The sequence below is a fragment of the Camellia sinensis genome, chromosome 9 (genome assembly GCF_055761805.1).
Source record: "Camellia sinensis isolate YWXY chromosome 9, ASM5576180v1, whole genome shotgun sequence".
In the NCBI taxonomy this organism is placed as follows: domain Eukaryota; kingdom Viridiplantae; phylum Streptophyta; class Magnoliopsida; order Ericales; family Theaceae; genus Camellia; species Camellia sinensis.
This window is the reverse complement of record NC_138969.1, coordinates 39172838-39244926: the sequence shown is the minus strand read 5'-3', so window position 1 is coordinate 39244926 and position 72089 is coordinate 39172838. Positions and strand designations below refer to the sequence as shown.

The following is a 72089-nucleotide window of genomic DNA, read 5'->3' as shown; positions in this document are numbered from 1 at the left end:
TAATGCTATAATATGTATATTGTCTAAATGGTAAGAGTGTTCTTAATGAAACCCAAGGTCTTGGGTTCAAATCTTACTCATGCCTTTGAATAACATTTTTTTATTTTAGGATAGAAAAATTTGCCACGTGGCAGAAGGAGAAGCTACCACACTATTAGACACCAAGTCATGTGCTCACATATATAATAGTATAGATATACACTCTTATATAAATGCACATTATTGTTAAATCGCGAATTGAATTATGACTAATTTTACCAAAACAGTGAATCTTTAATTGTATCAAATCGTAAAATTCACTTTATTTTGCATAATCTATAATTTTGTATATCAATAGACATATCAAAATTCACACAATGTTTAAAATGACATAAATGTTAGAATATAAATTGTTGATGTATATGCATATAAATCCACATATACCAATATAATTGATTAATCTCTTTTTTTTAATTTTACGAGAATATATCACAATAAATCATAGCAAATAGTAGTGAGAAACAGTACAAATTAAATTGTTTAGATTGAAACTCATATCAATCGTGTGAATCAAATTGTGAATTATAATATTCTATAATAACAACTATGTACAAAATATTTATTTTTTTTATTTTTTTGAACTGGGTAAACTTGGCACATCTTCTTTTATTCTACTTTTTTTTTTGGGGGGGGGGGGGGAAATAAAATAAAATAAAATAAAAAGCCAAAAGCCAAACTGATTAATGGCTGCATCATTGCTGTTTATGTCAAAAGTTTTCCCAAGGAAATTGTATAGAACCAAATACAGTCAATTACAAACTATAATAAATAATCTGTCAGAGTAAGATAAAAATAAGAATGAGGCATATTTATTAATTGAATCACTAATTTCACTACATCATTGATCCAATTGGTTTCCAAGAAACTACAGAAAAAGGAAAAGAAAGTCAAAAGAAAAATTCTCAAGCTGAATCTTGAAAAGCATTTCTTATATGAATTAGAATTCTAAATCTTTTGGACTCAACAGAACAATCATGATCGGTGACAGTGAGGTGAGGTTTTCAATTAAAAGAGAGATTAAAAAGAACTTTTATGCAAATGAGAGGAAGAGACAGATAGAGAAAAAATACAATGAAGAGAAGAAAGTTGCTGGGTGCGAAGCCCTCAAATTGCAGAGTATCATATAGAGTATGCAGGCTGCAAATCAACTCCATATTTATATAAACATGTAAATATGGGAACAAATCTATTCAAATTTCAATCAGAAGTGTGGAAAAGTAATCAACTCTTACCGGTAATAACAGACCAAAAGACATCGCCAATTTCCAGACGGAGAAAAAAAATTGTCTTTCCGATCATTGATGAGAACAAAGCCAAAAAATGAACTCGTAATAGGCTTGCAGGGACAAATCTTAAATCTGTCCAACAGGAAATATATGAAAACAACTGAAACAAAAGGCGAGTTTTCGACTATTCAAAAACAGCTTCTTCATGCATCTTGTCTATCTTCATACACAAATGTAGCTGCTCACTTACAAGGTATACTTCACCAGAAAATGAGTGGTGCTTATCTCCAGCAACAAACTTACATGCCTTGTCATTAACATGCACCAAACTGTAACCAGTCACCATCCTCACCCCTCTCCCCCTCACCATCCATCTCATCCTTGCTGCATCAACCCATAAGCCACCAGCCGCGTACATGCTCGACGCAAGCAAATACCCAGCTGAGTTAGATGGCTCCAATTCAAGAATGTGAGAAAGAGCACCGGAACCGAGCTCACTGTTCCCATGAGTCCTACAAGCACTCAACAATGCCCCCCACGCACTTGCACCAGGCTTTAAACCATTATTAGGCATCTTCTTGATCAACTCCATAGCAGTATCAAGCTTTCCAGCTCGAGCCAACAAGTCCACCACACATGAGTAATGTTCTAATCTCAGTTCAACAGCATGATCTTGAGCCAACTCTTGGAAAAACAAGAGCCCCTTCTCAATTAAACCCCCATGGCTACAAGCAGATAATACAGATAGTGTTGTTACTGGGTTTGGCCTTAGACCGTGGGCTCTCATTTTGTCAACCAACGCCAAGGCATAATGCGGAAGGCCATTCATGCCATATGCTGCAATCATGGCACTCCAGGACACAACATTTTTCTTGGGAATTTGGTCAAAGACCCTTTCTGAAGCTTCTATTGCCCCGCATTTGGAGTACATATCTAGAATTGCAGTCCCAACTGCGACATCTGCTTCCATGCCTCTGCGAATTGCAATGCCATGGGCTGATTGTGACCTTTTCAGATCAGCAGAAATGGAACAAGCCTCGAGAAGATTTAACACGGTAATCACATTGGGCTTGTTTTGTACTTGGTTCATCTCTTGGAAGACAGCAATGGCTTCATCAGGCATACCACAATGGGTGAACCCTGCAATCATCGTGCTCCACGTTACCGTATCTCTTCTCTTCATCTGATTGAATAAGCTCCATGCAAGTGTAATGAGATTGCATTTTGCATAGGCATCGATTAAAGAATTCATCACTAAATCATTAACTTCATAACCCCGCCGGATTATTATCAAATGAATGGATTTGAGGTGAATTGGATCCAAAAGATGCTTGCATGTTTGAAGAAGATTCACTAGAGTCACGCCATCAGCATCAATTCCTGCCTTCCACATTGAATCAAACAGCAATAGAGCTTCCAAATACTTATCATTACTAACAAACCCAGATAATAGAGAATTCCACGAGACGACATTCCTTCTAGGCATTTCCCTAAATGATTTCAAGGCAGATTCAATATCATGGCACTTCGAATACATATCAATTAAAGAGTTTCCAACAAACGAATCATAAACAAAACCTCTACGGATCACAAACCCATGGACCAATCTTCCAATGCTAATTTCCCCCAAATGAATGCAAGCCTTAATTACATGTACCATTATTTGCCCATCCATTTCGATTTCATTCTTGGTTACCATTTCTCGGAACAATCGGAAAGCAACCTCAGCTTCCTCACTTTGCACATAGGCCCCAATCATCACACTCCAAGAAATCAAATCTCTGCTAAACATTTCGTCAAACAGTTTTTGTGCAGCCTCCATTTCAATGTCCGCATACATATTCAAAAGAGAGTTTTGAACAGAAGTAATAACCCAAAAACCACTAGTAACTATGTAACCATGAATTTTCATTCCTTCATAGATAGCTTTAAGACTTCGACATGCTTGAATTACAAGCACCAAGGTGGCATTGTTGGGTTCAAATCCTGCAACCCTAGCTTGCAAAAACAACCATAAACCTTCCTTGACAGCACCCTGACCTAGGTGCCCATTAATCATTATATTCCATGAAACTGAATCTCTGCTCCTCATGCAATCAAAAACTGCCACTGAAGAATTTAAGGCCTGAGATTTCACATAAAAATCCAAGATAGAATTTCCAATTGAAGAAAATGATTCTAATCCTTGCTTAACCAAACAAGCATGGACAGACTCTCCATGTTTGAAGGAGAGGAATAAGCAAGCTTTGAAAATTGGAGGGAACAAGGAAGGGTCTGTGAATTGAACTCCGGTTTTCCTCGTATCGCGATATAGAGTAAACACTTCCTGCCAATTACCATTAGATGATGACTCCTTGATCCTCCAAAACCAATGGGGGAGTTTTGAACTTGAAGACATGATTGGAAAACGCATTGCCGAGGAGCTAATGCAATGACTTGGTTCATGTTAATGATCTGGAATCCCTGGAAAAGTTCACAAAAATCAGCACTGCAATAAACCAATTGGTTCTTCCAAGATTATAATTCCCAGTTTTCAGTTAGGATCATTGGGTAATATTTCAACAATAAACAGAGAATGTAGTGTTGGAGATTGGGTTTGGACTGGGATTAGTCTTAGGCATATATTAGACAGCTATATTAAGCTTAGGTGTATGTGCTTGAGATTGGATTTCATGTCAGAGAGGGAAGAATGTAGATACAAGCAAACTCAGTTCAAACAATTTATTATCAGCCAGGAATGTCAACACTAGTACAAGCAACAAAGTAATAAAACTAGACACTGAAAACAAGTAATTAGCCTAGAGAAATTAGGACTCAAAAATGGAAAATTAATTATCAAAACAATATATTATTGGAGATGGAAAATGTTTGGGACCCCACAAAAGAGATCTCCATGACCCCACTGATGTATTGACTATTGATATGTTTGAATTTTTTTTTGAAATTATGTCTGACAGTGACATAAATGATTCATATTATTTTGGAGATTGTGGAGGTTTTATTTTGTGGGAGTCGTTATCATTACTAATTGGACGACACGTTTATAATGATTGTCGTCGAAAGAGAGTTTTGATTGAGTACTTTTAATTCATTTCTAATGATGTGGAATGAATTTCATTCCTCACTCCGCACTCTTTATCCTTCCTCTCTTTGGCCTCGTTTAGAAAGTTAATTATTTTAGTACATTATTTTAATTTTTGGCTATATTAGTAAGCTAAATTTTTTGTATTTGAGAAGACGGTTAGATTTTTTTTAGTTGGATGTGGTGTCTGTGGAAAAAAAAATGAAATAATTATAGATTTAATGTAATATTTTGTCTTATTAATTATTTTACCCTATTTTATCTTTTTATAAATTTTAGCTAAAAAGAAGCGAAAAATCCACCTGCCAAACATCTCTTTCTATTTTCTCTCTTCCACCTCATTAGAAATGAATGTTCACACCGTCAATGTGAATGTTCACACCGTCAATGTGAATGTTCATGTCGTCAATGTATAGGGGCTCGGCCCATGTATAATGTGAATATTCACATTGACATGTTAACATTCACATTAATAGGAGTGTAAAATTAGTCCGCGGCCCGGAGCGAGCCTGGTGCGGCCCGTGAAAATGTGAATATTCACATTGACATATTAACATTCACATTGATAGGACTGTAAAATTAGCTCGCGGCCTGTGGGCGGCCCGAAGCCCGCCCGTTGCCGGGGCTTGACCGGCCCGTTGATAATGTGAATATTTACATTGACATGTTAACATTCACATTGATAAGAGTGTAAAATTGACTCGCGTCCCATGGGCGGCCCGAAACCCGTGGGCGGCCCGGAGCGAGCCCGGCCCGGCCCGTGACAATGTGAATATTCATATTAACATATTAATATTCACATTGATAGGAGTGTAAAATTGGCCCGCGGCCAATGGGCAGCCCAAAGCCCGCCGCTGCCCGGGGCGGGCCCGGCCTGGCCCGTGACAATGTGAATATTCGCATTGACATATTAATATTCACATTGATAGGAGTGTAAAATTGGCCCGCGACCCGAAGACGACAGCCTCGGGTCCGGCCGGTCGGCCTAGGCCTAGGCTCGAGCTTAAGCCGGGCTTGGGCAGGCCTGGCCATTTTTTTTTAATTCTTTTTAATTTTTTCTACCAAAATTTTATTATTTTTCACAAAAAAAGACATTGTGCCTTAGGCGGGCTGGGCCTCAGACCGAGCCTTGAATGGGTCTTAAGCGGGCTAATGGGTCGGGCTTCAAAATGATGGTCTAGGCCCTAGCCTAGGGTCTCGGGCATGCTCGGGCCCGGACCCAAACAAGCCTGCCCCGGGCCATGGGCGGGCTTCGAGCAGTCCACGGGCGGCAGGCCAATTCTACATTCCTATCAATGTGCATGTTAACATGTCAATGTGAATATTCACATTGTCAACGGGCCAGACCGAGCCTACTCCGGGCCGTGGGCGAGCTTCGGGCAGCGGACAAATTTTACACTCCTATTAATGTTAATGTTAACATGTCAATGTGAATATTCACATTGTCACGGGTCACCAAGCCCGCCTCGGGCTGTGGTCGGGTTTCGGGCCACCCATGGGCTGCGAGCCAATTTTACACTCTTATCAATGTGAATGTTAACATGTCAATGTGAATATTCGCATTGTCAATATGAATATTCACATTGTCAATGGACCGGGCCGGGCCCGCCCCGGGCTGCGGCCGGGCTTTTGGCCGTCTATAGGCCGCGGGCCAATTTTATACTCTTATCAATGTGAATGTTAACATGTCAATGTGAATATTCACATTGTCAATAGGCCGGACCGAACCCGCCCCGGGCCGCGCCATGGGCTATAGGCTAGTTTCGAGCAGCCACGGGGCATGGGCCAATTTTATACTCTTATCAATGTGAATGTTAACATGTTAATGTGAATATTCACATTGTCAACAGGCCGGACCGGGCCCGCCCCGCCTACGGGCCGTGGGCGGGTTTTGGGCAGCCACGGGGCGCGGGCCAATTTTATACTCTTATTATTGTGAATATTAACATGTCAATGTGAATATTCACATTGTCAACGAGCCAGGCCCGCCCCGGGTCGTGGGTGGGTTTCGGGCAGCCACGGGGCACGGGCTAATTTTACACTCCTATCAATGTGAATGTTAACATGTCAATGTGAATATTCACATTGTCAACGGGCCGAGCTGGGCCTGTTCAGGGCCGCGGACGGGCTTTTGGTCGCCTACGGGACGCTGGCCAATTTTATACTATTATCAATGTGAATGTTAACATGTCAATGTGAATATTCACATTGTCAACGGGCCGGGCCAGGCCCGCCCCGCCCCGGGCTGTGGGCGGGCTTTTGGCTGCCCATGGGCCGCAGACCAATTTTATACTCTTATCAATGTGAATGTTAACATGTCAACGTGAATATTCACATTATCAACGGCCCGAACCGGGCCCGCCCTGGGCCGCGGGTGGGTTTCACGCCGCCACGGGACGCGGGCCAATTTTACACTCCTATTAATATGAATGTTAACATGTCAATGTGAATATTCACATTGTCAACGGGCCGGGCCAGCCCCGGCTCGCAGACAAGTTTCGGGCCGCCCACGGGCCAATTTTACATTCCTACCAATGTGAATTTTTAAACATGAATGTTCATATCATAAAATTGCTAACCGTTCAAAAAATATTTATAAGGGTATCAAAATTAAATATAAGGGCATAAATGTCTAAGAAAATAGTGTAAATCAAGAAAAAAGACTTTATGGAATAAAACTATACATACATGGGACTAAATGGGTTAAAAAATTCCTTCATGGACTTCTTGGATTAAAATACTTCTAAATGTGATTTATCAATAATTTTCCCTTTTACTTTTCTCTCACAAAATTATAAAAAAGCCAAAAGTTCATATCAAATAAAACTTTTTTAGCCAGGTTAAAATAGTAGAAAAGTTAAAAAGTCAGACTAAAAAAGTTTATTCCAAGCGAATCTAAAATATTATATATAAATTATAATTATTTCACTTTTTTTCTTACAACCATCAAATCAATTATATAAAAAAATCAAAATTTATCTTCAATGCAACTTTTTTAGCCAGACTAAAATATTCAAAAAAATTAAAAAATTAGTCTAAATTAACTCATCCCAAACGAGAGCATATGTAACTATTTAAGAGAATGTTGGAGACCTTTAAAAAGCCTATCTTAATTTGACCCATAGGGTTGGTTTGAGAAGTGGGTTGGTTTTTTGGCTTTTTGATTTTTTTGACTATTTTAGCCTGAGCTAAAAAGCTTTGTTTGGGAAGGGCTTTTTGACTTTTTGACTTTTTTAACTTTTTTTGTGAGAGAAAAGTGTAATGATTATGGATTTGATGTGATATTTTATTTTTTGTGACTAAAATAGCCTATTTTGTCTTTTGTGACTAAAATAGCCAAAAAAGTCCATAACCTAACTTGCCAAACGGAGGCTATAATAGTATAATATAACAAATGTTAATTTTTAATTTTTCATACATTCAATTATATAAGGTTTCACTTGCCATATCAATAAATTTAGAGATCTAAATTATGAATTTCTAACGTTTCACAACCATTTATTAGTCTGCATCGTACTGATGCTTGATACTTGCACAACTCTTGTGCCATTTTTTCTTGTCTGAATGTAATAACAAAACAAAAATATTCACCTTATTTGGTTAATTGAAATAAATTTATGCTATTGTTAAAAATTATTAATTAATTTGATAATTTATTAATAAAAATGACCATTTATTAATAAATTAAAAATTTTAAAAAACCGGATGTAATTTTCAAAATTATAAGAAACAAATTATATTTTAATCAAATCTCAATAAATATATTTATAATTTACCCAAAATAAATATGATGTAGCATATTCATGCACATAGTTGTGACACGCTTAAAATTGCTAATCAAATCTCATCACATTTGATCAAAAAAAAAAAAAAGGTCACATATGAAATTAAACAAACATGGCTTATGGCTGGTTTTTTTAATAAAATTATTGTTAAAAAGATTTTGAATTAGTTGGATCGGTTAAAGAGTTAGAGATATTAAAGTTAAAGAGAGAACTAATAGCAAGTCTAGCAAAAGGCCAAAAAGTGCTCTTGAAATGGCTATTAAGACTTCGTTTGACAACATCATTTTTTAGTTTAAAAATCAAAAATTTATTAAAAAATCAAAAAGTCAATAACTTATATCAAAAAATCAAAAATTCTCTTGTCTCTCTACTATTTTGTATATATTTTTATAAAAAATTAAAAAATTATCCCAAATATACTAATTTTTTTATCTCATATTTTAGACAAAAAGTTAAAAAATTACTAAAATAGTATGTTTCAAACGAGGCCTAAGAAGAAAAAATATCATGGAAGTCCATTCTCAAATCATGTTAACCCAATGTATGATCTTGTTGAACAAAGTGAATTTTCTCAATCAGCGCACTTCACACCGGTATCATTATTATTATATAAAATCATTTGCCTTCTTTTTATTTTAATATGTTCTTATGTACTATAAAATAATTTGTCTTCATATTTTACAAGTGTTGTAATTGATATGTTTTCTCTCTACGGAATGATTCAATTCAAAAAAAACAATAGCAACTCAGTGCTCACTCAAGTATGGATGTTCCTACTGCGCAAACAATATTTCATCAATCGTCACAACTAATACAAACATCTCAATATAGACAGGTTAGTCTCTCATAAGTTCTCATTATTTAACTTGTGTTTTTTTATTATTTATTTTGTGCTTTGTTTTGTTTTTTTTATTAGCGGGATAATTTTTATGTTTCTTTCGTACAATTTTTAAATAAAATATGTATTAGAAAAATGATCTTATTACTTATAGTCTATTCAAAAATCAATGAGGGCCTACTAAAATAACTGATTGTTGTTCCAAAAAAAAAAAAAATGACTGATTTACTACAAGTAATTTGGTATTTCTTACATGATTTTTTTTTTCAATTTAAAAAGAATGTACCATAGGAATAACATAATTTTTGGTATTTAAAGGAACAACTACCAACACAAGGATATGATGGATTTTGCTTTAATAGCTTTCGTGACAAACATTGAAGGACCAACTTTGAAGTTTAAGGTGACAATCATGATGTAATGCCTGCAATGATAGCTTTATTTAGATGACAAAAAATTCCATCTTATCTCAAATTTCTCTTTTCTTCAAATTTGAATCCCCCCCCCCCCCCCCTAAAAAAAAAAAAAAAAAAAATCTCTAATGTTTCATCTTTTTAAATTTTCATAAAATTAAAAAAAAAAAAATTTTGATCAACAAAAAATCTGTTAAAAAAAGTCAAACAGCACTTACAAAGCTCATCCAACAAAAAAATTTATACCAAACAAAGGAAAGATATTACAAGAAGGACAGAGGAGAAAAAAAAAATGAAAATATCTAGTTGCACAACTCATGCTCGTGCTCGTACTGCTATTCATAAGAGTTTTGCAATAGAACACGCTTGAGACAAAATTCAAATTTGATAAGTTGTTAATTTGATTTTAAAAAAAAATTACTCTTCTTTGATTTGATGAATATTTTTTTGAAAGAATTTGAGATAATTTTTTGAACAAATTTAAATTAAATTAAAATTTAATAATAGAAAATGTGAAGGATTAGAGATGCTAGACTAAAAGTATGATCACCCATTACAATTCACATTCATTCCAATTAACCAAATAGATTACAAATAATATTGGTTGTCATAGGTATCTGGGTATTTCGATCATAAAAGGTGAGGTTGGGGTTTTTCATTATCAAAACAAATAAAAAAATCAAATCGTTTTTTAGCATTTAGTATTTGTTTTATTTTTTCATTTTTAGTATTTGTTATATTTTATTTATTTTAAATAAAGTAAAAAACAAACAAACTTTTTTTTTTCTCGGTAGCATTTTGGCAAGCACCAAAAAAGTCAACTTTTTAGTTTTTTAGCTTTTTTAAGTCATATCATCTCTCTATTTTTTTATATCAAAAAAGTTAAAAAGTTACAAAAAAGTCAAAAAGTTAACTATTATCAACTTTTCAAAACACTAGAAAAAAAAAGTGAATAAAATTAAGAATGCTCACAGATTTAGGCCAAGTTTGGGAAGATCCAAAAAAGTCAAAAAGTCAAAAAGTTACTCAAAAAGCTAAAAAGTTAACACTATTCACCAAAAGTCAACAATTACGGCTGCACAACTCCCAATTCAAATTTTTCCCTACAAATCAATTTTTACAATTTTTTATTACACATTTTTCAATAAAAAGTCAAAAAGTTAACCCAAACATCCATATTTTCAACCTCAATTTTTTAGTCCAAAAAGACAAAAAGTACACTTTTTTAGTTTTCCCAAACTTGGCCTTAGACTGGGTAGCCTTTTATCTATCATTTGTCCAAACATAGGTGACTTGGGAAAAAATAAATTTGCTTATGTTTGCTTAGTTAGCAGCTGCGGATTGAACGGACCTTGCAAGTTGGCAGAAGATTGGTTTGGGAATTTAGTCTTTACTATTTTTGGCATTTTTGAACTATTTTTTTTTATTATTCTAGGCCCAAAAATTTATATTCTTCATTTTTTATAATAAAAATAAATGCGCAAAATTTATATTTGATACATCGCAAATATAATTACAAAGGTCCTTTTGTTAGCATAAAAAATATAAAAATATAACATAATTTTCTTAAAAGTGTTGACGAATGAGATTGGATTGGTATGACTTCCCATCTTTCATTTATCCAAACTTGGATGAATTGAGAAAAGTATATTTGCATTAATCTACCTCAACTATTGAAATCGTTAATTTTTTAACGGGTTAATTCAGGCCATTAAGCCCTGATTTGGCAAACTTCCAAAGCTAAATAATCATAAAAAGACAAAAAAAAAAAAGTTAAAAAACCAAAAAAATTTGTCATTTCAAAGTCAAAAAATCAAAAATATAAAACAAGAAAACCAAACAAACAAAAAAATTTCTGGCTAAAAAAATAAAAAAAACTTAAAAATCAACTTAAAAAAATCATTACCAAACTACTCTTAAATTTTAATGGATCGGGAAATGCCTCCACTAGCAATCTTGATTGATCTCATAAACAAGGAATAAGGGTCGGGTCGACCCACAATCGTCTGAGAGGGTTATTGCCCTACCCTACCCGATATCAGTCTGTCAAGTGTCAAACTTCACACTTCTCAGTCTCACGGCGTTCATCGTCTGTGTGTTATTCGAGCCTCTTCTCTTCCTCTCCTTCTTCCATACCAAGAACACACATATTCATACACACACACACACACACACACACACATATATATGGCTCAATTTTGGAAACCAGGTACCGAGAGACCTCCCCTTCTCGACGATGAAGAAGGCGGCATTCTTCTCTACTCTGCCTCTCGCTCCTCCTCATCTGGGTAATCCCTTTTTTTTTTGGTTGAATTGTACATTTTTTCATGAATTGTATGTAACCCTGTGTGGATTTGTATACTGGGTTCACACAGATACAACCATGTTAGCATAGAGAAGCAAAGGCAGAGACTTCCGGTGTTCAGGTACCGAACTTCCATTCTCTATCTGGTGGAGACTCATGCCACCACCATTATCGTTGGTGAAACAGGAAGTGGCAAAACTACCCAAATCCCTCAGGTTCACTCTCCTCATTTCATAAAATTTATATATGTGTGTGTTTGTGTATATATATATATATATATATTTACTAGCCGTTGCAATCAGGGATGTAGATAGAAATTTGTTTTAGGAGTGGCCAAAATAAGTGTAGCAAAAAAAAATCTTTTAGCAAAGGGGAAATTTTATCATGTACTTTAATTAAAAAAAAAAAAAACGAATAATGAAAAAAAACAATAAATTTATAACCAAACCAAATCAAACAAAACCTCAATATCAAATAGGGTCAGCTCTATTAGCCTTTGTTCTCCACTTGATTCTATTAACGGCCATTTGATTAGTCAAAGAGACTCATATCTCTATTTATTGCACTCGCTCACTTCAATTTAGGTCTATCCCTTCTCCTAACACTTCCATATATTATCATTGTATCGCATCTCTTCAATACTGTCTCTGTTGGTGTTCGTTGTATATGATCAAACCATCTCAATCTATTTTCCCTTAACTTATCTTTCTACCCATTCACGAATATGTTCATTCCTAATTATGTATTTCTAGTCTTGTCACACATCCACCTTAGCATCCTCATCACAACAACACTCGTCTTATCAACATATTGTTACTTAGTTGTCCAACATTTCGTCTCATACAACATCGCTGGCCTAATAGCTGTTCTATAGAGTTTTCCTTTTAGTCTAGTGGGTATTCGTTTATCACACAGTACCTCAGACGCACTTCTCCACTTAAGTTACTCTGCCTTAATTCTATAGATCACATTAGCTTCAATCTCCCCAACCATTGTGATAATCGATCATATATAACAAATATGTTCATTCTTAAGTAGTTATTGGTTCTCAATTTTCACTTCTCCTCTGCTTCCATTGTTACTGTTACTAAAATTACACTCCATATATCCTGACTTAGTTCGGCTTATCCTAAATCCTTTATATTCACATGCTTCTCTCCAAGTTTTCAACTTAGTGTTAAACTCCTTCTCTAGTCTCATCCGCTAACACGATATCATCTGCAAAAAGCATATACCTTGACACATCATTCTGAATATTTCTCGTCTAGTCTCATCCATAGCACGATATCATCTGCAAAAAATAATAAATTTATATTAGTCAATAATGAAATCAAGAGGATTATCACTATTATATTAAATAATTTGGGATTATTTATGTGCATTGTGGGAGCCGAATAATGGCAGAATCAGAAGGTGCGTACCTTAGAAGACTGATATTAATCGGCTGTATCCTACGGGAATGGGAAGCCGAATATATTATATGTGCCGAATAAGTGTAGATCCTTAGAGCCGGATAAGAGAAAGGACAATGATTAAAAAGTAGGCCCTGGCCCCGAGGATCAAAAGGAACAGGTATAAACACAGGAACAATGGATTAAGAAAGGTATGTAAGAATCACTTCACTTAACTTAGTAAACAAGCTATCCTGAGTGTCTGAACTGACTTGTCCGTCGGAGTGTTAATTCCGGTACCCCCGACCGGAGTGTTTGTATATTTTCAGGTGACTAGCTGAGGATCACTAGCGTCTCCCAGGATCTGAAGAGTATTTTCAAACCACTTCTCCACAATTGGCGCCGTCTGTTGGAATACTCAAATACATCCATGGCAGGCGTGACTGAAGATCCTTCGATAGCCACTGACGAGACCGCACAGAGAGATGACCTCACTCCAGCAAATATGCTCGGAAAGGAAACCATCACTGCAAGACGCGCCTTGAACTTCGACTCACCAACGACTTCAGCGCAAGAGACAATGCAAGCGATCATGGAACAAGCAAAGTAGAATGAACAAAGGCTGGAGAACATGATCGCTGAAAATGAACGTCTCCGTCAAGATTTGGCCCTGGAAGTAGCGAAATCCAGAGAAGCCGTGCGCCAAGATCCCGAACGACCTCCAAGGGCAGGTGAACAACGACCTCGATCCCAACCAAAGGATACCGATAGCGACTCCAACTCATTACCCACGGAGCTCAACAAGAAGGGACGATCCGAAACTTCCAGCTCCTTCGAAAAGAGTCTACATACAAGGAACAAGCGCAGACGAAGCAGTTCAGACGAAGAGGACCAGCATGATCTTTTTGTCCGACGGATTGCAAGGGTAGCCCTACCCAAGAAGTTCAAAGCTCCGTCATTCACTCTTTATGACGGAAAATCAGACCCCACTGATCATATCCGTCACTACAAGTAGGCCATGACATTGCATGCAGACAACGAAGCCCTCATGTGCCGCATATTTCCCAGCAGCCTGGGGCCATTAGCTGTCAGGTGACAAGCTGGAGCCGGCTTCGATCAAAAGCTTCCATCAATTACAGAAATCCTTCAGGGCCAGGTTCATCACCAATGAGGTACAGCCGAAACAGGCCGACTCTCTTTGGGCTATGCAGATCCAGTCAGGAGAAACGCTCAGAGCGTATTCGGCGCGCTATTGGGAGTGCTTCAACCTCGTCGACGACGCTTGCAATGACTCCATGGCCATCACCGCCTTCAAAATGGGACTACATCCTGACAGTGCTCTTCGCAGTTCCCTGACCAAAAGACCCCCCAAAACAGTCTGGGCGTTGATGAAGAAAGTTGAAGAGTATTGCAAAGTGGAAGATGATGCTTTGAGAATAAAAGTCGGACAAATGTCCAACAAAACGCCCCCCTTGAAATTGCTCAACCAATAAGTTCCGTGCCACCTCCGAGCCCTGAGCCACGGCAACGCGCTAAACGAGACAAAAGGCGGGACTCTCACCGATCAAGCGATCAATGCTCCCACCGGACGAATGAACAACTGCAAGTCGACAGCAGGCGCTCGAGGCGTGCCGACAAGAAGTACACAGAGTTGTCAGAACCAATCACTGCAATAATGACCAAAGTCCAACACCTCCCATTCTTCAAATGGCCGTCAAAGATGGTGGGGCCACCCGACACGCGAAGAAGGGATAGGCGGTGCGAGTATCACAAAGATCACGGCCACGAAACCAAGAGTTGTTACGCATTAAAGGATCACTTGGAAGAACTGGTGCAAGACGGCCGACTACAACAGTACGTGAGAGAGGGAAAGCCAATCAAGGCATTAGCCTTGAGGCAGGACTCACCTCCACTTGGCGTGATCCATATAATCTACAGCCTGCCTGCATCCCCAACCGTGCACACAATTCAATCGCATCCAATCCCCCGAAAGCAACGTATTTCGACCGAATGGCCCAGAGAAGCTCCGACAATTACTTTCAATGACTCCGATCTTAGCGGCACAACAGCCTCCCACATCGATCCGTTGGTCATCAAATTACGCGTAAATCGGTTCACCATTGAACGCATTCTCATAGACCTAAGGAGTACTTCAGAGGTTATGTATTACAAAACTTTCATCAAACTCGGCTTCAACGAGCCAGATCTGTCTCCGGCGCCTCACCCATTGTTCGGCTTTAATACGAATCCTGAGTACCCGTTAGGGAAGATCATACTACCTATTCGAGCGGGCTCCAGAACGGTCGAAGTAGAATTCCTGGTCGTAAAGCTCCCTTCGCCATGTAATGTCATCATGGGGCGAACCTAGTTACATATTATGAAGGCCGTTCCAAGCACTTATCATCAGCTTGTGCGCTTCCCGACAGCCCGTGGCATTGAAGAAATCCGTGGCTCCCCGCAATCGGCACAAGCAGAGATTTTATGAAAATCCTATCACTGACCCGACCTGTGGGCTTTGATACTTGTATATATATCACTTCTGCAATGCAAACCATTTTTCTTCGTCGCTCAATTCATTTCTCAAAGCCCCCCTTTGGTGCATAACACCTTAGGGTTGACTAAGCCTCCGGATTCGGAGCCCCCTTTGGTGCATGACATCTTAGGGCCGATTAAAGTCTCCGGATTCGGAGCCCCTTTTGGTGCATGACACTTTAGGGCCGATTAAGCCTCCGGATTCGGAGCGCCCTTTGTGGATATCACGATTGGCTAAACTAAGTCTCCGGATTCGGAGCCCCCTTTGGTGCATGACACCTTAGGGCCGATTAAAGTCTCCGGATTCGGAGCCCCCTTTGGTGCATGACACTTTAGGGCCGATTAAGCCTCCGGATTCGGAACGCCCTTCGTGGATATCACGATTGGCCAAACTAAGTCTCCGGATTCGGAGCCCCCTTTGGTGCATGACACCTTAGGGCCGACTAAGCCTCCGGATTCGGAGCCCCCTTTGGTGCATGACACCTTAGGGCCGATTAAAGTCTCTGGATTCGGAGCCCCCTTTGGTGCATGACACTTTAGGGCCGATTAAGCCTCCGGAGTCGGAGCGCCCTTCGTGGATATCACGATTGGCCAAACTAAGTCTCTGGATTCGGAGCCTCCTTTGGTACATGACACCTTAGGGCCGATTAAAATCTCCGGATTCGGAGCCCCCTTTGGTGCATGACACTTTAGGGCCGATTAAGCCTCCGAATTCGGAGCGCCCTTCGTGGATATCACGATTGGCCAAACTAAGTCTCCGGATTCGGAGCCCCCTTTGGTGCATGACACTTTAGGGCCGACTAAGTCTCCGGATTCGGAGCCTCCTTTTGTGCATGACACTTTAGGGCCGATTAAGCCTCCGGATTCGGAGCGCCCTTCGTGGATATCACGATTGGCCAAACTAAGTCTCCGGATTCGGAGCCTCTTTTGGTGTATGACACCTTAGGGCCGATTAAAGTCTCCGGACTCGGAGCCCCCCTTTGGTGCATGACACTTTAGAGCCGATTAAGCCTCCGGATTCGGAGTGCCCTTTGTGGATATCACGATTGGCCAAACTAAGTCTCCGGATTCGGAGCCCCTTTTGGTATATGACACCTTAGGGCCGATTAAAGTCTCTGGACTCGGAGCCCCCCTTTGGTGCATGACACCTTAGGGCCGATTAAAGTCTCCGGATTCGGAGCCCCCTTTGGTGCATGACACCTTAGGGCCGACTAAGACTTCGGATTCGGAGCGCCCTTCGTGGATATCATGATTGGCCAAACCAAGTCTCCGGATTCGGAGCCCCCTTTTGGTGCATGACACCTTAGGGCCGATTAAAGTTTCCGCATCGAAACGCCGGTTACAGAGCCCCATCGGCGCAAGATGTCTTTGGGCCGATTAAGACTCTGAATTCGCAGCGCCTCTGAAGCGTAACACCCTAGGGCAGATCATACCTCTGAATTCGGAGCACCCTTCGGCACGAACAAAACGAAACAAAACATGCCAACATTCGAAATAAGGTGCTTAGCTAAGCATATAAAAAATCCAGAGTAAGACGCAAATGTTCGAAATAAAACTTTTTATTTGATCAAACAGTTGTTACATAGACGCAATCCGCGTTCGAACATTACAATATCTATCTTTAACTTCTAAGGCGAAAAGGGGAATTAATCACGTTGATACAGTGGAGGCCCCGAATCAATGCACGTCGTTTGGAAGGCCTTCGCGGCTCAAAATGCCTTGATACAACCGTGCCCGAATTAGCGTATCTCTGGACCTCCCTCTGACACCATTGACAATGTCAAGGCCAAGATCCAAGACAAGGAAGTTTAAGGGCAACGGTCGTTGTATCTCCTTTCGGGGCGATCTGCTTCGACGACTTGGAGGCTGATGCGCCTCCCGTTTCTTTTTTAACGACCTACCTCCCACACCGGAGAATTCTCCGCTGCGATCCATTGCGGCATCAAGCTCGGCCAAAGTTCGAGTTTGGCTGATTAAAGAAACTCTGTTTTACATCCACAATATTATAACCCCACGCAACAAATGGCGTTATATTAATGAGGTCACTGGCACGAAGAGTCCATTCCATTTATTTTTAAATGTTGGCAGTGACCTTGAGGCAATTTCATTAACGCCAAAACCCCAAGAGACGAACGTCGGTTGACATTCACCACAACCTAGGTACCCTAACAGCTTTTTGGAACACATGCACTAACTGGGACAGGGGCAGCACCATCAATCCAACCGGCCAAGCATTTAGACACCGCGCCGACTGGAATTTGCCACAGCCACTCCACGTACTGGCTTTTGGCCTCTTGAAATTACAGTGGCCACATTCAAGAATAAACGGCCATCACGATTGGGCCGACCTCGCCTATAAGCCGGCGTATCAACTATACGATCAATGTTTGTACATTCATTCAAACATCAATGTAATAAAACGAAACACGTATATACCAAATACGAACTACGACAGAATATTTATAATAGAACGTTTCTATTCAATCCAACAATAAATTACATAGTTTTTATTGCGATTTAACCTTACAATGCGTATTCTTATACGGCGTCACCCTCATCCTCACTTTTCTCGACTTCGAAAGCGGAAAACGGAAAATGTTTACTGTGGTAGAGTGGCGATGCCGAATCAATGCCCGACGCTCGAAGAGCTTCCGCGGCTTGAGATGCCTTGATCCAACCGTGCCTAAATCCACGATTCTCACATCGGCAAACCTCTTCGGCAAGCTTCTCCTTAGTCTTTTCGATTCCAACTTTTTGGCCTTCATGAAAACCTTTTTCATAGGCCCTCCCCTTCGCAGACTCCATTGCAAATATACTCGCCGTCTCACGATCGGCGAGCGCGGTACTGATGAGCCAACTGGTAACCCTTTCCTCCACAATTGGGTTTCCCTGCCCGGCGGGTTGTGCCTGAGCCGCCCTGGTCTTCCTTAACTCACGCTCAGCCGCCTCCGCGCGAGCCTCCAAACTTCGAATACGTTCCTTCTTCTTCTCCAATTCTCGACGGGCAGCACGCAGCCGCATGCCAATTTCATAGACAGTGTAAAGCCCCTTCACCGCCCTGTGAATGCCTTCGCGAAATAAGTCATAGTCCTGGCGACCTACCATTGACTGCTGAACCTCAGGAGGAAAAATTTGTCGAGCAAACTCGACCGCTACATTTGGGTCTCGAACGATCAAGTCCGCCTCTGTTATGGGTCTATTCCCCACAAATACCGCAAAGCTTAATGGCACGGACTCGCGTCAGATCCCCTCTCGACTCGGAGTTGCGGAGATCTGCCTTGCGACTGCTTGTCCCGAATGGGTGACCTGCTTCGACGTCGAGGAGACTGACGCCTCTCTCGATCCCTAGAACTCCTACTTCCTGTGCGCGAAGGTTCACCATCTCGATTCATGTCTCCGCCCAGCTCAGCTAGCGTCCTCGTTTCCCCTCTGCTGTTAAAGAAGAGTCTGTTCGACATTCACATGATAAATCTTCCTCCAAGAGCTGGAGTCAGCTGTTTACTAAGCTCATAAAGGTTGTACCTTTGTTCATTTATCCTTTACAGAGGCAGCGTCCTTGAGGCAATCTCATTAATTGAGAAAACCTCAATCGTCCGGCGCCCGAATGATCATGCACCGCCTGGGGCAAGGGCAGATTCATCAATCTATTCGGCTCAAGTGCCCCAGACGGCTCATGAATCGACTCTTCAAAATTCTTAAGGTTGTCTCATCCGGCTTCCGAATGGTCATGCACCGCCTGGGGCAAGGGCAGATTCATCAATCTATTTGGCTCAAGTGCCCCAGACGGCTCATGAATCGACTCTTCAAAATTCTTAAGGTCGTCTCATCCGGCTTCCGAATGGTTATGCACCGCCTGGGGCAAGGGCAGATTCATCAATCTATTCGGCTCAAGTGCCCCAGACGGCTCATGAATCGACTCTTCAAAATTCTTAAGGTCGTCTCATCCGGCTCAAGTGCCCCAGACGGCTCATGAATCGACTCTTCAAAATTCTTAAGGTCGTCTCATCCGGCTCCCGAATGATCATGCACCGCCTGGGGCAAGGACAGATTCATCAATCTATTCGGCTCAAGTGTCCCAGACGGCTCATGAATCGACTCTTCAAAATTCTTAAGGTCGTCTCATCCGGTTCCCGAATGATCATGCATCGCCTGGGGTAAGGGCAGATTCATCAATCTATTCGGCTCAAGTGCCCCAGACGGCTTATGAATCGACTCTTCAAAATTCTTAAGGTCGTCTCATCCGGCTCCCGAATGGTCATGCACCGCCTGGGGCAAGGGCAGATTCATCAATCTATTCGGCTCAAGTGCCCCAGACGGCTCATGAATCGACTCTTCAAAATTCTTAAGGTCGTCTCATCCGGCTCTCGAATGATCATGCATCGCCTGGGGCAAGGGCAGATTCATCAATCTATTCGTCTCAAGTGCCCCAGACGGCTCATGAATCGACTCTTCAAAATTCTTAAGGTCGTCTCATTTGGCTCCCGAATGGTCATGCACCGCCTGGGGCAAGGGCAGATTCATCAATCTATTCGGCTCAAGTACCCCAGCCGGCTCATGAATCGATTATTCAAAATACTTAAGATTCATCAATCTATTCGGCTCAGGTGTCCCAGACGGCTCACGAATCGATTCTTCAAAATTCTTAAGGTCGTCTCATCCGGCATCCGAACAATCATGAACCACCTGGGGCCAAGGCAATCCCACTAACCTATTCGGCTTGAATGCCCACAATACTCAACATATGAGTGATAAATCAATATTGTCATAAGATATTCAATCTCTGAAAGCTCAAACACAGCAATGATTTTATCCAAAGCAGTGAAAGGCAAAACATTCTTCATTAATATAACTTCACAAACTGTGTACAAGTGGTGGTGAAATAACAAGGAAATTTTCATTAATAAATTGAGCGCAAATAGTAACCAATTTATACATGAAAACTACCCTGAACCAACAAAAGTCTACCGAACAAAAACTTACATCGGAATTAAAAATACTTAATAAAATTGAAATATCTCCCAAATCAATCCTCGGGGTCAGATTCAAGTGGCTCAACGTCCACTTGCTCGTAGGGAATTGGCAAGGCCAATGTAACTCCAGCGGCAGGAAGGGCTTTGAGCCACCCATGTTTGAACCCCCGATTCTCGAATTTGGGGACTTCATCTACATATTCCGTGTTGACGGCGCTTTTTCCTGCCTCAAATGCCGCACAAGCCTCAGAATCGGCTTTTTCCTTGGCCGCCTTGAGCTTCTCTAACTGAACCTCTGCCTCGGCAAACGCCTCCTTGGCTAACTTGAGCGATTTTTCGCTTGCATCTGCCCTACTCTCAGCGTCAGAGCGGAGCTGTTCAGCTGAGCGAGCCCTCTCCTCCTCTGCTTCAGCTCGCGCACTCTCCATTGCGGCTCTCATCACTTCAAACCCGGCCCTACTCTTTTGACCGTCTGCCTCCGTTTACAAACGATCAATCCTGCCAAGGGCATTATGCAAGCGGCGGCCTAGGTCCGCGATCCTGCCAACCGTCTGCAAAACAAGTTGGGATCGTCAAATACCTTAATGAAAACAAATTCAAGAGAATTTGAGATGGTCACTTACCAGGAGCGCCGACTGCGCAGATAGGGCTACGGCCATAACATCCGGCACGGCGCGAAAGGCTACGTTGTCAGCCGGCAAGGAAATTGAAGCCGCCAGGCTCAACGCCACAGCTGGATCCTCAATGGCTGAAGCGTCAGAAGAGATCGGCGTATCTTTGATCTTTAGCCGAACAATAAAAGGAGCAACCACGTCTGACTCTTCTAAACGAGGCCGTTTGGAAGCAGGGCTAATCTCCGACCCAGCCTCTCCCTCGGCTCGGCATTACGCTTTTTGCCCTACTCCTCCAGAATCAGCTGTTCGTCAATGACCTGTTGTTCAACCTCTTTCCCTGCTTCGGCCGCAGCAACTTGAGCCGTCTTTTCAATAACCAGTACGAAAGTTTTAATCAAGGTGGGCTCAGAATGGGCGGCCTCGGCCTTCTTTCGAGCAGCCATTCGCTCGGCATTTTTCTTTCGCGCCATCTGCGCAAGGCTTTCCCCAGCCATACCTCGGAAAAATCGCTTCCCAAATTCCAAAAATATCTCTAGAAGAAAACTCTGCCCGACCTGAAGTGGACGGTGAAGGCTGGTTAAGTCCGACAGCCTCGAACGCTGAGCGTATCGCCTCGTCGACCTCTTCGGCCTCCTCAGCGTCCTCTCTGGTTGGTTCGGCAATTACCTCTACCACCGGCTCCGCGTCTTCCCCCGAATCCGAATCTTCGAGGCCAATTTGCCTAAGGCTCTTGAAGCTGGGAAAGAGAAGAGCCGAAAGGTGTTGATCGCCGGATGGAATTGGAATGCCGTCCGCGACCGAAAATGTAGTATAAGTAGGTTCGTATCGGAGGAGTATGTGAGCAGCTCTCCCTTGCTTTTGTACGTTTGGACGGCCGAAGTATCTGAGTGCAGACTTAATTTCCTCAAGGACTGCGTTGTCGGTTGAGGGAAGAATCTTCTTCAATCTGTTACCTGCAAAGAACAAGGGGTGATTAAAGGAAAAAAGCCGAATAAAAGGCAGATAAACAAACACGAGGCGTTACATGGCAACTTGGATCACCCTTCCGTTTGGGAATAGGGTCTAGGCGGTCTTCCCTTTCACCGAACTCCCAATTACCTCGGACATTGACCATTACGTCATCAACTCTCTTACCAGAACTGGCAAGCATGGTTATCAAGTGATGGTCAGTGTCCTTGGCCCTGAGAAAATATCACCCCAGCCGACCGGAAGACTTGGCCAAAGCGTAGCAATGCTGAATCGCCGGAATGCCAAGGTTGATCCTAAAGCGTCGGTTCAACTCTATCACCCCCATGATGATTCGAAAGAAATTTACATTGGGTTGAGAAGGAATCAGACTCCAATAGCAAAAGACGGCCCTAAGCAGTGGATGTAGGGGAAAACGGACTCCGCCATCCGCTATGGATAAGAGAGGGAAGACGATCGTATTTTGATCCTCCCTCTCCATATCAAGAGTACTGTCCGTTACAAGAGATAAGTGAACATCGTGGGGAATGGAAAAGTGTCGCCGGAATCCGGAAATACGACCCTCAGAGAGGAGGTCTTTCAAGTGTTTAGCCATTTTCGCGGGGATTCAAGGTTCCGCCGAAATCACAATGACAAACAGAAAATAGGATTGCAAAGAAGAGAGAAGAAGACTTACGAGGAGTAAATGGGGCAAGGATAGACGGAGAAGAATTGCAGAAAATGCGAGTCAGAGAAGGGATACCCGCTGGCGGTCCAAGAGTCTCGAATACTCGACGAAATGTGCACTCGAAAGGACTGAAATTTCAAATCGCAATAAATGCGAGACGCACGAATGAGGCGGGAAAGTGTAATGATGACCGAAAAGGTGTGCGCGTTCTGACATCTGTATTAGGGAACACAAAGCCGTCTGACCTATTTTGACTTTTTCAATTCAAGACCAAACACGCCGATTAACAACCGTCAGTGGGGAGTTCGGGGGGCAATTGTGGAAGCAGAATAATGGCAGAATCAGAAGGTGCGTACCTTAGAAGACTAATATTAATCGGCTGTATCCTACGGGAATGGGAAGCCGAATATATTATATGTGCCGAATAAGTGTAGATCCTTAGAGCCGGATAAGAGAAAGGACAATGATTAAAAAGTAGGCCCTGGCCCCGAGGATCAAAAGGAACAGGTATAAATACAGGAACAATGGATTGAGAAAGGTATGTAAGAATCACTTCACTTAACTTAGTAAACATTCTATCCTGAGTGTCTAAACTGACTTGTCCGTCGGAGTGTTAATTCCGGCACCCCCGACCGGAGTGTTTGTATCTTTTCAGGTGACTAGCTGAGGATCACTAGCGTCTCCCAGGATCTGAAGAGTATTTCCAAACCACTTCTTCACATGCATTATAATGTCTCGTTTGGCAACAGGCCGGTTTAGCCAAAAAGCCAAAAAGTTACTAAAAAAGTCAAAAAGTCAACAACCCATATAAAAAAGTCAAAGATTCTCTTTTCTCTTTATTTTTTCACATCTTTTCGTAAAAAGCCAAAAAGTCATCCCAAACATACTAGTTTTTTTTAGCTCATATTTAGCCAAATAGCCAAAAAATTACTAAATTAGCCTGTTCCCAAACGAGGCCTAAGAATACTTATGCAATATAAGGAACTAATGGAATAATTTTTCAAAAAAGTAGAGGCTATTCTATATATAATATAAAATTATCCATAACATATGGGTTTAATTGATAATTTCAGGAAAACTCATTAGGGTTGATAAAGAAGAAAAACCATTCTACTAATTATTGAATGTGACAGTTCCTTATGGGGTGGGAAGGGGTGACATTTATTGGGTGGGAAGTACATTATTGGAAAAGTGAAAAATGTGACAGCATACACCAACTCAGGTGTTTACTTTATATAATAGAATAACTATATGTGTGTGGGTGTAGATATAATGGTTATCTTATTGTCATTCAAATGCCATTATGAAAGATTTTCTATTTATTGTTCTCTGGTTTTCTCTGGCAATTGGGATATTTGGTTGTGTTTAACATAATTTATGGAAATGATTCCATCATGTTTTTATTTTTTTATTTTTTAAACATATATGTTCATTTTTGGTATTCTTGAGTTTAAAATTTTAATTTATGGTTTGCGGATTTGGCTTTATTTTATGTATGTAATCAATTTATTAATTATTAGCATGTAAAGAAACTAGAAGAAAATGGGATGATTGATGTGGGCGTGTTTGTGTGTATATAGTTAGAATTGTTGGGGCTGATTTTTGTGATTTGATACTGATCGAGAATTTTGGAAGTTAGCTTAGGAAACAAATTCTGATAAAATGTATTTGTTGTCCACTGAAATTGCAGTACCTCAAAGAAGCAGGTTGGGCTGATGGTGGACGTGTGATTGCATGCACTCAGCCAAGACGATTAGCTGTTCAGGTTATTAGCCTAAGCTGTGTTACTAATGAGTAAGACTATGAGTACAGAAACCATACATAGAATGGGACACAACCCTCTCACAAGGGGTGAGGCCCACATGTGTGAGACGCACCCTTTGTGAGAAGGTTGTGTTCCATTCTGTGTCTGATTTCTATGTTCCTAGCATTACTGGTTACTAATACTTACTCTTACTAATTTCTTCTTTGTCTATTTTATGTCTGCACTTTTCATCTCAAGTAATTGTTAGGATATTTGAGATATCTAATTAATTCAAAGGATATCTAAGTAGGCTTAAGATTGCTTTACTAGATTCTCCACGTGAAAGGATCATTCCCTCAAATTGATCAGTTTAGAAATTTTGGCACACCTTATTCTGGGCCATAATCTCTTGCAATTGGGAAGAGGAATGATTCTGAAATGGAAGCAGAACAAACATCAATGCAGCAGAGAAGTGGGAAGTTGTAGATGTGTAACGCTTGGAACCAACTCGAGTGTTGATGAAGCTTAGATGATAATGTGTTTCCTGTGAGTTTGAGAAGTAGTGCATTTCATGCTCTGCCAAGTGAGGATGGGATATATAACATGCCTCTTGAAATATCCCAAAAGGGGTTTTCTCACTGGGAGGATGCACCAGTTGGGTATTTTCTGGATAGAAAATTTTGTTTTCCCTTTGAGAAAACTCAGGCTGAGGAGAACTGGAGCAATGTTCTTGAAGATGTGTGTTAAAATGCATGTATTATTGATTTATTGATAGATACATGATTCTGTTACAATTGATTGATTATATAGATGTAGGTTAGGTGGTGGTAGGTGAGGAGTAGGTGAGTGTAGTAGGTGAGTGTGTGGTAGGTGATGGTAAGTGTGGTAGGTGAGGAGTAGGTGAGTGTAGTAGGTGAGTGTGTGGTAGGTGATGGTAAGTGTGTGGTAGGTGATGGTAAATTCTAACAGCCCCCCGCAAACTCAAGGAGGATAGAAACTAACCAACTTGAGTTTGGAGAGAGTTACAAAACAAGAAAATACATAAAAATAAAAAAGGATAGGAGACATTGGATGGTCGTGTCAGACCATTGGTGAAGACACTGTATGGTGGTGTCATAACGTTGTAGAGGACACTGTATGGGGGTGTCATAACGTTGTAGAGGACACTCGATGGCGGTGTAAGACCGATGTAAAAGACAGTTTATGGGGTCATGTCGGACCGTTGTAGCAGACAATGCTGTGACAGTTGTTGTGACAGTTTACGGAGTCTTGTTGGACCCTTGTAGAAACTAACCGGAATCAATGTCGGGACAGTTTACAGAGTCTTGTCGGACCCATAAAGGAGCTAACCGGAATCAATGTCGGGACAGTTTACAGAGTCTTGTCGGACCCATAAAGGAGCTAACCGGAATCAATGTCGGGACAGTTTACAGAGTCTTGTCGGACCCCTTAAAAAATCGCACCCTCAAAAGGTGTGCCCAATTTTGTCAAAAGGCGTGCCCAATTCATCAAAAGGTGCGCCGGACATGATGGCGAGGCACGTGGGCGCCTTGGCTTGCGTGCCCGTTTGTCGGCTGGTGGCAAGAGGCGCGCGATGCGCGTGGCTGCCTCGGCTATAAGACGGAGGCTGAGGCTGAGGCTGAGGCAGAGAAAAGCTGCGAAAAACCTCTGAAAAAAAAAAAAAACTCCGTTGTGCTGAGAGAGAGAGTCTGAAAAACTCTGTTGCGAGAGATATTCTGTATCACTCTGTTTTCTGAGAGAGAATTTTGAGAGAGATACTGTGTAACACTCTGGTGCCTAGAAAATGGCTTCATCGTCCCGTGGACTGCTCACCCTCTTTCCCGACCTCAACGAGTCAACAAGAGAGAGAACTGGAGCGGTGGCACTGGAACCTCAACCGAGTGCCCCGGAGTTTGCTCCGTTGAACTTTCCGATGCGGTCGGTGGAGCAAAAAATGGCAGTGCAAACGGATGTGGAAGCCAATCAGTATACACTGAAGTCATGTGTGGAAACCATGACTGCGGTGACAAACTTGTCGAACCGGCTGCAGAGTAGGGCAAATGAGGTGCAGCAGTTAAACTCCCAGCTGGCTCTGCTCCAACGCATGTATAAGGATGCGCGAGCAGAGATAAGCGTGCTAAGGGCTGAAAACAAGGAGCTGAAGCGGAAGGCCACCGTGATGTTCCGATTTGGAGGTCCGCCATATGCTGCAGGGGAGGAGCAGGGAGTAGTGATCATGCCCAGTGGAGTGGGAAACACGGAGGCAACAACGGCAAGGGTCGTCCAGGACGGAGGCAAGAAGAAGAGACCGGCGGCAGAGTAGAGAAGGGAAAATCCCACTGTGGGTGTGGTGGTTTTTTTGTTTTGTTTTGTTTTTTTGTTTTTTTGTTTTTTTTGTTTTTTTTTTTTTTTGTGTGATGTAAAATGGTGAACGGGGTTGTTCGCTGAGATGAATAAAATATGGGTGGTTGTGCAAATTTGTAAATTGTTTGCAATGGTGTTTGGTTTTTTTTTTTTTTTTTTTTTTTTTTTTTTTTTTTTGTAATAAGAATAATAATAATAATAATAAAAAAAAAAAAAATGGGTATCATATATTGATAAAATCTGAATTTGGAAAAATCTAAAAAATTGGAGCACCTCTGGAAAATCTGAATTTGGACAAAAGTGAATGGATGGTTGGGGATAATGTGCATGTGCAGAAAGAGAGAACATGTGGGTGTGATTAAATAAAGAAAAGAAGAATGGGTGTGGAGCACTAAGAGTAAGCGTGCTGCTCCTCTGCATCATCACTGATTATGTCGCCCAGTGGGTTGTGCAAATTTGTATTTTTTTTTTTTTTTTTTTTTTAATAAAAAAAAATGTAATGAAAAATTATTTAAAAAAGGGCTAGCGCACTACCCGTGGAAAAGGGTTTAAAATAAATAAATAAAAGAGAGAGGTGAGTGCTGGTGTGGTGGGAAATTATTTGATTCGGTTGTTCATGTGGTGGATAGAAAAAGATGGACAGCTCATGTCTGCTTAGCTCAGCTCAACAACAACACACACACACACACCTTCTCTTTTCTCTTTCGTCTCATCACTCTTCCCTGATGAGACTATCATTCTGCCCAACTAGTCTTCTCCATTATTCCACAGATTATTCCAACTTCTTGAAGTAAGGTTCGATGACCAACGCTTCGATTCCCATGGCGGCCAAGGATTTCGCCAAGAAAAAGAGGGCAAACAGATCTGCTAAATTGAAGCAGTGCAAGCTCGATGCTCGTTGTTTCGGCGTTGTTGAAGAGGTGGGCAGCAATCTCCTGCGCGCGCTGCTTGGCGAGCTGGATATCGTCGACGGGCGGAGGGACTGTGTTGTAGGAAGGAAGAGCGTTGGCGGAATCCGGCGAGTGGGAGGAGATCGGAGCAAAAAAGCCAGTGGTCCGCCGCGACGACGGCGGAGGAGTCTGGTCGTCGTACTTGCGCTTGTTGGTGGCTGAATCCGCGTACTGTACCTCTTCGGCCATGGTAATGTAGAGAGAGAGAGAGAGAAGTTTGAATTGGTTGAGACCCGGCGGGCGGTCAAGGCAAGGTTGCCGCCCGCCGGAAGGCGAAGAACACCAAAATCTTTAACCTATCGCTCTGATACCATGTTAAAATGCATGTATTATTGATTTATTGATAGATACATGATTCTGTTACAATTGATTGATTATATAGATGTAGGTTAGGTGGTGGTTTATATTGATAATGCTTTTTTCATCTTTAAGAGTGAGGCGATGGATGAAATTATTGCTGGCAACCAGGCATACAACTTTCTAAATGTGAATTTTGTAGTTTGCCTGTGGGTGAAGCTTTATGACGTCTCTTTGGAGCTTTGGACAGAGGAATATTACTAGCATCATTGGAAATCTTCTTTACTTGAATGAGCCTACATTTTTGAGGAGTAGACTTACATTTGCTTGAGTTTGTATTGATGTATCAGCAATATGGAAATTTCTAAATCGACCAGAGGACAAATTTGGGTTGTGGTGAGGCAAATGAGATCAAAATTGAAACTACCTAACTCACAAAGACAGACTAATTCTGAGACCTAAGGGCATACCTCTAAAGTCTGTCCTAAACCGTAAGAGTTCACCATCATCACGGGGTCGAAAACGGAAAATGCTTGAAGAGAAGAAGTTTTGAAGTCCGAGTCTGGGTTGGCAGAAGGTTGTCCTTGTTTGGTGATTGTTGGGCTGCTTTTTTGTGATTGTGTTTAGAATACCAAAAGAGGCTTTAGAGCATGCTTTTAGCAGTGTTGTGTGTTCTACCAGCCTCATGGGTTGTGCAAGGCTATTATTTTTCTTGCTGCATAGGCTAGGTTGCTTCCCTTGTTTTTTTAGGGTATGTTATTGTGTGTACCTTCAAGTTTGTGTCTTGGGTTGTATTGTAATAATCAAATTTTTAATAAACTTCTCTTACTCAAAACAAAGAAAAAAGAAAAAAGAAAAAAATAAGACACAAGATTAGGAAAAGCAATGCAACATTATATATTGAATGTTGTTTTGTCGGTTTTTTTTAAGTATCTTTTTTGTGTTATAGAAGAATTATGCCCTCAATTATGTTGCACTTTCTTTGATAGGTTTTAAATGACTCTTTCACTTTTCCTTCCCCAAACCCCGCCCCCCCCCCCCCCCCCCCCCCCCCCCAATTTTCTTCTGTTGGTGCCTGCTCTTTTATGATGATTCAGTTTACTTTACTACCTATAATATAACCAACTCGTCATAGTGTACTTCTTATGAACTTAAGGTTGTGCTGATGCACAGGCAGTGGCTTCAAGGGTGGCTGAAGAGATGGGTGTCAAGCTTGGGGAGGAAGTTGGTTATACAATTCGATTTGAAGATCTCACGAATAGAGTGAGAATTCTTACTTGCATATTAAGCTCTTAGATTTTTTTTTAACAGGATTATTTGTTCTTTAACAGAGGCATCTTTACTAGAAATATTGTATCTCATGTGGTATGTTATTTGATAATTTGGACAGTTATTGTCCTACTTTTGTACATTTACACCATTTCATGTGTTTATAACTTTATTTTTCATGCCATGAATGCCGGGAGTGTTATTCTTTTGGCAGCACAGGACTTAACTAGGATTAAATTTCTCACTGATGGGGTGTTACTGAGGGAGATGATGGAAGACCCCCTCCTGACCAAGTACAGGTAAATATTTCTATCTCATATTTTCTCTACTTAGTGGAAATTGATGGTCTGTGAGTCATGCAGTTGCAAAGAATCTGTTTCGTTATTCTTGGATTGATCATCTAGCTTTTATATGTCAAAAAAATATTAAAGAAAAAAAAGTTGGATGGGTCATCCAGATCTAATTATCAGAAAAAATGAAATATTGGATTGATCATGCATTAGAAGAGGTGTACTATGGTTTGAGGCCTTTGCCTGAAGAATTTTGCCGATACAATTAATACATGATGAAAGTGCTTTCTAGCATTGTGTAATATTGAAATACCAGTATGTGAAGGGAAATGATGTTAACGTAAGAAGCACGGATACTTTTAAGAAGGTGACGTATCCGTGTCGTGTCCGTATCGGACATCGACACTCTTTGAACACTTCCCTGACACGTGTCTGATACTCTTCAAAACGTATCCTATTTTTTAATATTTTTTAAAGACCCGGACACTCTTTAGACACTTGGAGAACACACGTATGTATCTCTATTGATTAGACACATGAGAAACTAATTATAAGTTTGAACAAAACAATTTAAAATACAATAATAAAACAAAAACCATATAAATTTATAGGAATTTGTATCATATTGCATTTTTTTATTATCTTTAATGATATATTCATATATATATATATATACAACATATAATAAATATATAAAACACGTGTCCCCCATGTGTCGTGTCTTGGATTTTTTAAAAATTAGCGTGTCGGTGTGTCTGTGTCGTCTCGTGTGTCTGTGTCCATGCTTCTTAGATGTAAACTAAGTCCTTGTGTTAACTAGAAATTTGGTGTGAGGTTTGCAAAAGAAGTTCAAAACAAAATGAATATGTGCTATATTGAACAAAATGTCAAACAAGATTGTTTTTTTTATGTTGAGTCAAGTAGTAACAGTAGATGTCTCTGCTAATAATACCATCATTTACATCCTTAAAGGGATCTCTTATAATCCTCAAGGATACTTTTGTTGTACTCTCACAAAGAGCTGTAGGAATCGCAAATTCCAAATGAATCTTGGAAAGAGAGTGACAATTCTGAAAGTGCAAATTACTAGCTGTGGTAAGAAGAGTGGGTAGTCAAGGAAAAGTTCGTGCCAGCAATGAAAAGGTTCCATCTCCCTGGGTTTCAGGGATTTTCACTTCCAGGGTATTCTGCCAATTAAAATAATCTCACAACTTATTCAATTAAGGAATCGAGTAGAAATCAAATTAACTTCCACTTTATATTTTGCCTTGAATAGCCATGGTGACCTTTCATTCACCTCAGAACAAGCAGAAAATCAACCATGGAAAATTGAGTTGCATTCGCATTCAATTTTTTCTCTATTGATATGATGTTTTGGAACTTCAGTTGTAGGTTGATGCTTGCTTATCCGTTGCTCCAATGTTACGCTGCATCTGAAATCCTTAACTTTTTTTATTTTAAAAATGTTTCCCATAGATTTAACAATTGCATTTGAATAATTATTCTCTACCATTAATACCACACCTTTTTTTTTTTTTTCTCTTCAATATCATCTTTTAGAACTTTTAATATTTTTCCTGAATATTGAACATTTTATCTTGAGGATGTCTCAACTAACTTAATCTAACCGTAGATGTGTTCTGGTATTATTTTTATGTATCTTATGTAGCATGACTGTAACTTTTACCATGTTCATCCAGTGTCATAATGGTTGATGAAGCTCATGAGCGGTCTATTTCAACGGATATCTTGTTGGGTCTCTTGAAGAAGGTTTCTTTTTTTAACAAATTAGCATCAATCTATGCTCATTTTATTCCGTAGGGGAAATTGTTATTGTTTTAGTTATCAATCTTCCATGTTATTTTCAAATTAATTATTGAAATTCCAGATCCAAAGGCGTCGACCTGAGCTGCGTCTGATCATCTCATCTGCTACAATTGAAGCAAAATCAATGGCTGCTTTTTTCCATAACAGGTTTTTTCTTCTCAACATTTGAATCACAGTGAATTCTAGCTTCAGTTTTTTTGGTTGCTGTTGCTGTTTTCCTATATTTGGCATGCCTTCTTTACAGAAATTTAATTGAAGGCATCATCAATTGGATAAAAAATTGACCAAGAAAAGTCCAAATTGCCCAATATTTTATTGGTGCCATTGTTGGTGTCTGCACACATCCATGCATCGTGGGTGTCCTCCATTAGTGTTGACCTGGGATCCAATACATGTTCGACTTTTTTCCTTCTCTCACTCTCTCTCTGCTTTTTTTTCTTCTATGTGAATCAGCAACCTTGATATTTGGGGTCTCATATCTCGGGGATTCATGGGTCCTCAACTCCTCATATTGCTGTTATCAGCTATCAAAAGCCATGTCGCAACTACTAAAATACAATGTTTGAGGTCTTCCTAGTAGCTGTTGGTTAAGAATATAAGTAGAATATTGTTTTTATTGTCTGTGAGGGATGCAGTTTAACATAGCCTTACTTTCTGTGGTTGCCAACTGTCCAATTTTGGTTTTGTTCGTTGCATATCAAGTTCCATAATCTATATCAAACTTCTGTTTCTTAGAACCAGATGCAAATACGTAAATAGCCAAAGCAATTAGCAGCCTTAATGGTGTGGGTAACCTGTCTCATATTCATATAATATAAGGTCTTTAAATTTTCCCTAATTTATTTTTTATTTTTTATTTTTATTTTTATTTTTATTTTTATTTTTTTTTGTGTTGCAATGCGACAAGAAGGATTTTATTAATCAAGAAAAGAGAGAACAAAGTGAGGACAAGGTGTCCTCTTAGAAGAAAAAAAGGAGAAAAACTAAGAAATCTACTGTCAAACAAATCAAAGAAAACAAAACTAAGATTGGCCAACAGCTCCCCAATCTTTGGAAATAAAAAAAGTGGAATCCTTTTAAATAAGGAGAAACATAGGCCCTTGGGGGGTTTCGACCATGGAAGGCGCCTTGAATATGGGAGGGTTGGATTTGTTTAGGAACTTCATTCGGGCGCTTCTATGCGAGTGGGAGTTTGAGGGGTGGATTCCATTCAGATCTGCGGAGGTCGGCGTTGGGCCGAAAAAAGGAATGATCCAGATTTGCTTAGGAGCTTCATTCGGGCGCTCCTTTGAGAGTGGGAGTTTGAGGGGTGAACTCTATTCAGATCTATGAAGGTCGATGTTTCGTTCGGCTCAGGCACTCTGATGTAGTTACGATGTTCGGCGACTTCATTCTAGAGGGAGTTGTTCTTGGGGAGAGCTCGGAAATTACATTCTAGAGTGAGTTTTGCTGTTCAAGTATCTGCAAAGGAGTTGGATCTTGGGTCTTTCAGCCATGGATTTTTCTTTGGCCATGAGAGGTATTGGTGTTGGTGGTTCTTAGAAGCTTTGTCTCCGTGGGAGGTGGTGTATCGGCTTGTGGAGGAAGTATTTTCGACCTTGTAGTGTTTGTTAGATCGGCCATGGAAGTGGGTGTGAGTGTTCGGCCAAAAGGTGTTTTTGCCGTGGGTGTCTCAATATTGGAAGCAAGCTTTGGCCATGGAGTGGGTGAAGTCCGGCGGAGTCCGGCGGAAATGTCAAGCGTAGGTGAAGTTTCAGCGGAAGTGTCAAGCGTGGGTAATGTACTGCAAAGGGAATAGCAGTGTTTTAAAAAGCCCTAGGCGCATCGAGGCGCCAAGGTCACCTGGAGCCTAAGCCCCGAGGCGCGAGGCGAGGCGCGTGCCTCACCAAAGCGAGGCGCAAGTTATAGAAGTTAAGCAAAATATTAATAAAGCACAATTTCCTACATAAACAAATATTTAATATGTATATTATTAATTTTTTTAATAAGAAGAAAAAAAACAATTAATTTTTTAATATATATATATTATTTTATTTATTTATTATATTTTTTAAATAATGTGTTTTAATTAATTTTTTTATTTTATTTTATATACATGTGTTTATTTTTATTTTACATAAGTATATTTTATTTTATATACATGTGTTTATTTTTAAATAATTAATGTATTTTATTTTACATATTATCTATAAGTATATTATATATTATATAATAGGTATTGTATAATATTATATATATAAATCAATTATATTTTATATATTATAAGTATATTGTATATTATATAATAGATATTATATTATGTTAAAATTGCTGTATTATTGATTGTTGTATTGATATTTATTACAATGATTCATGATTCCTATATATAGAAGAGGGTGAGTGTGTAGTAGGTAAGGAGTAGGTGAAGTGGAGGTGGTAGTGGTGTAGTGGGTTAGGTTTAGTGGAGTAGGTGAGGTGGTAGTGGTGTAGTGGGTTAGGTTTAGTGGAGTAGGTTTAAGTGGGTGAAGTAGGTGGATAGTAGGTGGATTTTAACAGCCCCCGCAAACTCAAGGGGGATAGGAACTAACCAACTTGAGTTTGGAGAGAGTAACAAAACAAGAAAATACATAAAAATAAAAGAGGATAAGAGACACTGTATGGTCGTGTCAGACCATTGGTGAAGACACTGGATGGTGGTGTCATAACGTTGTAGAGGACACTGTATAGGGGTGTCATAACCATGTAGAGGACACTGTATGGTGGTGTCATAACGGTGTAGAGGACACTGGATGGCGGTGTCAGACCGATGTAGAAGACAGTTTATGGGGTCATGTTGGACCGTTGTAGCAGACAATGTTGTGACAGTTGTAGTGACAGTTTACGGAGTCTTGCTGGACCCTTGTAGAAACTAACCGGAATCAATGTCGGGATAGTTTACAGAGTCTTGTCGGACCCATGAAGGAGCTAACCGGAATTAATGTCGGGACAGTCTACAGAGTCTTATCGGACCCATAAAGGAGCTAACCGGAATCAATGTCGGGACAGTTTACAGAGTCTTGTCGGACCCTTAAAAAGTCGCATCCTCAAAAGGTGTGCCCAATCTTTCAAAAAGCGTGCCATCAAAAGGAGTGCCCAATCCATAAAAAGGCGTGCCATCAAAAGGCGTGCCCATGTTTTCAAAAGGCGTGCCATCAAAAGGTGCGCCAGACACGCGGCGATGCACGTGATCGACAGAACGCGTGTCGACCTCTTTGTCATGGTCTTTATAAACCGAAGCGGAGGCTGAGGCTTGGAAGCAGAGACAAAAACCTGCTAGAAAAACTCTGAAAAAACTCTTCGTTTTCTGAGAGAGATTTTTGAGAGAGATACTCGGTAACACTCTGTTTTCTGAGAGAGATTTCTGAGAGAGACATTCTGTAACACTCTGTTGTCCAGAAAATGGCTTCGTCTTCCCGTGGTCTGCTCACTCTCTTTCCAGACCTTAACGAGTCAACAAGAGAGATAACTGGTGCGGGGGCCAGTGAACCTCAACCAAGCGCCCCAGGGTTTGCTCCGTTGAACTTTCCTATGCGGTCTGTGGAGCAAAAAATGGCAGTGCAAACTGACATTGAAGCCAATCAGTATACTTTGAAGTCCTGTGTGGAGACGATGACGGCAGTCACAAACTTGTCGCCCCGGTTGCAGAGTAGGACAAATGAGGTGCAGCATTTAAACGGCCAACTGGCTCTGCTCCAGCGCATGTATAAGGATGCGCGAGCAGAGATAAGTGTGCTGAAGGCGGAAAATAAGGAGCTGAAGCGGAAGGCCACCGTGATGTTCCGATTTGGAGGTCCGCCATATGCTGCAGTGGAGGAGCAGGGGGGAGTGAATGTGCTCGGTGGACGAGGAAGCACGGAGGCAGCACCGTCAAGGACTGTCCAAGACGGAGGCAAGAAGAAGAGAGCTGCAGCAGAGTAGAGAAGAAAAATCCCACTGTGGGTGTGGGTGTTTTGTTTTGGTTTGTTTTTTGTTTTTTGTTTTTTTTTTGTTGTAAAATGGTGATCGGGGTGAGCCCCAACATGAATAAAATGAGTGTGGTGTGCAGTTCTTCTTCTTCTGCGTCTTTTTTATTTTTTTGTTTAAAAATAATAATAAGAATAACATAAAATAGAGAAAGAAAACAGAGAATATTTTTGGGGGGAGGATGTGCAGGCGGTGGAATATATTATAGAGTTTTGGATGAGTGGGTGCAGAGATGAAGATTGGTTTAAAAAAATAAAAAAGGGGTATGGGTGAGACATAGTGGGAACAAAGAGAAAAAATAAAATAGAGGGTGAGGAACAAGAGGATATGGGATAAAGACCAGAAACAGTAAAGTAAATAAATAAAAGAAAAAGTAGATCGGCTTAGAGGATGAAGTTTCCGACAGCAAAGGGAATAAAGGTGTAAGGAGAAAAAGGAAAAAATCTGAAGGCAATGATGATGACGAGTGGAGAGGTGAGAGGGAAGATGATAAGGAATTAATTACAAAAGTAAGAAAGGTGCAGAGACCCAAGTACTCTACTAGATCGAAGGACCATGACAAACCCACTAAGGACACAAGAAATAATATACATTCTGTCCAAAAGCAAACTATCGGTGCTGATGATGCATCTCTTCATCACACTACCTCCTATCGATTTCTCCGATAGCGAAACCAATCCTCCCATGGCAGCAATGCTGCTTGCAACAGCACCAACATCACTGGCACCAATGTAAAGACCCCGGCTCCCAGTAGCAACAATGCTGTGTTTCTTCTCCTCTGTACTGGTCATAACAGACGGAAATACATCCATCAGCTGAGGGTTGGTCTGGCTAGAACTGATGAGCAGACGCAGAGTTTCTCTTGCACCCTTTTCAACAACAGAATCAGATTCTGGAATCAATGGATTCACAAGTTTTGGGTGTAACGGTGGAATGCTGGTCGAGATAGCAGGACCTGCACTCACAAGGTAGCCTTGGCCGGAGGAACAAACATCAATGACTGGAATATGAACAATAGGGTCACACATTAGAGGTGTGAATGTTAGGATCTGGGGTGAACTTGATCTAGATAGTGGCAACCTAACCAGTGGCTCAGGCAGCAACGTTGGAAAATCCATAGGGGGAAGATCAGACACATTAAGCGGTGACATTGGTGTCAACACACTAGAAGACCTTGTAGCTGGTAGTAAAGAAGAAAGTGGAGGTAAAGATAGTGATTCAGTGAATGACATAGGCAGTTGTGGAGGTTTGAATTGGTTGAGCTCCGGCGGGCAGTCAAGGCAAGGTTGCCGCCCGCCGGAAGGCGAAGAACACCAAGATCTTTAACCTTGCTCTGATACCATGTTAAAATTGCTGTATTATTGATTGTTGTGTTGATATTTATTACAATGATTCATGATTCCTATATATAGAAGAGGGTGAGTGTGTAGTAGGTAAGGAGTAGATGAAGTGGAGGTGGTAGTGGTGTAGTGGGTTAGGTTTAGTGGAGTAGGTGAGGTGGTAGTGGTGTAGTGGGTTAGGTTTAGTGGAGTAGGTTTAAGTGGGTGAAGTAGGTGGAGAGTAGGTGGATTTTAACATATTATATTATATATATATATATATATAACTTAGAAAATATGAGGAAGAAGAACTCCAAAAATATGAGGAAGAAGGAATATATTTCTGTTATATTCAAAACTTCTTATTTTACAAGACCAAATGACACTCCTTATATAGGAGATATTACAAACATCATTATAACCCATTATATGCCACTTACATATTATATATTACCACTATCTACCACTATCATATTATATACATGCCACTATCTACCACCAACACCACTATCATATTCTATACATGCCACTATCTACCACCAACACCACTATCATATGCCACTATCTTATTATATGCATTAACACAAATTTCCAGCACTCCCCCTCAAACTGGTTTGAAGATATCTTCCATATCCAGCTTGCTAGTCAGCTTATCAAATTGCTTCTTGTGTAGTCCCTTCGTTAGCACATCAGCTAATTGTTCACCTGTTGGAAGGTAGGTCATACAGATTATGCCAGCATTGATTTTCTCCTTGATGAAATGTTTATCCACTTCTATATGTTTTGTGCGATCATGTAGAACTGGATTATGAGCTATAGATATAGCTGCTTTGTTGTCACAATAGACCTTCATAGGTGTCGGGTGAGAAAGCTTTAATTCTTCAAGAATTCTTTTAATCCACATTACTTCACAGATTCCATGGGCAACAGCTCTGAACTCTGCTTCTGCACTACTTCTAGCTACCACATTCTGTTTTTTACTCCGCCATGTAACTAGGTTTCCACCTACAAAGGAGCAGTATCCGGATGTTGATCTCCTGTCTGTAACACTTCCTGCCCAGTCTGCATCTGTGTATACTTCAACTTGAAGATGTCCATGTTTCTTGAACAGTAAGCCTCTCCCTGGAGTTCCTTTCAAATATCTTAAGATCTTATAAACGGCCTCAAAGTGCTCTGCCCCTGGTGAGTGCATGAACTGACTTACCATGCTGACTGCAAAGGCAATATCAGGCCGCGTATGAGACAAGTAAATCAATTTCCCGACAAGTCGCTGATATTGTTCCCTCTCTTTGACTTCTTCAGCCTTAGCAGCTTGTAACTTCAAGTTAGGCTCGATCGGAGTCTCCACCATCTTACAACCAAGCATACCTGTTTCTCCAAGGAGATCAAGAACATATTTTCTCTGATTAACGAATATACCTTCCTTGGATCTTGCAAATTCCATTCCGAGGAAATACTTGAGGGCTCCCAGATCCTTAATGTGAAATTCTTTTGCGAGTTTCTCTTTGAGGGCTGCTAACTCTGCTTCATCATTACCAGTTAAAATGATATCATCAACATAAACAATCAAAATTGCAATTTTACTGTTTTTTGAATGTTTATAAAATATTGTGTGATCTGCTTGACTCTGCGAGAAGCCACAACTGATAACTGCCTTCCCAAAGCGTTCAAACCATGCTCTTGGTGATTGTTTGAGTCCGTATAATGACTTGTTCAATCTGCATACTCTGTCGCTTCCAAGTCTCTGCTCAAATCCCGGCGGTAGGCTCATGAACACCTCCTCTTCAAGATCACCATTGAGAAATGCATTTTTAATGTTAAGTTGATGTAGAGGCCAATCTGAATTTACTGCAAGAGATAACAGTACTCTGATGGAATTTATTTTAGCAACAGGAGCAAACGTCTCCTGATAGTCGATCCCATAAGTTTGAGTGAAGCCTTTAGCCACCAGTCTCGCCTTGTATCTCTCAACGCTTCCATCTGCGTTACATTTTATAGTAAATACCCATTTACACCCAACTGTTTTCTTGTCTTTGGGTAGATCAACTATCTCCCAAGTACCACTTCTCCTTAAAGCATTCATCTCCTCCATGACTGCTAATTTCCAATTCGGATCATCCAATGCTTCCTGTATATTCCTTGGAACAAACAAGTGTGAAATCCTAGATGTGAAAGCTCTATGGTTTTTAGACAGTCTTTGATAGGAGAGGTAATTTGCAATAGGATGTTTAATGCAATTTCGGACACCTTTCCTAATTGCTATAGGAACATCAAGGTCGGAAATAGAAGGAATAGGATTACCTAAAATTTCGATGCCAGAACTCGGGTGGACATTCGGGTCATTAGGATGGACATTCGGGTCATTATTCCTCAGATGAAATCGCTTCCTAGTATAAACCTGAAGTTCAGGATTTAGATCATTTTGTAGTACTTCTCCCCCTAAACAAGAATCTTCTTGACTAGGCACCATAGAACTTGGTTCTCCTAAGTGATCATTATCAGACAGATGTGGTTTTTGTGTAGGATAAATGACATTAGGGAGCGGGATAGAAATATCCAAAAAACGGTCTTCTACTCCACTTGTCTCCCCCTGAAGAGAAGTGTTGGGGAAATAGGATTTTGTTTCCACAAATGACACATCCATACTCACATGAAATTTCTTGGTTTGAGGGTCGAAACACTTATACCCCTTTTTGTTTGAGGAATAACCCAAAAAAACACATTTTATAGCACGGGGGTCAAGTTTTGAACGAAATTGACTAGGAACATGAACATAGGCAGTACATCCAAAAACTTTGGCGGGTAAATCAGAAAATAACCTCGTGTCAGGAAAAAAAGTTTTGAGACAATCGAAAGGCGTTTTGTATGTTAACACCTTTGTAGGCATCCTGTTTATCAAATAAGAGGCTGTTAAAATTGTTTCACCCCATAAATATTTAGGAACATGCATGTAAAACATTATAGCACGTGCTACTTCAAGTAGATGTTTATTTTTTCGTTCTGCAATGCCATTTTGTTGAGGGGTATCCCGACATGTAGATTGATGAAAAATTCCCTTTTTTTCCAAAAACTCACCCAACTGCTCATTGAAATATTCTGTTCCATTATCAGAATGTAAAATACCAATTTTGGTTTGAAATTGGTTTTCAATCATATTGTAAAAATTTGTGAATAAATTTTTCACGTCAGATTTTTTATTCATCAAATAAATCCAACATAAGCGGGTATGGTCATCAATAAATGTAACAAACCATCTTTTACCAGAAAGAGTAGTGATTTTAGAAGGGCCCCAAACATCACTATGAATCAAATAAAAAGGTTTGGAAGCCTGGTAAGGTTTTGGCAAATAAGTAGAGCGATGAAATTTTGCAAAAATGCAACTTTCACAATGAAAAGAAGAACAATCAATCCCTTTAAATAATTCTGGAAATAAATGTTTCAGATAAAGAAAACTAGGATGTCCTAGCCTATAGTGCCATAGCATTATTTTTTCTCGAACAGAGATTGAACTAGTACTATTAAAGCTCTGAGCTTTTTTATTACTAACAGGTACTTCATCAAAGTAGTAAAGACCTTCAAGCATCCTAGCATGCCCAATCATCATCCCCGAGTTCTGGTCCTGAAATTCACAATGGGATTCAAAAAATGTAACACGACAATTAGAATCCTTAGATAGTTTACTGACAGACAAAAGGTTACAGGCTAAGTTGGGGACGTGAAGAACAGCATTGAGATTAATTTTCTCAGTTAGTTTAATAAATCCTTTTCCTGCAATAGGTGAAAAACTACCATCGGCTATTCTGATTTTGTCATGACCAGAACAAGGGAAATAGGTACTAAATAAATGGGAAAAACTAGTCATGTGATCGGAGGCACCGGAATCTATGATCCACGGAGAGAAGTTTAGGCAAGAGAAGGCTTTAGGATTTCTACCTGTTTGTGCCAACAAAACACTAGGAGTACCGGATGAGGAGTTGGATTTTATCAGCTTTAAGAGTTGATCAATCTGCTCTTTGTTGAAGGGACCTGAATCGGCTTCATTAGCGATAGGAAAGCCACGATTCTTCTCTCCTTGTTTGCTGCTTTTCCAGTTGACAGGTTTGCCATGGATCTTCCAACACGTTTCACGTGTATGGCGAGGCTTGTTGCAAAAATCACACCAGACCCGTGGCTTATCATCAAACCTGCGCTGGTAATTTGCAGCCTTGTTGGCCGCAGCATCGCTAATTAAAGCAGAAATTTCAATTGATTCACCAGTACCTTTTTTCTTAAGCATGACGCTCCTTCGGCTCTCTTCCCTTCTGACTTCGGCAAATACTTCGCCAATGGATGGGAGAGGAGGTCTGCCAATAATTCTTCCTCGCACTTCATCGAACTCAATGTTGAGGCCGGCAAGAAACTTGTAAATACGGCTGTCTTCCACAGTTTTCTTGTGGTGGTTGCAGTCGTCAACCGATTTCCATTCGTATGTGTTGAAGATGTCAAGATCCTGCCACAACCTTTTCAACGAATTGAAATATTTGGTGACGGAATCATCTCCTTGACGAATCTCTCCCAACTTCAAAGTTAATTCGAAAACTTGAGATTGATTTCCTAGGTCAGAATACATCTGACTAACATTATCCCACAATTCTTGTGCAGTAGGATAGCACATGTAATTAGAGCTTATATCCTCCTCCATGGAATTGACCAACCATGTCATAACCATGGAGTTTTCAGCGTCCCAACTGTCGAACAGCGGATCATTAACAGCAGGAGCCTTCTTGTCACCAGTGATGTAACCGATCTTTCCTTACCCACGGATATACATCCGGACAGATTGTGACCAGCGGAGAAAATTATCACCATTTAGGCGGATGGTGGTGATTTGGACAGAGTGAGAGTTTGATGTTTTCAACGGAATGGCAGCGGCAGGGGTTGAAGTGGTTTCGGACGTGACTTCCGACATGGCTATGACGGTTTTAGGGCTGCTGTGTTTTTTGTAGCTCTGATACCAACTTAGAAAATATGAGGAAGAAGAACTCCGAAAATATGAGGAAGAAGGAATATATTTCTGTTATATTCAAAACTTCTTATTTTACAAGACCAAATGACACTCCTTATATAGGAGATATTACAAACATCATTATAACCCATTATATGCCACTTACATATTATATATTACCACTATCTACCACTATCATATTATATACATGCCACTATCTACCACCAACACCACTATCATATTCTATACATGCCACTATCTACCACCAACACCACTATCATATGCCACTATCTTATTATATGCATTAACACAAATTTCCAGTAATATATATATATGAATAGAAGATAAAGGGAGAGACAGAAGAAAGAGAGAGAGATAGATCGTCAGCGCGAGAGAGAACACGAGAGAGAGATCGCAATCGCGAACGAGACAGGAGAGAGAGATCGCGAGAGGGAAGGCGACAGAGACAGAGCAAGATAGAAGCGAGAAGAAGACAACGAAAGGAAGAAGAGGAGAAGAATCGAACCAGAGGAGAAGAGAAGAATCGAACCAGAGGAGAAGAGAAGAATCGAACCAGAAGAAAAAAAAAAAAACAGGGTATGACAGAACCAGAAGAAAGAAGAGAAGAAGAGAAGAATAGTCGAAGCAGAAGAGAAGAGAACCAGAGAAGAGAGAAGAGGAGAAGAGAGAGAGGAGAAGAGAACTTGTGTTTTTGCTCTGTTGACCCACGTTTGTATCATTTTATGATGTAAATGAGATGTTATCCCATGTGGGTATCCACACAGTAAACAAATGGGGGCTGCTGGAGTGAAAAACATTTGAAGCGCATGAAGCGCACGCCTCAGGCTTTATAATAAAGCGCGCGCTTCGTCGCCTAAGCTGCGCCTCGCCCATGTCGCCTCGCCTCGCTATGCTTGAGGCGCAAGGCTGCGCTTCATCTCGCCTTGGGCTTAGGCACGCGCCTAAGCGCGCTTTTTAAAACACTGGGAATAATGTTCCGGCGTAGGAGTTTCGGCCGTGGACGTTTCAGTGTTCCGGCCATAGAGTGGGTGAAGCTCGATGGAGATGTCAGGCGTAGGAGAAGGCCGGCAGAAGGGTCAGGAGTGGAATAGCAAGGAGTTCTTTAGGCATGCGTCTCGGTTTTGATGTTTTGGATTAGTGGGCATTAATGTTGTGGTTAATATAAAATAATCAAGAGTGCTGCTTTTGGGTTTTTATTTGCTGTAGTGTGGTTGGACTTTGGGGTTCTTGTTTTTTGTTTTTTGAGTTAAGTGCTTCTTACCTATTTGTTTTTGTTTTGGGGGATTTTTTGGTAAAAATTCGTGATCCGGCGGGTTGGTTGTATGAGTGCGAGTAGCAGTAGTAAGAGTATTTTGTACTGTCTGAACCTCTCTCGGTGCATTTCATCTTCCTGTACCTTTAATTTCATGTTTTTAATGAAATTTTTACTTTGCTGATCAAAAAAAGAAAGGAGAAACATAGGGCCAAACTGAAGGCAAATGATACACTTTATCCCACAATAAATCTGAATCCGCAACCTTGTCTTTGAAGATCCGTACATTCCTCTCCAACCAAATAATCCAAAAGATAGCAAAGACTACACAAGAGCACAATGTTTTGGCCCTCTTGTTGACACCAAAACCTCAAAAATCGATTAAAAGCATATGTGCACGCACACCCAAAGCCACCCACTGTGAGTCCCCCTAAAATTTGGACTTTTTTTTTTCTTTCGTTCCACATCTCCCACACAATGGAGAATGTGAAAAGGCCAGAGCATCTTTCCTTGCATGCTACTAATGGCAGTTTGTGCAACAATGTGAAAGGAAGCCCAAAGAGACTGTACGATAGCTGAAATAGATACAAGGATATGATGATCATGGTGCACTTGTAAAAAAAAGATGGTTACGTTGTCAATCGTGTATCTGAGATTTGAATCTTCCAACATATAAAAAACTATGTTCATGCCAGATTAGTTGGTCTGCCTTTTCTCTTATTAATATGATCTGAGTCGTATCTATTTCTTCATTTTACCATCGTTGCCTCACTTTTTTTTTTGTGAATCTATATTTATGCTCCTTTAGAGCCAAAAATATATATTATATCAGAAAGCTATAACAGGATATTTTGCAAAATTGTGGCTTTATACAAATAACCAGGTACAAATAATTACCATGGCTTGTAATACTTCAATGGTTCCATCAACTTCTTCCAACATGGTTGTGGAATCCTTTTCAAGTTCAGTTAGTTTTTTACATTATTTGTTTGTGTTTTATCTTATTAGTAAAATTCATCCGTTCAAAAAGCAACAATTGAGCCTTTTCCCTGCTAGTATCCAATGTCCATTATGAACTTAACTTTTTGCATTTGTTGAAAACTAGCAAAAAACGTCGAGGATTGGAAGGTGAAGAGCGTGGACCAAAGACAGAGCCTGCCATTCTGTCAGTTGAGGTGTGTTGTCCTGGTGATATGATACTTGTATTGAATCTTGGAAGACAACTCATATATATATATATATATATATGTATGTAATGGTGTTAATCTTTTAGTGATATTATGACTTCGTCATGGATGGTGGTAATAAGTTGATGTATTATTAATACTTAATTTCCAGGGTAGAGGATTTAATGTACAAGTCTTTTATGCTGAGGAACCTGTTCCTGACTATATTCAAGCTATCGTTTCAACAGTAATGTCAATTCATGATCAGGTATATAGAAGTTTATGATAAAATGAATTATATTGTAGTTACACTTGAAATATGCGTAGAGCAACAATTGCATAGCCTCTAATGATCCTCAGTCAACAACACTTGGGCACATTAACTTGTACTAATTTCTTAGATAACCCAGACGGTGTTTTGTCTACGGTAATTTCTGACACATTACATTTAATAACTATTGTTGTCATAAACTATGTTATTTAGTCACCTTTTTGGAGCCTTGTTTTGTTTTCCCCAAATACTGTTTCTTGTTTTCTCTTCTTCTATCTAGCCCATAACAACATGTTTAGTTAGTTGAAATTTTGTTGTTGATTGTTCCCATAGTGCTGGTTCCATTTAAGGCAGTATGGAATATAGTATGCTGTTGTTCACAATGAATATAGCTAGAATTTTGTTAGCGAAAGATAATCTTATATTGGGTATACATGTTATATTTGTTTGGTAGGAACCAATGGGTGATATCCTTGTATTCCTAACTGGTCAAGATGATATCGATACCGCTGTCCAGTTGCTTACGGAAGAAGCTCAAAATAATGGAAAGCCTTCTTCAGGTACCTTTGATTTAACATTTGTCAATTACTGATAACAAAAATGCTAATGACCACCCAATGGGTGGTCATTAGCCTTGATGTACGTGTAAAAAGTGTATAGAATTGTGTGAAAAGTGTGTAGAAACATGTAAAGGTAAAAGTGTTCGGGAATAGGTGAAAAATGCATTGGGATTGTAACTATTTGGGCATTTTCTTCACGTTAATGACAGTCCACAGGGCTGTCGTTAGCATGATCCTACAAATAATAAAGCATCTATATCTTTGACTTATAGCTGTTTACATATTTTCAAACCCAATTAATATGTGGGATTTAATTTGTCTGGCTTTGGGCTTTCATGACTTCGAAGCAATATATGGTTCATGTTATGATACATGGACACTTTTGTTTTTTAATACAGAATTTCTAAAATTTTGTTAGATAAGAAATGATTGGTGATTATTCTTTTTTCCAAGAATCTAGTTTACCATTCTTGGACCCGGAAAGCATCACCGTAATATATTTGGATCTGGGATCAACTGCCATTATATTAGTGTAAACCTGATCCAGTGCATATATCATTCTCTAACTCTATGTTGGATTACCACACATTATGGATGTCTGTTGGGTTTCCAGTTCTTATGAAACTTAATGCTTCTGCTTGAGTCCTGTCCTCATTTTTTTTTTGTTTTTTGGGTACAAGTCCTGTCCTCGTTTTAAGTCCTCTGTCTCGTGCCATTTGATATTGCAGAAATGGATGTTTATTTATTTATTTAAGGAATCTGGGGAACCAGTCCATTTAGACCATATCTGGATCATGTATTGAAAACACAAAAAATGAGGTGCATATTAGCTTGTGATGCTGATTCAATTAAGATGTTAACAAGGACATGAAAAACAGGTAACATCAACATCAACATCTTATACAATTTTCATTTATAATTAAAATGTTAAGAAAGAAAAAAGGTACATTTGATTTTCCCCAAAGAGGAAATTATGTGTGGCTGATGGATTACCTTTCGTAAAAATGTGCAGCATGAGGAAAATGAATGACTAAATAAAATGGTATGAAAAACGAAGAAAGTTTTGTTCTTACCTTGCCAAGAATCTTTGAGCCATTTTTTTTTTATCAAGTGCACTCTTGGTTGAGAGTCCTCTATGAATATGGGGGAGAATAGAGAAGGTGCAGGCTTCAGAAGGGATCCCTTTTCGCTTCTTTATTTGGTCTACCATTTCAGCAGCTCATGTTCTCTGGATCAACATTGGACTATGGCCTTTGTTTAGTCATCCCTGTTTACATGGAGCTCTTTTAATTACAATAAATGTAGCTCTTTCTTACTTTGGGAGGGAATTTTCATGTTAAAAGTTGCATTACCTTGAGCAAATATCAAATTAATTGGAGAATCTTTCCAAAAAGTTTGTTGACTTCTAATTGCATGGATGATTCTTCAATTAATGGGAAACTTTCTAAAGAGAGGATTCACATTTTTATGAAGCATTGTGAGGACCCCATCGTTTTCAGTATTTTATGGAGATGTCCTTCAAGTGGGTATTTCCATATTGACTTTTACCTTTTTGCAAGTCAAGGGAGATGACTTGCCTGACCAAAGCCTTAATTTTCATTTTCCCAAGAGGGTGTTTCTTCTCTAACCAAGTGATTGCTACTGCATTGCTATCAGAACTGTAACTACAAAGTTTACTTGGTGCCTGACATAAGTTTCACCGATCAGGAAGAGTATAAACACTGTGGTTTATGAGCATTTTATGAATGCACTCATTTATATTCTCAAATGTAAATGGGTTTGAAGATCTTCGATGAATCATTTGGTTGAGGACTATGCAGACCTCATTGTGTATTGTCTCTAATGACAAGGGCCTGCTTGGAGATACGCTTGTGGTCTCAAATGCAAGTGGGGTCAAAGATGTTTGACAAACTATTTGGTAGCGGACTTAGGACTAGGCATGCTTCATTGTGTATTGTCTATAATAACAGGGGCCTGGTTGGAGATACATGTTGGAGGTGTTTAGGGGTGAGAAAGAGATGGTACATTAATCTCCATATTTTTCATAGTTATTTTTCTTTCCTCAAATCGTACTTGGGGGATGAAAATCTAAATCAGGACTAGTGGCATGACATTCCTTTCTTATTTTGTTGGGGCACATGTCTTGACAAGAGGAATTCATTTCCGCATTATTTATTACATGAACCACCTTAATATTCCCTGTATCAATAACTATCAGATAATGCCGTACTTCTTTTCTCTGTAGTCTGTCCTCTGCTTCTTTGATTTTTTACAGTGATAAGGATTGGTGTTTATCTTCCGTGAAATCTTCTTTAATTTACCTAGCTTGCTTGACAATCATTCTGCTAAAACTTTGTTTACAGGATTGGTTGTTCTGCCTTTATATTCAGGTCTCTCACGTGCAGACCAGGTTAGTAATTTCCTAGGTTTAGTTAAATAATGTTGTGCAGATCTTTTTCCAATTTTTTTTTTTTACTTCAATATCCTTTCTGTTTTCTTTATAGGACCTCGTGTTTTCCCCCACTCCTAGAGGGAAGAGGAAAGTGGTGATATCAACAAATATTGCGGAGACATCATTGACTTTGGAGGTAACATCTTTACACAGCCTTTTTTGTCCCCTTCCCACTTCAGAAAGGTTACAAATTTAGCTGCACCAAGCAGGATATGCAGTATAAGGTCTGATTCTTTTGATTTTTTCTTGTCTGTACAGGGTGTTGTCTATGTAGTTGACAGTGGGTTCTCGAAACAGCGATTCTATAACCCGGTATCTTTACATATACACTTAAGTTTCTTTTTTACTGTTGTTTGGTTATTTAAATGGTTAATGTTTGATATTGATAACTGATTTCATTGTAGTAAAAAATTATGTTTTGGGATCATAGTGATTATGCCTATTTTGTATGACTTAAAAATACCCTGTTGAGAACATTAATAGCTACAAAAGCATCATGGCCCATGTTACACAGACTCTTCAAAATAAATCGAGTATCTGTGGCGGACACCCAACTCTTGGACAAGGGTGTGGGATATATGTCCAATACTTTCCATCAAATACTCCTTATATATTTGTTTTAACACTATCATGTTACATATATAATAGATTAAAAGTTTAAAAATATGACCTCTTTTTGACGTGATAGGTGGTGTGGTGACATTCTGTAAAAATATATTGATAGAGATAAATTGTATGTATTATTGATTAATTTTCTGTCTATTACAAATGGTTCCTTTTATAGATGTAGGTGTAGTGGATGGTGGTAGTGGTGTAGTGGGTTAGGTTTAGTGGAGTAGGTGAGGTGGTAGTGGTGTAGTGGGTTAGGTTTAGTGGAGTAGGTGAGGTGGTAGTGGTGGTAGGTGATGGTAAATTCTAACAGCCCCCCGCAAACTCAAGGAGGAGAGAAACTAACCAACTTGAGTTTGGAGAAAGTAACAAAACAAGAAAATACATAAAAATAAAAGAGGATAGGTGACACTGTATGGTCGTGTCAGACCATTGGTGAAGACACTGGATGGTGGTGTCATAACGTTGTAGAAGACAGTTTATGGGGTCATGTCGGACCGTTGGAGAAGACAGTGTATGGGGTCATGTCGGACCGTTGTAGCAGACAATGTTGTGACAGTTGTTGTGACAGTTTACGGAGTCTTGCTAGACCCTTGTAGAAACTAACCGGAATCAATGTCGGGACAGTTTACAGAGTCTTGTCGGACCCATAAAGGAGCTAACCGGAATCAATGTCGGGACAGTTTACAGAGTCTTGTCGGACCCTTGTAGAAACTAACCGGAATCTATGTCGGGACAGTTGACAGAGTCTTGTCGGACCCATAAAGGAGCTAACCGGAATCAATGTCGGGACAGTTTACAGAGTCTTGTCGGACCCTTAAAAAGTCGCACCCTCAAAAGGTGTGCCCAATCTTTCAAAAGGCGTGCCATCAAAAGGCGTGCCCAATCCATAAAAAGGCGTGCCATCAAAAGGCGTGCCATCAAAAGGCGTGCCAAGTTGTCGGGCGTCAAGAGGCGCGCGATGCGCGTGGCTGCCTCGGCTATATAACCAAGACTGAACCTGAGGCTGAGGCTGAGGCTGAGGCTGAGACAAAAAACCTGCGAATTGCTCTGAAAAACTCTTCGTTGTGCTGAGAGAGAGAGTCTGGAACACTCTGTTGCGAGAGATAGTCTGTAATACTCTGTTGCCCAGAAAATGGCCTCGTCTTCCCGGAGTCTGCTCACTCTCTTTCCTGACCTCAACGAGTCAACAAGAGAGATAACGGGTGCGGTGGCCAGTGAAACTCAACCAAGCGCTTCCGGTTTTGCTCCGTTGAACTTTCCGATGCGGTCTGTGGAGCAAAAAATGGCGGTGCAGTCGGATGTGGAGGCCAATCAGTATACCTTGAAGTCATGTGTGGAAACCATGACTGCGGTGACAAACTTGTCGAACCGGCTGCAGAGTAGGGCAAATGAGGTGCAGCAGTTAAACTCCCAGCTGGCTCTGCTCCAACGCATGTATAAGGATGCTCGAGCAGAGATAAGTGTGCTAAAGGCGGAAAACAGGGAGTTGAAGCGAAAGGCCACTGTGATGTTCCGATTTGGAGGGCCGCCATATGCTGCAGTGGAGGAGCAGGGAGTAGTGATCATGCCCAGTGGAGTGGGAAACACGGAGGCAACACCGGCAAGGGCCGACCAGGACGGAGGCAAGAAGAAAAGACCGGCGGCAGAGTAGAGAAAAAATCCCACCTGTGAATGTGGTGGTTTGTTTGTATTTTTTTTTTTTTTTTTTTTTTTTTTTTGTGTGGAAACATGATTGATCGGGGTGAGCCCCGACATGAATAAAATGAGTTTGGTGTGCAGATCTTCCTCTGTGTCGTTTTGTTTTTTTTTTTTATTTTATTTTATTTTATTTTTATTTTATTTTTATTTTATTTTTTTTATTGACTCAGACCCATGTGCGCCGGATGGGTGATATGAAAAACATTTTGAGAGGTGGAATATAAAAAAAATAATAAGAAGAGAAGGGGAAAAGGGGAAATATATTAAAATATATATATATATATAGATATTAAAATAAAAGAAAAGTGTAACGTGGGTGGAATAAATTAAGAAAAAGGATGGATATGATTAAAGGGAGTATGGGGGAGAGAAAAAGGGACCAGAGAGAGTGGGTGTAAAGTGAGAGAGAGAGAGACATGTGCAAATCAAGTTGTGTTTCGGTGGCTTTTCAAAGAAGATGGAGTAAAATAATAAAAAAAAGAAAAAGAAAGTTCAGTGTTTGAAAAGATGGAGTAAAATAATAAAAAAAAAGAAAAGAAAGTTTAAGTGGGCTCTCTCTCTGTAAAGGGTGTGTGTGGGAATGGTGTGTTCATTTTCCCTGAATGTTCTCTCTCTCTCTAAACCTTCATCGTGTAGCAACTTTCTCCTCTCCGATTTGTACACAAGCATCACCCTTCGGGTTGCAAGTGCTGCAGCCTCACTGGCACGTAATGTCCCACTTGCCATAATGGCAGTGAATTCAGCGCAGATCTCCTCTTGTACCTTGTTCCGGGCATTCCCAATAGGATCATTGACAGATGACTCCCCAAACTTGGCAAGTTGCTCTTCAGATTTCACTTTACTTCCACTCTCTTTGAGATTCACTTTTGTTGTTGATGACTTGCTACCACTAGCTACAGATTTCCGGACGGTGCTTGTTGGCTGGGAAGTCTGGACTTGTGTAGGGGGGCGGAACTGTGGCACTTGGGGAACAGCACCTGCTCTCAACGTTGTCTCCAGTTGCTGTATCATAGGCAATATCATAGCACCCATTGGACTGCTCATAACTTCATTGGGGAGGTTCAAGCTATAGTCTGGAATAGTTGCACCCACCAAAAATTGAGCAACCTCATTGCTGAAATTGTTGCAATTGTGAGTGAGCAAACTGTAAGTTTCTGCAGTGTACCGGGGACTGATATCCTGCAAATACATTTCAAAAACTTCCTGGGGCACATGCGTGACACCAAGATCTACCACTCTCATTGGGGAGGAGAAGGAGCGAGAGATCAATCGATGTTGCGTCAAAGAACAGAGCTTTGGAGAGGGAAGCTATTGGTGAGTGGTGAAGAAGAGTGAAGGTATGCTATGAAGCATAGACACGGCAAAATGGAAGCCGTGGCGGTGTCGGATACGGGGACACGCCGGGGACACGGGGACACGCCGGGGACACGTACGGGACACGGCATCTGGCGTGTCCCCTTAATTTAATTTATTTTTTTGCAGGGGACACGCGTGTCCGAATCTGGACACGCCATGGACACGGCGAGAAGAGTAACTGAAAGGGGGAAAACGAGAACAAACCTGGTCGATCGACGATCCAGAGCCCTTCGACTTCGATCGACGATCCAGAGCCCCATTCTACTTCGACGATCCAGCCCCTTCGCCTTCGCAGAGCTCTCTCTCTGTCTCGCCTTTGCCTTCGCAGAGCTCACTCTCTCTCTCGCCTTCTCTCTCTCCCTCGCTTCTGATCCTGATCGCGATCGCGATTGCGATCGTCTCCCTCTCTCTCGCTTCTGATCGCGATCGTCTCTTGCTTCGGTCTCCCTCTCTCTCGGTTCTCTCCCGTCTGTCTTCATCTCTTGATATTATAACAATTATAATTATTATATATTCATATATAATATATATAACTCATACCTATTATTATTTTATTATATAATAACTATATATAATATATATAACTAATAACTATTATTATTTTATTATATATTATATAATAGTTATTATATAACATAAATATACTCATTAGATAATGGATAATACATATTATAAGATAATATATACTTATACATATTAATAAATAAAAAAATAAATACATGTATGTAAAATAAAATAATTAATTACAACACATTATTTAAAAATATAATAAATAAATAAAATAATTAATATGTATTAAAATAAAAATATTTATAAAAAAATTAAAAAATTTGCCGTGTCCCCTGCCGTGTCCGTGTCCCCATTTTTTAGAAATTGCCGTGTCCCGTGTCCGTGTCCGTATGCGTGTCCGTGTCCGTGTCCGTGTCCGTGCTTCATAGAAGGTATGTGTTTGTGATATGTGTTGAAAAAACTCCCGCGGGCAGCGAAGGCAAGGTTGCCGGCCGGCTGCCCGCCGGTAAGAAAGGAGTATAGGCCTAAATCTTATAGCTCTGATACCATGTAAAAATATATTGATAGAGATAAATTGTATGTATTATTGATTAATTTTCTGTCTATTACAAATGGTTCCTTATATAGATGTAGGTGTAGTGGATGGTGGTAGTGGTGTAGTGGGTTAGGTTTAGTGGAGTAGGTGAGGTGGTAGTGGTGTAGTGGGTTAGGTTTAGTGGAGTAGGTGAGGTGGTAGTGGTGGTAGGTGATGGTAAATTCTAACACATTCCTTTAGAGCAGATGTTCTCTTTGATTTTTGGGATTGCAGAAGATTGTGAGGTTATGATGGGGGAGGTTCGGACTGGACAAGGATAGGCGGTTGTTTAGAATGTGCGGTTGCATCAATGTGTTCAGGATTGGGAGGTGGATCAACTAGTGGAGTTTTTAGGTTTCTTATACGGGTTGCAAATTGGGGTTGTAGGAGGAGGATTCTATGGTTTGGGTTTGCTCGGGTTCTATAGGGCTTTTTTCTGTGTCTTCATTCTATGGTGCGTTTGTTCACGTTGATATGGGTTTCTTCCCATGGAAATGTGTGTGGGTGTTGGGCACGCCTTCTAAGGTAGCTTTTTTTTGTGTGGACAGCGACTTTAGGACTGACGATTGATAATTTAATGCGGCATGGGCATATTTTTGTGAATTGGTGTTGTTTGTGTTATGGTGATGCCGAGTCGGTGGGCCATTTGCTTGTTCATTGTGCAGTTGCTTCTCGGTTGTGGATGCTTATTGTTGCGACTTTTGGCTTGGTATGGGTGCAGCCAGGTACTGTGTTGGCAGTTTTACAAAGTTGGGCTGGGGGTAGGGTTGGGAGGAGGCGTCGGAAGGCATGGATGATTGCTTCTCATTGTTTAATGTGGCTTCTTTGGTTGGAGCGCAATATGCGAGTATTCCAAGGGGTGTCTCATTCAATTCCTTGGTTGGAGAGGCGGTTGCATATGGTGTTATATAACTGGGTTACGGGGTTGGTTGATCTGAATGTTTTGGCTTTTGTAGATTTTGTAGAGGATTTAATAACTTAGCATTTTTCCCTTTAGGGGACTGAATTTTTGTATTCTTATCATCATTTTAATGCTTTTTTAATAAAGTTTGCATATTTATCACCCAAAAAAAAAAAAAAAAATTAACCTCTTTTTTGCTGAGTTGCATTCCCTTAAATTTAAGATTTGATAGGTCCGACTTCTAGATATCACCCCCACCCAACACCTCTATCTGAGTCCATGTATGATGTAACATAAATTGTCTCAATTGGTCACTCATTTTGGTTTGGTTAAGGATCTATCAGGGCTTGTGTTATCTGCTAGTACTACACATTTTCTGCTCTTTATGGGTTGTTAAAATTGTGGATCAATTTGTGTGTAACTAATTGTATTGACGACTAACCAAAAACTTGATCTTAATCTACAGATTCTCATGATTTCATATAGTGTTTCTTTTGTGCACATGCTACACTTCCTTTTCAGGACTCAAATTCGATGTTTTCCATTATTAAGTTTCCTATTTTTCCATTATTCAGGACTTGCTTAATTGTTGAGTAAATTATTTATGTGTCTCAGTGTATGTCTTTTCATATTATAATTACATCAACATCCTGTTACAGATTTCAGATATCGAAAATTTGGTTGTAGCACCGATATCCAAGGCATCTGCTAGACAAAGGGCTGGTAGAGCTGGAAGAGTACGACCTGGAAAGTGTTACAGGTGCCTAATTTACTGCAAGCATTTCTAGTGGTAGTGGATGATGACACCTTTTCACTTTTGGTTGTCAAAAGTGATAATTTAAGTATTATTAATGTGGTGAAATCAGTTAGTTGCTCTAAGGCTTGTTTCAATGCACGTAAGCACATTACTTTTCTGTGTAATGAATTTATGAAAAAGTTTTGGTGGTCATAACCAGGCTGTATACAGAAGAGCATTTTGTCAAAGAAATGTCTGCTGAGGGGATACCAGAGATGCAGAGATCAAATCTTGTTTCTTGTGTGATTCAGGTATGCAAGTTCTTATGTGTATCACTAATTTTCATTCTGTATTTTGAGTGTAGTTCAAAGGTTTGTCATTTATCAAACTATATCCCAAGTGGGTCTGAATTCCCAGGGTGACAAAATTATTTGTGCATGTTTTGCATCTCTTTGGTATAGCAATTCGGTCATTTTGCAACGACATCTACCTTACTAATAGTTGTACCATCCTTGTTTGCTAAATTGCTATTGTTGTCTTTGACACCTTGAGCTTTCTCTTATTCTACTTGGAGATAACAAGTGGTGATAAGAATTATGGAGTTCTTTATTGCTCGTTCTTAGCATTCCTAATGTCTTCACCTAGTTTCTCCTCCTGTGGGCTGGGTGATGCAGCACAGTGAGAGCAAAAAATGAGCAGCAGAGAAGGGAAGAAATAGAGTGGAGAAGAAGGAAAGAAGGAGAAGAGAGGGGAAGAGAGAAAGAGGGAAGAATATCAATCCCAATTCAATATCCACTTTCTCAATATTCCCGTCAAGGTCTCCAAAACCCATTATATATTGGCCTATTTATTTGCAACCCCAAACTCTAATGAAAAATTGTCGAAAATAAAACATGAAAATGATTATTAAATCCTGATTAATAAAACAAACCTAATAAATCCTAAAATAACAAATACTAAATAAATGACAAAAATTAATCTTCAAATTTAAAAAAAAAAAATGTAAATGTATTTATATTAAAAGTGTCATAAGGGGTGCAACCTTGTATGAATGGAGCATACAAAAGTATCAACAAAACAGAAAGCAAAACTTCCCTATATATGTACATGGATGTACCACTTCCCCAAAAATTCTACAAAAGAACATAAAAAAATGGAAATTCTTCTCTAAGCCAAAAACTAATTACGGTAACACTATTCCTTTCAAACACAATTGAAACTCTCCTTACCTTCAAAATATTTATAAGTTCTTTCTCTACGAATACACCAGATGATGCATAAGGGAGACACCTCCAAGGCCTTCTATTACCTCGTCTCAGACATTTTTCTATACCAACGAGCAAAAAGCTCCTTCACCAATCCCAACATCACCCAAACCATATAAAAAATTGAGAATAGCATTTTCTAATTCTCCATGGTGACTTTATAATGCAAAAAAAGAGTTCACAGACTCCCCTGTCCCTTAAACATACAACAGCAATCCATTAGAAACTTCCTCCTTTTACAGAGATCAAATTTTCGTTTCAGTTAGCTCGGAAATGGAAACATTTTGAAAATGTCTCAGAAACATAAGGGAAGTGATAAATTTATTTGTTGGAAATCTACAAAATGCTTATTAACAAAAATTAAAGGCCATATAAATGTTTTTTTTTTTTTTTTGGGTGAATACATATAAATGTTTATACAAGCTCAATAATCAAATAATTGAACACGTATGAGGTCTACCCATCTCTTTACATAAAATAAAGGGTACAAGTGTACAATTTGAAAGTAAATTCAATGCATACTGAGAAATATCAAATTATTGTCAAACAAACCAATGTTTCATGCACAAGTGCATACAACTCTAAATATACATAAGATTCCAAACACAAAAATTTACAAACTATGACATAACAACAATAGCAATATTAATAGTAAATCCAAGGCGTGGGAGGTCTTTTGGAAAAAAAAAAGGTTAATTTTTTTATTTATTTTTATTATGATTAAAGTTTAACAAAGGTCAATGAACGTTAGAAGCTCCTAAACAAAAGGTTTAAAGGGTTAATTGGATAAGAGGGTTTGTCATCATAAGATAAAACATAATAAATACTAGATTCCATTAGTAGTAGGATGGAAAAAAGAAAAAAAAAAATAGTGGTAGTGTTAATAGAAAATGTCTCTTAATAACAATGAAAGAAAATATAAAATTAACCACATGCCTCTTATGTTTTCACTTCTTGATTTGTCATTTTTTCCTTTCTACTTCTCATGTTCTCTAATAAATTTCAGATTTTTCTTTATTCTCAAATATTTTCTTTTGACAAAAAGAGGCAAATAGAAATAGTTCTTGTTAGATATTCTTAATAGGCATGAAAGCAACACATTGTATGCTATGGGTGTGTCAGAGGGGCTGGGTTCAAGGTATCAGTTTGCTGTATTTGTTAAAGTTCAGGTTTACAGAAGCACTTATAGATCCTGCCTTTAATAATAGATTTGCAGATGTTGGATGATTTTTTAGTAAATAGAAACAAGTGTATAATTTATTATGTTCCATCAGAGTTTATATTCGGTGAATAAGGAAGAACTTTAGGTGAGATTTGTTTTTATTTTTATTCCTTGATCTAAAACTGATTTTATGTTTGTGTAAAATTTATATGAAGTTGGCTTTTTTGCAATGTTGTGTGAACTTCCACGTTGAGAAGGCAGCTTTTGGAGTTCTGTGGATGTTGACTATTTGTTTTGATCTCACAGTTAAAGGCCTTGGGTATAGACAATATCTTAGGCTTTGATTGGCCTGCATCTCCGTCACCTGAAGCAATGATCAGAGCACTTGAAGTACTTTATTCACTCGGAGTCCTTGATGATGATGCCAAACTTACCTCACCTACTGGATTCCAAATTGCAGAGATACCATTAGTATGTTGCTTTCATGCTATTTTCTCATATTCTATGCATATGTATCCGTTTTTCACTAGTACAATTGCTTTATCATTAGCATTTTCTGTTTGCTTAGGGTAATTGCTGGTTAGTTTTTGGACTGGAAAAAATGTAAATTATTGTGCTCCTTTTACATATGTTATTATGCAGAAAATGAATTTTATAGTATGAAATGTTGGCATGGCTATCGTAGAAATCAATATTTCTTGCTCTGAATAGGTTAGCTAATTATTTTCCCCCACTGGTCAATCATTGATTATTATTATTTCTTCCTTTTTCCGTTTCACTTAACTTGAAATGGTAGTTCATGAACATTTAAAATTTTAAAGATTAACAAATTTCAATGAGGGTTAAGTGGGGTATTTTTATTTTTTATGAAGATGAGAGCATGTGTTCATTTTCTGTTGTTAGTAACAAATTGTTAACAAGGGAAGGTTTGTGTACATTGTTGAAAAAGTAACAGAGTGTGGTGTAATTTTAGACACCATGGGGGAGTCCCTGCAATTGTCAAAAACCTCAGGGGAGATCAGTGTAATTTACCTAATAAATATTTACATTATGTTCTTTTCCTCAAGTTTGAACATTCTTGCTCGTTGTTCCCAGGATATTGTGGGGAATAAAATTGATGTAATTTTGACCTAGAATTGGAAGTATGGTTAATTTTTCTTCACCAACATATTAAAAGAAGAGGACAGTGTAGTTTACACAGCTGCCTACCAAATCTTTGAATAAATGATTTAGATAGGTCTGTATTCCAATTTTGTATCAAAGCTGAAGATCTTTGAGATTACTGAGAGGATATCTTCTCATTCTAAATGCATACATATTTGATTTCTACCTTCTCATGGAATGTCAATGGATTAAAAAAAGGAATTTTGTTGTCCTTATTTATTATTGACGACTACAATTTTCTGTAGGATCCAATGATCTCAAAAATGATCTTAGCTTCGAATCAATTGGGCTGTTCTGAGGAAATCATCACTATAGCTGCTGTTCTTTCCATTCAGGTGAAATTTTTTTCCCTATACTATTATTGTTTTTTTGTTTATTTCTTGCATTTTTGCTTGTATATGAAATGTATCCTGAACAATTGGAAAAATCTGCTCGTATTGTAAAGAGTAAAAAAAAGTGCAAATATTCCAGCTGAGTAGTAGGGGGCGACAAATATCATTTCTTAATTGCGTTTTGCAGTCTATCTGGATTTCTGCTAGGGGGCAACAAAAGCAGCTGGATGAAGCCAAGCTAAGATTTGCTGCTGCTGAGGTCTGATACCATTTTCCCATCAGTTTTCATGTACTCAACTCTCAGCTAGTATTTGTTTTGGGGCTTATACCCAAGTTATTTTTTCTGCTTTTTGTTATTTGAAAATGAATATATACGCATGCACATTCATTTTGGTATATATATATATATATATATATATATATTGAGGACGAAAAAACACATTCCATTAATAATTGTAACAGTTTACATTATAATGTTTTATATTTTGGAAGTGTTTTATTTTTTGGTAACTTTTAGTAAGGGTTTCCTAGATGCTTATAAATAGACAATTATGTACCATGCTTAGGCAACTTTTGATTAATAAGAATTTGAGAGTTTACGCTGTGGCCATTGTGTTTTCTTCTTCTGTTCTTTTCTAGTCAACGTTTCTTTGGCATAGTTGGCATGTATCGTATACATTCTTATAAAGCTCTAACATGTGTATTTTGGATTAATTCATGCTCTATTGTGCATGTAAACATTTAGGGTTAGTTTGGGATGTTCTAAAAAAGTACACTTTTTGACTTATTGGCTTATATGGGTTGGGTTTGGGTTGGGTTTGATGTGATGTGTTAGAGAGGTGATGTGATTTAAATAAGATGATGTGACTTAAATAGGATAGTGACTTTTTGACTTTTTGTATTATTTAGCAGATGCCAAACTTGGCCTTAGTGTTCAGCTTGAAAATTTTCTTATGGCTTTGAACCTAGTCTTCTAAAATGGTAAGTACTGGCATTTATCCCAAAAAAAATAAAACTAAAAATGGTAAGTACAGGTAGTGGTAATGGTGGTCATATGATGTAGGGTTAGCTTGGACATCCTTTTTGTTAAATCAACAATTGCCCTAAAAGCTTAACCTGATAGGAAATGGGCCCAATAATTTATATCGAGCTATCTGACACACTCCCTCATGTGCAATTCCTCTTACACGAGAAGATGCAAATATCCATACATGGAGAAAAGAAAGGATATCAACAAGAGACGTAATGCAAATGGGGATTAAATTCAAACGGAGAGACTTGAACCCATGACTTCTCCCAACTTGAGCTCTAATATCATGTTAAATCACCACTTATCCCAAAAACCCAAGCTATTAGAAAATAGGCCCAATAATGTATATCAAGCTAACTAACATTTTTACCTTAACTAATCAGTCCTAGTCAATGTTCATCTGCTTACTCAGAAAGTGGGCTGAAGTCAGGTTCTGAAATTCTGCATGTTCATTCCTGACTTTTCTTTTTGGGTAAGTAAGTTCATTCCTGACTTAGTATTGAATTTTGAAACTTCTATACTTAATGTTTGGTTTACTTCATTTGTCATCCATGCTCATATAAAATCAGAGCCTACTATCTTGGTTTAGAATCATTACGATCTTATGTTTAGAGGATTTGGTATCTGACATACCTGAATGTACAAAAAGGAACGCTAGAGTGTGAGTGTGCATGCACTTTAAATTTACCATCTGATCCACCTGTGAGTACATGTGTTGTACCATTTGTTTTTCCCATACTTTGCAGGGTGATCATGTGACCTTTCTAAATGTCTACAAAGGATTTCTTCAGTCTGGAAAATCTTCAAAATGGTGCAATAAGAACTTTGTAAACTACCATGCCATGGTGAGTATCTTTATGAGTTGCTTTAAATATTTATATGCTGAACTTTTGTGTATATATTTATATGTATCTTTTGTATCCAATAGGTGATAAATAATGATCCACTAAACGTGTCAAAAATGGGGGTGCAACCCATGTACATGTAAACTGTATGGGAGCTAAATTTTAAGCCTCCTCCAAAACTCTCAAATCATCAATAAAATTTACAGGAAGAATATGAGTTCAGGTATTCTTAACACATCCACTATGCCATCACACAAGCAGCTCACAATTTGGAGATGGCATAATTCACTGCACCCCCAAAATGCGGAATAACATGCTCCATATATCTCTATTCACTGTGCCCTTGGAGACACCCCACGGCTTAGGCCACATGCCCCAATAATGAGACTCAAGGTCAAGTCTCTGTAACTTGGCTAGAAAAGAAAAAAAAAAACTCGGTTTTTGATAATTGGGTATCTGGGTAAACTCCGACTATAATCCCAAGACCTACTCAAAGTGCCCCATACATGCGGGTTGGGCAAATCTCGGGCTATGCCTGCGGGGGTGGCTCCAAAGGGATTGATAGCACCCAATGAGAGTCGAACTTTAGACCTGATGCTTCATGAGGTTCCAAGGGCCAAGTAACTGATCACCAAGCCAACTCATTGGGGTTTAGGGAAAAAAAATCTCTCGTCCTCTCACAATAACTAATGTTCAGTTTCCTCTGCCTTCCTGCACATGCAATGTCAAATAGGTAGCAGTTGACTACTCTTCCACAAATTATTGATTACCAACATGCTTCCAAAGCAGCAGACTTTATGAAAAAGCAGACTTAACACTCTAGAGAACTCAAAACTATCTGACCCACAAAACACCTTACAAGAATGACCTCACCCAATTTTGCCACTTCTGCACCGACCACCTAATTGCTGTGAAGCGAAGTCCCACATCATTTTGGTTACTAAAATAGCGTGAATTAGATAAGCCTAAGAGCGCACTCACCTTAATAGCTACCTTTTGGGGTTGAGTTCTATCCAAGACCATGTACCATGGTAGCAGAGCCGGAGTATAAGGGATGGGTAGGGTGCATGTCTGTGGCCTGCATGCCGTAGGTGTTGTTGAGTGAGCACGTTGGGCGTGAGGAGGGTGTGAAGCGAAACCCCACATTGCTTGGTTACTAAAATGCCGTGAAGTAGATAAGTGTGAGGGCACCCTCACCTCAATAGCTAACTTTTGGGATTGAGTTCTATCTAAGATCGTGTAACAATCCACTCTCTCTCTCCCCCCTCTTCCCGCCACACACACACAAACACAAGCAGGCATAGTTAAACTTCTTTTTTTTTTCTCCTCTCTCCATAGATATAATCAATTATCTAGAGTTTTCCGACCTTTTAGATGTCTGATTTGTTTCATAGACATATCATACATGTTGATTTTAATTTATTTCTTTTGCAGCGAAAGGTTATTGAAATTAGAGAACAACTCAGAAGAATAGCACTACGAATCGGCATGGTCTTAAAATCTTGTGAAAGTGATATGCAGGTAATGTGGTACAACATAGTGATCTTTATATGGATGGAAGGTTTAAATATTTACTGTCTTCAAAATTGCCTTTGCATTATCTTCTCCTTGTGGTGAATCTAACCTTTTACTCATGCAAGATGAGAATATATATGATTCTTCCCTAGAAGTGGGGCGAATCCTGTTTTTCCTTGTGGGAGTCTTCTTTGTTTCCCCTTGAATGTACGAAGCTTGTATATACTCCACAGCGGTCTACACTGATTTTGATAAACTGTAACTTGATTATAGAAGTTTAAGGCAATTAATGTTGTGGTGGATGTGCCATAAATTAGGAACACCTACCTGTGTCAGTATCTGGGGCACTTTTTCACTCTATTATGTTTCAGGGTGCTGAACCCTATTTTCTCACACACTGCCCCATTTGGATGGAGTGATTTGATGAGAAATGATAAGAATGATGAGAAACAAAACTCTTTCTCATGTCTGGTTTACAAAATAGGTAAGAAAGGGTGAGAAATGGAGAGAGAGAACTCTCTTACTATGCCATTTTCATTTATCACCAAAAATGGTGAGAAACCAACTGATTGGTTGTATGTTTTTTTATAAATCAAGATTACCCATCAAAATATGAAGGAAGAAAAAGAAATCTCACACATATACCTATTTCACATGTTTTCCTTTCTTACTCATCCAAACATGATAGCGAGAAAACACAAATCATTTCTTTTCTTTTCTCTCACCTAGATCCAAATGTAGTGTTAAAGGATGCAATGATCACAGATTCAGTGTATTTTTTTTTTTGTCCTCTTGCAGGCGGTAAGAAAGGCAGTTACTGCTGGATTTTTTGCTAACGCTTGCCGTTTAGAAGTGAGTATGAAAATCTGATGCACACAACACAATTATCCTTGCTTTTTTGTTATTGTATAACCTTTAATGGTATGAAATCTTGTTCTACATAGTTTCCTCATGATTTTTTTGCTTATCTTTTCAATAGGCATTCAGCCACAGTGGTATGTACAAGACTCTCAGAAGTTCTCAAGAAGTTTATATTCACCCCTCATCTGTGTTATTCAGGTTGGTATGCTCACCCTAGTCAATATGATTGTTTTGTTAGTAGCCTTCTTGCGGAAATTTATTTGTGCTTGATTTCTTTTATTCTCTTTTGCAATCCCCTCTCCCATAGAAAAATACATAAAATAAACGGTAAATTACATTGACCACTCTTGAGGTTTACAAAAAATACAATAAACTTACAAGTTTGACATAATTACACTGACCTCCCTTTTGGTAATGCTAAAGTGACCGGAACTAATATAGATGGATTGTTGAGACAGAGATAATCAATAGTAAAATATGCATTTTGGTGTAAAAGAGATAATAACATCATTTTTTTTTCCCTATGCAACTAACAAATAACTGATGACAGTGTGATTATTCCAAACTTGTGGGGCTTGATATATTTTCTCCAAATCTGAAGGGAGTTTAGTTTAAATTTACCCTAAAATAAATTAGATCTACAAGGTCAGGCCATATCAAAATGAACTATTTTTAGAAAGTAGGCTGTCAGAGTGAAACCAAAAACTCAATTTGTCCTGTAAAATTTGACATCTGGTGTTGAAACGAAAGAACAAAAAATCATGGAACTCATTGTAAATATGGCAACTCTAATCTTATTTACTTGAACCTTGTCTTGCAGAGTTAATCCAAAGTGGGTTATATACCACTCTATTGTCTCAACTGATCGACAATACATGCGCAATGTCATCTCTTTAGATCCTTCTTGGCTGTTAGAGGCTGCTCCACATTTTTACCAGCACCAGCAACCCAATTCTATTCCTCATTGATGGGTTCCTGTTAAAAAAAATGGAGGCTGCTCGACATTTTTATTGAAACAGCTACCCAAGTAGGTTTTTTGTTTTTTTCAAAACACAATGGAAGAAGGGAACAACCCGCATTGCCCCAAATGGCATATGCCTTTGTAAAACTCTTGTCCATATATATTTATTTGTTGCAACTTTGAGATCTTTATGTTGGAAAATTGTCATTTGAATGCTGTTGATGGGTTCTTTATTTGTTTAGAATGTATTTGTGTTCTTCTCAGTTTTTCATTTCTCTTCCTTTCAAAAGAAACGAAGATATCAATCCAACAGAAGTCAGTAATCAAGAAATGTATCTGATTACTCATGTATGTTATCAATACGGTGATGATATACTTCACTCATATTTGTTATAAATGTAATAGTGATACATTAAGATTATGTTTAATTCACAAAACTAATAGTGAAGTATTAATAAAACAAATTTAATAGGATTATTAATACTTCACTATTAGTTTTGTGAATCGAACATGACCTTAAATTAGTGTGGTATTCACTATCTAATTAGATTAATATCTATTGGATTAATAATCCCACTCCTATCCAATTACTAATAATCCTATAAATTTGTTGGATTAATAATTCTAAACTAAAATATTAAAACAAATATAGGATAATTGAGCCCACGGATTAATAATTTCAATCTCATCCTCTAATCCACCTAATTAAACATACCCTTTGTGTCTATTATCAATACAGTATTGGCGTATGAAAGTGTGATCATATATGATTGTACCCATAATAGTCAGTGCCTTTCTATATCTTCAGCACCAACTGCTTCTCCACAACTATGAAAACTCGTCGACGATCTCTCCCGGCTAAGCATCCTCCGAAAAGAGCTTAATGCCAAAATTGACCCTCCTAATCCATCTGCCGTACTTTCCTCCGGAGGCGGAGCTGTGGGTTCCATCGCTACTCTCAACTCATCGTTCTCCGCCTGAGCTGTGGGCTCCGTCGCTACGCGCAACTCATCGTTCTCTGCCTGAGCCCCAGGATCCACCATGGCACGACAAACTGGGCAAGTCATGTGAGATCTCAACCACACATCAATACAATCTTCATGAAACAAGTGCTTACAGTTTGGTAGAAGCCTAACTATGGCTTCTTCAATTATGTTGCTTAAGCACACTGAGCACTCTCTGTCGTCCTCGCCTTGACTCAACCGGTGGTGGTTTGCTTTGTAAACAAACTTGGGTATCAAATCTATGGTGGATTGATCGAGGCCTGTTCTGGGTTGCTCGGCTGAGTGCAGGTCTGTTGGTGGTGGTGCAACTCCATTAATGGTGGTTCGGCGCCTTCTTTGTTGGTTTTTAAGGCAATACATGGAGTAGATTCGGATCATGGTGAAGAGAACTACAGCGCCGATGAAGACAAATATGACTCCGAACATGGCCTCAATAGTACCGTCACTGATTTTGGTTCCATGGTTATCAGAACTCATGGTTACTTCAACCAAGACTGGCTTGTAACGTCTTTGTTACTTTGCAAATGAAGCTATGAGAAATGTTTCATGCAATATGAATTGTAGAAATGTCTGGTTGACTGGGTTATGTGTGTATGTGTGTGTGTGTGTGTGTGTGTGTGTGTGTGTGTGTGTGTGTGTGTGTGTGAGAGAGAGAGAGAGAGAGATTTGACTAAGGGCAGGCCATTCTACTTTTCAAAGTCCTCATCTTTTAAGCAATTGATTAGAGAAGTTCTTAGTTGAATGAGTCTCCTCCAAGTAAAATAAATAAATAAATTTGGCATTACACTTTATATATATATATAGATTATTATAGATGTGCCATCGTCATTACCCAATCTTGTTCCGTAAGTTTCACTGGTCAATTATTTCATCCCAAAGGTATTAGAGACTTATCCTCCATCGTCTCTGTAAATTACACCAGTTTAGTTAATATAATTTAAACCACTCTCCACTTAATTAGGGTTGAAGCCAATCGATTTAAGTCGAGTAATAGGTTGTTCAAATTTTATTTATTTTTATAATAAGCGAATCTCGAACGAATTTTTAACAATCTAAACACAAGTTAACCTCGAGTAGATTTTGAGTAGGAGGTTGTTCAAGTTTATTTTGAAAATTTAACAAGTTCTAAAAGTATTTAAAGTTAACTTGTAATTAATTTTAAACGAGTTAAATACGAGTAGATCTCAAGTAGTTTGATTTGTTTAACAAACATGAGATGCCTCTAAATTTTTAACAATATTCATTTCTTAGTTCTACTTCTAAAAAATTTGAGTTCAACTCTCTTATAATATAATATTAGTCAAAAAAGATACATTGTGAATTTATTTTTATTTATTTATTTTTTTTTTTTTTATCGAAAAAAAGGATGCTCCACGAGATATCACAACATTGATAGGCCCTGTCCTTAGGGTAGCTAGTTGACGGTGAGATTTAACCCAATCCAAAGAAAGAGACTCGCTATTGAGGCATCCAATAGAGTTTAGCCACGTGTCACAGAAAATGTCAAGTATTGATCGGAATACAGTACGAGATCTCCGAAGAGAGTCAGCTGGACAAAGCCAATGTTTCACCCCCAAGAACCAGAGTGATTAATTAAAACAAAATGTTACAAAAATAATTTTCTTATAAGTAGGCATAAAATAATGGGTCTTACATGTGTTTAATAGTGTAGGGCCATTAATTTTCTATCTAGTGGTAAAAAAATTGAAATTTTTTTTTATTAATATATAATATTATTTTAATTATAAAAAACAGAAGTTAAATAGCCGAGTTGGGTCTAAAACATGTAACCCATCGGGGTACTCTATAACCTATTTTTGGGTATCTTAAATAAGTGTATTTTTTATTTTTTTAGATTAAAAAATTGAGGAAAAAATATGAATATTTAGATTAATTTTTTGACTTTTTATGAAAAAATATGTGTTAAAAAATTATATAAATAAGTGTATAGGATAATTAACGAATAAGTCGTACGGCTGGCAGCTTAAAGGGCGCGGCAGTGGACTTTGGAATAGGTTGATTCTCTATTTTTCGGGCATAAATTGGTCGGTATTGTTCGGCTCATGGGGGCCTACCACAGGTCCCGTTTTACTAATCGGAACAGTTCAATGTGTAGAAATCGTCGAGTACTATATGTTTGTAAAAAATCACGTTGATTGGATATCGATAGCTATCTGATCGTGTTAGTTTTTTTGTTAACTATTAACTATAACATCATCCATTTTTATACAAAACTGATTTGATCATATATTTAGAGAAATCTGATAGGCGTAATTTTTTATAGGCATCTAGTACTATAAGAGTTCTACATATTCAACGGTTCAGATTATCAAAACGGGATCCATGGTGAACCCCCACGGGCCTAGCTCTACAGTCCAATTTAATGAATTTTTACTCCCTATTTTTTTTCCGGTCACTGACGGGCCCATCACGTCAGTACCTTGTTAATTGTATTTTTTTTATTTGTATTAATATGTGAAAAATATTTTTTTTAATATTTTTTTTTGATAAATAGTGTTCACTTTTTGACTTTTTAAATAATTTTTTAAGCCGTACGGAAAATCCCCTGTGAATGGCTTAGATTACGTATTTTAAAAGTTAAACAAAAAGACTTTCGCAAAGGGAGAAAGCTTCTACGCAGAAAAATATTTAGCTTGCTTGTTTTCTCTTTTCAGAAAATATTTTTCAAAAAATTTTATTTTTTTATTTTTCGTGTTTTTTTATTTTTACTAAATTTTTTTAATATTTTAAGTAATTTTTTTATTTTTTAGACATACTTAACATAAATACACTTAAAAAGTAAAAAAATTGTAAAAAAAAATCTTTTAAAAATTTACTAAATACCAAAAATATAAAAAAAAATATAAGAATTCAGTACATTTTTTATATTTCTATGTATTTATTAATTTTTTAAAATATTTTTTCACAATTTTTTTACTTTTTAGATATATCTAACTAAGGTGCATCTAAAAAAATTTAAAAAAAAATGTTTAAAATTTAAAAAAAATTCACTAAAAACAAAAGAATACGAAAATCAAAAAATTCAATTTTTAAAAACTTAATCAAAAAAACTCAAACCAAAACACACTGATTATTGTTCCAAAATAAAAAATAAAAAATTCACCACCAAACACTTTCACAATTCGTACATCGTCGCAATTGATAGTTATGTTGTCTAGCGTACAAAAAGGTTTTAGTAGCATCAAATATCAGCCATGAGTCTGACCTAAACTTAAAAGCTTTTTTTGGTGACAGATCAATGATGGAAATAGGAGGAGCAGTAGACAATGCTTTGCATATATTTCCAACCTGTTTTTCAACACATGTATTTGTCAAGTCTTGGTCACGTGAGAGACAAATGTTCATCATTCCTTATGTATGACATCTAGAATATGTCAAACTAGTTACTTGATGCGTAGTGAAAAATAAATGAAGTTTATTCTCTATCTCTCTCCTCTTATTTATTTATTTATTTATTTATTATTATTATTATTATTATTATTATTATTTTGTTAATGCTAAAGTGTTGATGTGCCTTGCTCTTCTTGAATACATGCAATCACTTGTAAAACTTGGACTTTGCCTCTAGTGTGTGTGAAATCTAAAATATCAGCGTCTACAATTCATCTCATGACTCTTTTCTCAACTATTCAACTATATTATTTAGGGCGTTGTTTAAGTATGCAATCCCTTTAAGATTGCACACCATATGCAACCCAATTTTTAACTGTTAGATTACAATAAATGATTCACACCATTGAATTGTTTAATCATAAAAAATGTGAAACCGGGGCAACCGGTTAATCCTCTTATTTGAATGATTGCATCCCACTTTCCTCACTCTCTCTATTTCGTCTCTCTCTCTCTCCCTATCTCTCTTGTTGTCTTCATCTCTGTAAAGTTGAGTGTGTAACCCTTGATTTCCATTAACAACGACAAGCCCCTACTGGGTTCCATTGACGAAGCTCTGTAGGGAACAATATAACCTTTGATTTCCAGCAACAACAGAGCTACAAGGCTCTGTGGGGTTCCATTGCTGAAGTGAAGGCGTTCTCTCCAACTAGATATCAGGTATGGAGCTGTCTCCCTGTCTCTGTCTCTCTCTCTCTGGTATCTTCACTTCAACGATTTTCCCTCAACTAAGCCCTCATCCTAACTTCAACCCCTGTACGCTTTGCTCAAAGTGAAACCCCTCCATCGCCAAGTAACCTCTCTCGTTCTCAATCGATTGTTTGTGTTTGCACAAAAAATCCAATCGTGTTAAAATGTCATGTTTGTGTTTGTGTTACCATTTTTTAGTCATCAAGTAATTGTTTGTACTAATGTCATGTGCAGTATGGCCCTAGCCGAAGTTAAAAGCGAAGGTGTTGATTATGACATTCCAAATGAAGTAGATGACATTCATTTGATCAATGAAAGTCGGGCGGAACGTTGTCATGGTTGCGAAGCTAGTCCACGTAATGAAGAAGCAACCAACATAAACTTTGAAAATGGCCGAGCCGATGTGAAACAAGAAATGGTTGACGATGCTCATGGCGATGACATGGTTGGTGAGGTTGAACGTGCTATTCTGGAATAGAAATTTGATTCGGTTGAAGATGGAGAAGCTTTTTACAATGCAAATGCTAAAGCCAAGGGATTTAGTTTACGAAAATTCAGATTTAACACAAATAAACAGGGAAATGTTGTTAGTAGGCTATGGTTGTGTTCAAAGGAAGGTCAGAGATTACCAAAATACTTGGACCGTGTTGCAGAGAAGAGAAGAGCTCCTAAGGCACTAACAATAGTAGGTTGCAATGCACAATTTCGTATACGGTATGATCCAGAGGCTGGTGAAGGAGGAAAGTATGTTGTGACTCACTTCATCACAGACCACAACCATGAATTGGCGGAATAACATTTTGTGATGTATCTGAGGTCACATCGGCGTTTAAACAGCGATGACAAAGCTCAAGCAATGACTATGCGCAATGTCGGTGTGAAGACTAGCAAAATCATGGACTATATGGTAAATCAATCCGGGTGTTATAAGAATGTTGGTTTCATTCGTACGAATCTGCACAACCATATTTAAGCCAAACGTAGAGCAAAAGTTGAGGATGGTGATATGTAGGGTGCTTTGGTTTACCTGTGTGCAAAACTTGATGTTGACCCACATTTTCTTTACAAGTGTGATGTGTGTGTAAGGATAACAAGTTACAAAATCTATTCTGGGCAGATTCGAAATCGCAGGCTGACTACGCAAAGTTTGGTGATGTGTTGATATTTGACTCAACTTACTGTACCAATGCGTACAAGATACCTTTTGTCATGTTGGCTAGTGTGACTAACCACTTCACGACCACGATATTTGCATGTGTTTTGCTAGCTAATGAGACGATTGATACATACCCATGGGTTTTGAAAACATTTATGGAGGCGATGGACAATAAAGCACCTGTGTCCGTACTAACAGATGGGGATAAGGCGGTGTAAGAGGCAATCAGAAGAGTATTTCCAGACACAAGACATCGATTATGTAATTGGCATCTTGGGAAAAATGTTGTGTCAAATGTTCACAAAAGTGGCTTTGCACATGCTTTCAAACAGTGCATGGAGATGGAAACGGATGAGGCAAAGTTTAAGGATGGTTGGACGAGAATGGTCGAAAATTTTGGACTTGAAAACAACAGTTGGGTGTTGGAGACATGAGAAGCATCATATGTGGGCTGAGACATATATGCGTGGCCATTTCTTTGTTGGGATGAAGAACACTCAGCGCTCGGAGGGTATTAATGCTTATTTTAATCCTTTCCTTCAACATAAATTGAAGCTATATGAATTTGTTAGGCACAATGATCGGGCTCTTGCAAGGATAAGGTATAACGAGGCTGGAGATGATGCCGAAACAAATAACACTTTTTCAGTATTGATTACTCTATTGCGAGATATAGAGAGACATGGAGTTGAGCTATTCACCTGGAATATATTTAAATATTCTGTGATGAAATCTTAGAAGAAGGAAAGTTGAATGTGAATGACGTATTCCCTTTGTCGGATGGTTAGAAGTGCTACTATATTCATAAGTACAAGGTGGATGATAGATCATGGGTAGTAACACACAATTCAGTGGATGCCACAATGATATGTTATTGCATGAAGTTTGAGTCGTTCAGGCTACCTTGCTGTCACATGATATGCGTTAGGAAAGCTGAAAATTTAACGCAAATTCCCCTAACTTCTATGTTGTATAGATGGACAAGGGCTGCAAGTAAGGATGGTCAGCTATGGCGTTAACCCTCAACTGGTAGCACTACAACACAAACTGCTCGCTATGAGATACTGAGTTCTTCTTACAAGGAAATGTGTTTCTATGCCTCGCAATCAGTCGAAGGTTTCAAAGAGACTAGAGATGTATGTCTTCCGATGACGAGTCGGATGAAGGAGTTATATGAAAGGAATCACAACGATAGGGATGGAGACAAAGGGAAACATTCAATCCCACGACAATTTGGAGTAGAAGATCCTGATCTTGTGAAGACAAAAGGGAACCCGGGACGGGCCTCGTCTAACTGTCGAAGACCAAGAAAATGTGGGAAATGCAAGTTCATTGGCCACACGAAGTGAACGTGTCCTAAGGTTCGATTTAGCCGAACAATGGGTAGTAACTCAGCTGCAGATACAACCCATATCAGTGACCGTGAGTACAATGTGAACTCATTGCCCATTCGCTGCAAAACTGGGTTGGTGGATCCAAGTACACCACACATTAAGCAATGACGTCTATTTTTTGATGTTTCTCCTGATTCAAAACAACATGTGGGCCAATACGGTAGTATCGAAGCACAAGTGTGCAAAAATGATTCGACCACAATTAATGAGGTGAATCACGTAATTGTATGATTTATTTATTCCCTTAATTTATTAGGTACAGAGTACTACTTTCTGAAAACACATCATTGGCAAGAACAGGGTAGATATGTCCGTAGTTATGATTTTGCATGGATTGTTGTACGTAACGTGCAAATAATTGCTAATGTACAATGCCAGGAAATGGCACAATGTTGCTTATATACAAGCTCAGGAACAGTTATTTGGCATATTGTTTAGAGTGATTTTGTCATTTTTGTTTGCAGTGACTTGTCATTTTCAGAAGTAAATGAATGTGAGATATATATGGGTGTCTATTGCCTGTGTATTATTTTGAGTTGAAAATTGGCTTATGTCTGTATTCCAAGATTCTTATTGGGGGTTGCTTGTTTCTATTCCAAATTTGGTTGGATCTAACTGAAGGGTTGCTGCGGTGTGGTTGACAACTAATGATGTGTTTTGGCTTCATAGTGATTTGTTATGACTTGTTTCGGGAAATTAGTATTATATTTTGTCTTCTGATTAAAATATGGAATGTGTTCATGTGGTTTTGCAAAATTACATCACAGGTGTAGACACCCCATTTTTGACCGGCCTTAAGACTCAGACGTCACCAGTTGAGCGCTCGGTGATGATGCATATTGTGCTCGTTCTGAGGTTGCGGAGTCTCGGCTGAGAGCCTTGCCTCCGGACTTCGGGGATCTTTTGTGCTTTGCCTCGGTTTGCGAACCAAGTCTTGTTTTCTCTTTCCAAAGGGAGGGAGAGTTCTCGTAGACCATCTCTCAGTGGCCGTAGGCTACGTTTCGTGGTCGTAGGCCATTTTTCCCGTTTGGAGACCAGTTTCTAGTTTTCGGAGCCGTCGGCCGTGTGCCTCGGTTCAGGACCGCTTAATTACCTCCGTTTGCTCCGGTTTTTGGCGCACACCTTGCTTCCTCCCTTTTGAGGGACACTGTGGCCGGGAGACCACCTTCGTGATCATACGCCACTTCCGGTGCCTAACAACCTGTTTTCGGGGCCTCGGATTGCGCGTTTTGGCCCCCGAACCTTCGTTTTGCATCCGTCTTGGTCCATTTTTGGTGGGGACCCTATTTTCACTATTAGGGAGGGGATAGTGTGGTGGCCGGCCACCTTTTCCCCTG

General features: G+C 39.1%; 4 protein-coding genes across 6 annotated transcripts; 1 reads left to right on the top strand and 3 right to left on the bottom strand.

Annotated features, from left to right (window-relative positions):
- Positions 1-1113: 1113 nt before the first annotated feature.
- LOC114282540 (Tetratricopeptide repeat (TPR)-like superfamily protein) lies at positions 1114-4022 on the bottom strand. The gene has a single exon (XM_028225244.2). It carries the CDS (start codon positions 3676-3678, stop codon positions 1450-1452), a length of 2229 nt encoding a protein of 742 aa, XP_028081045.2. The 5' UTR covers positions 3679-4022; the 3' UTR covers positions 1114-1449.
- Positions 4023-11376: 7354 nt separating this feature from the next.
- Positions 11377-63360, top strand: LOC114282541 (RNA helicase family protein). 3 transcript variants are annotated; one of them, XM_028225245.2, is made up of 23 exons: positions 11377-11671; positions 11759-11903; positions 24519-24593; positions 29357-29446; positions 29672-29751; positions 31443-31512; positions 31631-31716; positions 44232-44301; positions 44465-44560; positions 45018-45123; positions 47487-47533; positions 47628-47711; positions 47834-47887; positions 53886-53986; positions 54183-54273; positions 56696-56860; positions 57799-57888; positions 58073-58144; positions 59662-59760; positions 61195-61281; positions 62074-62127; positions 62255-62334; positions 62957-63360. In XM_028225245.2, exons 1-23 carry the CDS (start codon positions 11571-11573, stop codon positions 63102-63104), a joined length of 2091 nt encoding a protein of 696 aa, XP_028081046.2. In that variant the 5' UTR covers positions 11377-11570; the 3' UTR covers positions 63105-63360. The 3 variants fall into 3 exon arrangements, with proteins under 3 accessions (XP_028081046.2, XP_028081047.2, XP_082742728.1); XM_082886602.1 differs by having other exon boundaries at positions 11429-11671; positions 29340-29446; XM_028225246.2 differs by lacking the exon at positions 24519-24593 and having other exon boundaries at positions 11405-11671.
- LOC145798559 (uncharacterized) lies at positions 49736-51221 on the bottom strand. The gene has a single exon (XM_082886603.1). The coding sequence runs from the start codon at positions 51125-51127 to the stop codon at positions 50378-50380; it is 750 nt and encodes a 249-aa protein (XP_082742729.1). The 5' UTR covers positions 51128-51221; the 3' UTR covers positions 49736-50377.
- A 522-nt stretch (positions 63361-63882) lies between the features above and the next one.
- Positions 63883-64578, bottom strand: LOC114282543 (RING-H2 finger protein ATL39). The gene has a single exon (XM_028225247.2). It carries the CDS (start codon positions 64576-64578, stop codon positions 63883-63885), a length of 696 nt encoding a protein of 231 aa, XP_028081048.1.
- Between the last annotated feature and the right edge of the window lie 7511 nt (positions 64579-72089).

Coding starts and splice junctions, on each gene's coding strand:
- LOC145798559 (XM_082886603.1), bottom strand. CDS start 51,127: ATGAGAGTGGTAGATCTTGGTGTCACGCATGTGCCCCAGGAAGTTTTT.
- LOC114282543 (XM_028225247.2), bottom strand. CDS start 64,578: ATGAGTTCTGATAACCATGGAACCAAAATCAGTGACGGTACTATTGAG.
- LOC114282540 (XM_028225244.2), bottom strand. CDS start 3,678: ATGCGTTTTCCAATCATGTCTTCAAGTTCAAAACTCCCCCATTGGTTT.
- LOC114282541 (XM_028225245.2), top strand. CDS start 11,571: ATGGCTCAATTTTGGAAACCAGGTACCGAGAGACCTCCCCTTCTCGAC. Junction 58,145..59,661: donor TAAGATTTGCTGCTGCTGAG/GTCTGATACCAT, acceptor CATACTTTGCAG/GGTGATCATGTGACCTTTCT. Junction 62,335..62,956: donor CCCTCATCTGTGTTATTCAG/GTTGGTATGCTC, acceptor CTTGTCTTGCAG/AGTTAATCCAAAGTGGGTTA.